At 48.1% G+C, this 70,093-nt stretch overlaps 4 protein-coding genes across 6 annotated transcripts in view; 1 reads left to right on the top strand and 3 right to left on the bottom strand.

Moving 5' to 3' along the window:
* Positions 1-1,525: 1,525 nt before the first annotated feature.
* CRLF1 (cytokine receptor like factor 1) lies at positions 1,526-33,234 on the top strand. 2 transcript variants are annotated; one of them, XM_083720628.1, is made up of 8 exons: positions 1,526-1,982; positions 17,346-17,627; positions 19,711-19,840; positions 21,090-21,259; positions 26,631-26,788; positions 28,303-28,471; positions 30,662-30,837; positions 32,555-33,234. In XM_083720628.1, the coding sequence occupies exons 1-8, from the start codon at positions 1,913-1,915 to the stop codon at positions 32,576-32,578; spliced, it is 1,179 nt and encodes a 392-aa protein (XP_083576754.1). In that variant the 5' UTR covers positions 1,526-1,912; the 3' UTR covers positions 32,579-33,234. The 2 variants fall into 2 exon arrangements, with proteins under 2 accessions (XP_083576754.1, XP_083576753.1); XM_083720627.1 differs by having other exon boundaries at positions 1,557-1,982; positions 30,662-30,841.
* Positions 33,235-35,039: 1,805 nt separating this feature from the next.
* REX1BD (required for excision 1-B domain containing) lies at positions 35,040-41,741 on the bottom strand (the record flags this gene model as incomplete). The annotated part of the gene is made up of 4 exons (XM_083720853.1): positions 35,040-35,469; positions 37,999-38,087; positions 39,141-39,345; positions 41,647-41,741. Coding segments are annotated over 4 exons (462 nt in total), but the record flags the coding sequence as incomplete, so codon positions are not given.
* Positions 41,742-52,534: 10,793 nt separating this feature from the next.
* Positions 52,535-57,670, bottom strand: UBA52 (ubiquitin A-52 residue ribosomal protein fusion product 1). Of its 2 annotated transcripts, none has more exons than XM_083720826.1 (5): positions 57,541-57,670; positions 55,834-55,955; positions 54,670-54,756; positions 53,631-53,733; positions 52,535-52,791 (listed from the first exon to the last, which is right to left on the bottom strand). In XM_083720826.1, the coding sequence occupies exons 2-5, from the start codon at positions 55,934-55,936 to the stop codon at positions 52,698-52,700; spliced, it is 387 nt and encodes a 128-aa protein (XP_083576952.1). In that variant the 5' UTR covers positions 55,937-55,955; positions 57,541-57,670; the 3' UTR covers positions 52,535-52,697. The 2 variants fall into 2 exon arrangements, with proteins under 2 accessions (XP_083576952.1, XP_083576953.1); XM_083720827.1 differs by lacking the exon at positions 57,541-57,670 and adding an exon at positions 57,516-57,532.
* A 3,597-nt stretch (positions 57,671-61,267) lies between these two features.
* The window catches only part of FSTL3 (follistatin like 3), a 16,169-nt gene continuing 7,343 nt past the window's right edge, over positions 61,268-70,093 (bottom strand). The window contains exons 2-5 of the mRNA XM_083720591.1: positions 68,404-68,589; positions 64,734-64,949; positions 63,365-63,592; positions 61,268-61,981 (exon numbers count right to left, since the gene is read on the bottom strand). Coding sequence (XP_083576717.1) covers positions 61,929-61,981; positions 63,365-63,592; positions 64,734-64,949; positions 68,404-68,589 — 683 coding nt within the window. The 3' untranslated portion in view covers positions 61,268-61,928. The remainder of the gene's footprint in view (positions 61,982-63,364; positions 63,593-64,733; positions 64,950-68,403; positions 68,590-70,093) is intronic.

Consider the following 70,093-nt stretch of genomic DNA (forward strand, 5'->3'; position numbering starts at 1 on the left):
GGGGCCAACTAGTTGCCCCAACAGAAAAACAAAAAGCAGGATTTGAGACAAGAGCAACTCTCCCCACCTGCGGTTTCCAGCAACTGAGATATGGAAGCAAAAAAAACAACAACAAAAAAACAAAACCCCACCGTTTGAAAATATATATGGAATTTGCCCTTAGCTCATCAGCGCCATCTAGTGTCACATTTGTATAATACATTTACAACACACATAAAACGTTATATAGGAAATTCCTTGCAGACCAGTTAAGTTCCTTGGCATGAACAGGGTGTACTTCCTAGGCCTCATAGAATTGTAGAGTTGGAAGGGACCCCGTGGGTCATCTATCCCTACCCTGCAGGAATTTCAGGACTTGAACCCAGAACCCTGAGATTAAGTGTCTCGTGCTCTACCGACTCAATGACAGATCTCTCTGTCAACTTTAAAAGCCAACTTTATCTGCATTTTTTTTTTTATGGGACAGGTTTCCTGAGGTTAGCAACTGATATGTGGAGGCAGAAAGGTTTTCAGAGAGGGAGGGAAACCGAAGCAATTTGCAAGCTTTTAACTTACTCAGAACTCTTCGTCCAGCCCTGTGCTACTCAAAAGCTGACAAAGTTGAATCGGCCCCAATTAGAGAGAGAGAGAGAGAGAGAGAGAGAGAGATATGGAGAAGGAGGAGCTCACCCATTCCAGGAACCTCTGGGGTGTGTAGATTTCAAGTTCGACACAGAATTGTCCTGAATACTGAAAAAAAAAAAAACCACCCATTTCACCCTGATATATTTTTTTTCTTGACCTATCAATTTTCGGGGTGCTTGTTGACAAACAGGTCTCTCAGGTTAGTTATATGGAAGCAGAATAAGGGGTTTGGGTGGGGGGTTTGGCGGAAAAGAGAAAGGAAGCCAAACCAATTTGCAAGCTTTTAAAGTCACACAGAACTCTTCGAAAACGCCTGCGGCGGAGCCCTGCGCAACCCGAAAGCCTGCACAGTTGAGTCAGCCCCATGAAAAGAAAAAAAGAAAAGACATACCCCCCAAAAACCCCACGCGCGCACGTTTTCGCCCTGCGCTGGAAAGCTTATTCGAACTGCATTGGCACGCGAATAAACCCAGGCGTCCGGTTCCTCTGTTTTGCTGAGGTCAGAGGGGGTTTCAGGGGTTTGCAAGACTGGACTGCGCCCTCCCCGTCCAGTATTACTCACCTCAGCCATTGCGCGGAGAACACAACGCGGGTGTTTGCGCATGAGAGAGAGAGAGAGAGAGAGACCTTTTCCCCCTTGCGAGATTTCTTCCCCAGCTCCCCAAGAAAGAAATGGTTTTCCTTACAAAAGAAAGCAGTTTTCAATAGATGAGCCAAAAGGATTAGGGCGGGGCGGGGGGGGAGTTGAGTAGGTATTTATTGCCCTGAGTCAGAAATGATCTTTTCAGCTTGCTGATTGAGCAACAGGCGGGATTAAAAAAAAAAAAGTGTTTTTTTGCGGGAGGAGAGAAATGGAAAAGGGGTTTAGGGTGGGGGGAGATTTTGAGACGAGAGGGACGCCCCTCTTGCAAAAGGATGCGACGCGTCTCCAGGAGGGTCTCTCGCCTCGCAGGTTCGTTTCAGAAAAGGACTTGCTAATTTCAACTTCATTGACTCTCACCGCCACCCAAAAAAATAATAAAAAAGGCCAGAGGGGCGGGGATGGGCGGGGTGTAAAAAGCGCATTAAGGAACTTGTCAAGTTGAACTGTTCAGACTTGCTTAGGAAATATCTTGTTTGTCTCTCCATAATTTTCTCCCTTTTTTTGGAGGAAAAAAGCTTTGGGGGCAGAAAAAAAAACCCCTTATCTATTTAGCTGCGCTCTTCTTTTTTAAGAAGCAGGGAAGAATAAGAGAAGGGATTGGTTTTGTTCCTATCCATTTCATTTTATATATATAGGTTTTTTTAAATGTTCTGCATCATGAACAAAGTATTTGTTCTGTGCCTGTGGATTCTCCTCCGAGTGGATTCCCTCATGTGTGAGTACAGCTCTCCGGAATCTCTCCTGCGTAATTTCTAATCTATCTATCTGTTCGTTTATTTTATTCCTGGTGGGCAGATGGGCGCCTGGCGCAGCCGGAATTGCAATAGATGGGGGAATTAAGAAGTTGGACGCCCGGAGGCGACGGTGATGGGCGCGTTTGTTTTTCTTTTCTTTGCGGCACAGGAAACCGTGGCTATTTAAATACTTTTTAAAAAGCAGTCTCTTCCACTTAAGAAACAAATAGATGCCCAAGGGTCTTCTTTGGGAATGTGTGTCCTTATTTTTATTTAAGAGGGACGCTGTGTTGTCAAGCTTGGGAAGGAGAAAAAGGCTAATACTAGCCCTTATGATACCAGTTTTTAACAAGAAAATCGATTATTATTTTTGGTCGTGGGAGGTTGGAGGGATGAATCTAAGCCGTGCCAGGCAAAAAGTCCCATAAATAAGGGATTGGAAGGGAAAGCGCCACCGGGCGTTTCGAAGCGCAGTGATTTTCTCTCTGCGTGAGAGAGAAAGCGCAATTTTTAAAGATCTTCTTCCCCTCTCTCCTTTAAAACGCCCCTAGGGATTAATTCCTTCCCCACCCCGGCTCCGAATCTCCCTCCCTCTCTCCTTCCTCCTCCTCCTCCTCCTCCTCCTTCTTCACTCCCTCTCTCAAAAATTATAAACCACCTTTCAGGGTAACTGCGCGTGGCAAACTTAGGCGTGCGTTTTTGGGGTTGGGTGGGCATTGATTTAGGAAAAAAGGGGGTGTTGCAATGTGGGGAGGGGGGGTCCGCCTAATTCAGGACCACCTTCCCCATCTCTTCCGCAAGCCCCCTCGATGCTTGAATCTGATCTTCACCTCCAAAGACATCACATCTCCGCTGTTCCAACAGAGTTTGCTTTCTGGTTTGGTTTGGTTTATTTTATTATTTACCAGCTCGGAATCCTCTCCCCCCCGCACGCTCCCCTCCCCCCAAAAAATTGCATTAAAAAAATAAATAAACCTAAGCATGCCAGTGGTTGGAAAAACCGGTAGGGAGGGGGGCATATTGAAAGACACCCCCCCTCCTTTGCGTCTTTGTCCTCGTCAAGAAATTTACTTCCTTAATTTAGCTGTGCAGGCTGTGGGTGGCCAAGGCAGGCCAGGGGTTTTGTGTGTTTGTGTTTTGTGTATCTCTGTGTACACACACACACACAAATTGTTTTATTTATTATTTTTAACCCTTGGGAGAGGAAGTGGAGGGAGAAAGGATAGCCCCCCAAAATTGTGTGTGTCTGTGTCAAAGCCAGACAACAAAGGGAGTTGAGTTAAGCCGTCTCTCTTTTTAATTCAGGTGAAGAAAATTGTCTGTTTTTCACACACCGGAAAGTGTCAAGATAGGGACCATCAAACCTGTTGCATGTTCCGAACAAAGACATCAGTCCTCATGTACATGGGGTATTGGAGATTAATTTCTCTCCCTGATTTTTTTTTGGGGGGGGATGGGGGGAAGAGTATCTAAAAAACCCAACCCTGCCTTGTTACAACCCAGAAATATCGAATCTTCTTCTTTTTTCTTAAACCTGCTGTTTTTAAGCAATCGCCTTCCACTTTGCGATTCATTTTCCCTCTCCCCCTTTCCAGCAAGAATAAAACTCCTTCGTGCAACCTTCATATATATAGTTTCTGCCCGTCATAAAACCCCTGCAAAAGGCACGTCCCAAGACCTGTTCTTTATTCCTGTATATGCGTGTTTTAAAAATCCATATAACAGTACCCCCAAAAAACCAATATTTTTTCCAGGGAGGGGGGCAGGATCTTGGAATGGAAGGTGGAAAATTGGCATCCACTTTTGCAGCCGAATCAAAATGGTTAATCAGTCTGGATAATTTTACTGCAGTCCATCAGAAGAGAACAATTCCCTCTCCAAAAACCCAGAACTTCCCAAAACGATAATGACTAATGCACATTAAATCCTGGGCCAATCCTACCCTGCAATTTACCCTGCACCCTCCAGAAGTCTTGGAGCAAAAGAGAAAAAAATTACGCACCCGCCAAAGAATTCAAAACCCCAGGACTGTGATCTCTCTCTTGCTCTGTCTCCCATATAATCCCTCAGACAGATCTCTAGGGGCAGCAAACTGCTGCTTCGCTCTTGATTTATCGTTATTATACCTGAAACACTTTTATTTTCAGCCCTGCGTTCTTATAGAGAGACCTTTCGTCAAACCTCGCAGATCCCTGGGGCCAAACTTTGTAGCAAAAAATGTCCTGTTTAAAAATATAAACTCCGCACCTCATAATAAGAATAATAATAGCAATCCACACATCTCAACTTTCTGTAGGGCCACTGCCCCACAGAGAGGGCAATTCTTTGCTTCCAGAATAATAATATAATTTTCCGGTAATGCTAGAGAATCCGTCTTCTTACTGCATAGCGGAGGATGCGAGATAATCCACTGGATCCCCTAGCTTCAAAGTAGTGGAGAATCTCCCTCTGTTCTTTGCAGTCCATGAAACATATATATATATTTATTTATTTATTGTTTGTTTGTCTGGGGGGGGGTCATTGGCGTACATACACAATGATTTACAGTAGTATATATATCTATTTTTCCTAAGAGAAGGCCAGCATTGATTGGAGTTTATTATCGCGGGAAACAATAGAGGAAAATGGAAGTTTGAGAATGAAAATGAAGGAAATGTGTAAACCTTACAAAGTTGGAAATGGTGAGATATTCCTACACACCAAAAACAAGGGCAAATCTGTTCCGTATCCTCACACACAAAAACCACCCTGCTCCTTTGTCTTAAGAACAATGAGAAATCTTGATCAAAGTAAATTCTCCGCAGCGAATTCTTCTTTTTAATCCCAATAATTAATGTTAGAAAGTCGTGAGGGTGGCCTGCTCTCATCCTCCAACGGTGGCCCGTTGCCAAATCACTCGGGTCTTTGCCAGAAATCTCTCCAAACAGGGGGGAACGTTGCTTTAAAAGCCTTAAAAGCTTTATTTTAATTCTTTCTCCCACTGTTTTTTTTTTTAAAAAAGGCCTAGATGGCCCTATTAAATTTCTTGCAAGGAGGACTTTTCCCGGCCGTCGAAATTTGGCGTTTCGGTCCTCCGAACTTTCTCTAGCTCGCAGAAAAGGAGAAAGTGGATTTTCCACACACACCAGACTCTTGAGGGTTGTAAACACAAAATTTAGCTTTCGTTCTTGGAACGGATCTCGTCCGTCCCACTCCGAAAAGACATGAGGTGATTCTCTTTGGTGGTTCAGGAAAGCACAGAAATGCTCCACTCCTGATACAGGAAGTTTAGATTTCCTCTTCAGGGTGAGAGATTTCTCCAAGGAGGTGGTGGGATTTTACCACACACCCCCAGGAAAAAAAGGGTGCGATGGGCTAGCGCAGGCCAATAAAAACTCCTTGTCTCTGGTGGGACAGTCACAACACAAAAACACACAGCTGAGAAGCTTGTTTGGGGGGAAAAACACAATTTCTGCACACATACAAAGCGGGGATCTGGAATGAAACCGAACACCAAGACAGTGCCGGGACAGAGCTACACCTGTGTCCGTCCGCAGCTGGGCCCTCTCTGGGGGATTTCGGCGAAAAGGCTCCCTTCTTTTCCCCTCTGGGTGGCTCGGGGGGAGAGCACCTGCTTGGCATGTAGAAGGCCTGAGGTTCGATCTCTGGCAACTTCAGGTCGGGCCGGGAAAAGGCCTCTGTTCGAAAGCGTTTATTCCCTTGAGGACTGGAGACTTGGTTCTTTTCAAAGGAAGGGCAAGAGGGAGGACACCTGCTTGGCATGTAGAAGACACCAGGTTTGATCTCTGGCGTCTTGAGGTCGGGCCGGGAAAAGGCCTCCGTTTGAAAGCATTTATTCCCTTGAGGACTGGAGACTTGGTTCCTTTTAGAGGAAGGGCAAGTGGGAGAACACCTGTTTGGCATGCAGAAGGCTCTGGGTTCAGTCTCCTGGTTTTTTTTGCATGATGCTACCAGCCAGTGCAGACAATACTTTTTTGCAATCTCTCTGCCTGCACCCCTGGACAGATGCTACCAGCCAGTGCAGGCAATACTAAGCTGCAGGTCTGTCTTGGTAAAAGCAGTGCCTATGTTCGCAGTAGAGATGTATGGAAGTGAGAGCTGGACCATCAAGAAGGCTGATCGCCGAAGAATGGATGCTTTTGAATTCTGGTGCTGGAGGAGACTCTTGAGAGTCCCATGGACTGCAAGAAGATCCAACCTCTCCATTCGGAAGGAAATCAGCCCCGAGTGCTCACTGGAAGGACAGATCCTGAAGCTGAGGCTCCAAGACTTTGGCCACCTCATGAGAAGAGAAGACTCCCTGGAAAAGACCCTGATGTTGGGCACAAGGAGAAGGGGATGACGGAGGACGAGATGGTGGGACAGTGTTCTCGAAGCTACCATCATGAGTTTGACCAAAGTGCGGGAGGCAGTGGAAGACAGGAGGGCCTGGCGTGCTCTGGTCCAGGGGGTCACGAAGAGGCGGACACGACTAAACGACTAAACAACAGCAACAACAATGTTCCTGTTTATCCAGAACCATGAGGACTAGAATCCTTATTTTTAAGGCCCTGAAGCAGGTGGAGGAAGGCCTCTTTTGCACGCAGAGGACGCCGGTTTCAATCCCCGTCGTCTCCAGATTCTTAGCTGAAAGAGCTGGAAAAGACAGGGCCTTTTCTGTGGTGGCTCCGCATTTGTGGAATCTCTCTCCAGGATGTACTTTGTGGGGGCTTTTATTGTAATTTTAGTTGGTGGGATCTGTGGATGAAGGGCGGTATACAAATAATAATAGTAGTAATAATAACCCCTATGGAAAATTAATAATTTATGGCTTCCAGAAAGCTGAAATAACGACAAAGAAACAGATTAAAACATGCATCAAATTCAATCAATCAATCAATTAATAAATAATAATAATAACCCCTATGGAAAATTTATGTCTTCTGGAAAGTTGAAATAAGAACGGACTAGGAAACAGATTAAAAAGTACATCAAGTTTAATAATAATAATAATAATAATGCCTTTTCTGCAGGCCAGGACAATAAAATTACCACCTTGAAAAAGTAAGAAGGTTGATATAACAAGAGCAAACAATGGAAATGTTTCAAGTGGGGCGTCAAAAACAGCACAGAGATGAAGCCTGTTATCATGAGGCAGGAAGTTCCAGAGGTTAATTTGGGTCTCCGCTCCGAAATTGCAAAATGCAGAACATCTTGTAAGCTGTCTCTCTCTCTCTCTCCGAGGCCATAACCTCGATGTCTTCGGCCGGCCTTCCACCTCCTGACTTCAATTAGCGAGACGTCCAAACGAGCTTCCGTCGGGATTAGGTTTCTGCGACGCTGCCGTTTTGCCAGGGAAATGGAGACGTCGAACGTTGGGGGGGGGAAACCCCAATAGTGACCCCTTGCCCTCTTAAATCCCACATTGTAGGAACTGACCACCGAACACCTGGAAATCCTCCAACTTAATCGAGATCACGAAGGCCGGATTAACTCCGCGGCCAAACCTGTGTCGAGTTGGGTATGGCAGACCTTGTCTGGCTGTCGTGCGATCCCTGGGGTCAGATCCGCGGAACTGCAATTTGGGAACGGACACCTTTCTCGTGTTTCTTGAGAGCCGAGTCTTGGAAGGAGACCTTATTCCACTTTATTTCTTTTCAAAAAAAAATATTAATTTTCCCAAATTTATAACAAACATATCAACAACAACAAAACATTACAATATAAAAAACAAACAAACATTTATCCTAACTATTTAAACCCCAATTTTGTTATCGTTGTTAGATGACTACCTCAAATCCCCCTAGCTAACTAAGCCGCTTCTGGCGAACCAGAGCAGCGCACAGAAACACCCTTTACCTTCCTGCCGGAGTGGTACCTATTTATCTACTTGCACTTTGACGTGCTTTCGAACTGCTAGGTTGGCAGGAGCAGGGACCGAGCAACGGGAGCTCACCCCGTCGTGGGGATTCGAACTGCCGACCTTCTGATCGGCAAGTCCTAGGCTCTGTGGTTTAACCCACAGCAGTTGTTGTTTAGTCGTTTAGTCGTGTCCGCCTCTTCGTGACCCCCTGGACCAGAGCAGGCCAGGCCCTCCTGTCTTCCGCTGCCTCCCGCAGTTTGGTCAAACTCATATTAGCAGCTTCGAAGACACTGTCCCACCATCTCGTCCTCTGTCGTCCCCTTCTCCTTATGCCCTCCATCTTTCCCAACATCAGGGTCTTTTCCAGGGAGTCTTCTCTTCTCCTGAGGTGGCCAAAGTCTTGGAGCCTCAGCTTCAGGATCTGTCCTTCCAGTGAGCACTCAGGGCTGATTTCTTTCCGAATGGAGAGGTTGGATCTTCTTGCAGTCCATGGGACTCTCAAAAGTCTCCTCCAGCACCAGAATTCAAAAGCATCCATTCTTTTGAACCCACAGGGTTAGGGTTAGTCAAATCAGCTGAACTGGGTTCCGCCCAGTCACAAACACAAACGAACCGAAAAAGCCTCCGAAATAAAAACACAAAATGAATAGCAAAACGAAAAGAGCCTAATACCTTGGTGCCTTGGTTCTCGAACTTAATCCGTTCCAGAAGTCCGTTCGACTTCCGAAATGTTCGGAAACCAAGGCGCGGCTTCTTATTGGCGCAGGTGCCCGGAAACAACAGCCGACGGCTGCGTCGGATGTTTGGCTTCCGAAAAACATTAGAAAACCGGAACGCTCACTTCTGGGTTTTCGGCGTTTGGTAACCAAGGCGTTTGAGAACCAAGGTACCACTGTACTTTGCATCTAGGTGATGTGTGCGATTTTAAATCAATAAATGCGTCAGATCAATGCTTGAAAGGCACTCTTAAAAAACGCAAGCAGTCCATTCATTCTCTTGGCTAGCACAATAAAATTACTTGGATTGGACTGGCAAACCGCCTGCGATTTGTCTTCCTTCCACCCACCAAGCTCATAGATAATAAAACAAGAATAAGAATATTTTCCCCAAAACATGTATTTGTTGCTTCAGAATCTGGCTCCCCCCCCCCTTTTAAAGGACTAGTCCGGCGCAATAAAAGCCGAAATAATAAAAGGGATGTCCGTCATGTTTTATAGAACTATAAACGTCCTGGGATTAGCGGACGTTTCCGTTCAAATAAACGCAGGGTTAAATATATGTGGCGAGGAAAGCTTTTGGAACTTGGGATATTTTATAGATGCGTATAGTTTTAAGCCCATCAATGTTTTAAACCACTGGTTTTGGGGGATCTTATTTTTGTCTGTAAGCTGCCTTGAATCCCATCAGGAAAAAAGTGGGGAATAATAATAATAATAATAATAATAATAATAATAATAATAATATTCTCTGCTGTTGCTTCTGGTGCAGCTTCCGATGGATTTTTGTTTGAAAAATGACATTAAACAATCCTCGTTTCCGGTTCTTAATGCTTGCAATTTTTTAATGTTGTGAATTCTCGGCTCCTCAATCCAGCCCAGTTATACTCAGAGTTAGGGTTGCTGTATTTCCAGACACAAAAGTTATTGACCTTTTTTTTTGGCAGGGGGTTGTCAAAGTTCTTGAGCTCCCCCCACAACCCCCCCCCCCCAGTTTTCGAGCAATTTTAAATGGCTGCCGAAGGTTTCGTACGGACGCGACTTTTGGTTGCCGAATCCCGGGAAATTCTGGGCGTACGGTGGCCCTACTCAGAGTAGACCCATTGAAAGGAGCAGGCTTACTGCAAGTTCGTCCTGTCTGCTGATTTTAGGGGGCCTAGCCCAGGAGGAGGGAACTGAGGGCCAACATTCCCTTCTCGGCGGTTTTCGGGGGCCGCGTGTTGTTGGTGGGTGGGGCCAGAGGGGACAGTGGGAGGAGCAATATATGTTAATTTGCTCTCACATCGCTTTCTGTCTGGAAAAGCAATAAGAAAATAAATCTAGAAAGCTTCCATATTATTCAATTTTTATTTAGCAGCTTGACATCACCCCTAAAGGTGTGGTCTACTGACGGATGCCAATATTTTTATTATATTATATCATTACCAGTATTGTTGTTATCATAGAATCATAGAATCCTAGAGTTGTTAGAGACCACAAGGGCCATTGAGTCCAACCCCCTGCCAAGCAGGAAACACCATCAGAGCACTCCTGACATATGGTTGTCAAGCCTCTGCTTAAAGACCTCCAAAGAAGGAAACTCCACCACACTCCTTGGCAGCAAATTCCACTGTCCAACAGCTCTTACTGTCAGGAAGTTCTTCCTAATGTTTAGGTGGAATCTTCTTGCTTGTAGTTTGGATCCATTGCTCCGTGTCCGCTTCTCTGGAGCAGCAGAAAACAACCTTTCTCCCTCCTCTATGGGACATCCTTTTATATATTTGAACATGGCTATCATATCACCCCTTAACCTCCTCTTCTCCAGGCTAAACATGCCCAGCTCCCTTAGCCGTTCCTCATAAGGCATCGTTTCCAGGCCTTTGAGCATTTTGGTTGCCCTCCTCTGGACCCGTTCCAGTTTGTCAGTGTCCTTCTTGAACTGTGGTGCCCAGAACTGGACACAGTACTCCAGGTGAGGTCTGACCAGAGCAGAATACAGTGGCACTCTTACTTCCCTTGATCTAGATGCTATACTCCTATTGATGCAGCCCAGAATTGCATTGGCTTTTTTAGCTGCCGCGTCACACTGTTGGCTCATGTCAAGTTTGTGGTCAACCAAGACTCCTAGATCCTTTTCACATGTACTGCTCTCAAGCCAGGTATCACCCATCTTGTATTTGTGCCTCTCATTTTTATGATTATTAAGGCTGGGCTGGCTCTGTTGGTAGCACATGAAACTTCTCATCTCAGGGTTGTGGGTTCCAGATTCCATGTTGGGCACAAGATTCTTAAATCGCAAGGGGTTGGACTATGTCCCAGCCAACTCTGTGATTCTGCGATTCCAAAACTGCTCTTCTTTTGTCCTCTACTCCCTTCTAAGCAATCTCATGCCAATGCACAACTGAAGACAATTTGAAAACAGCTAAGAACACAAAAGCGGAAATTGCATTTACAGTGGCACCTTGGTTCTCAAATTTAATCCGTTCCAGAAGTCTGTTCCAAAACCAAAGCGTTCCAAAACCACGGCACGCTGCTTTCCAACAGAAAGCAATGCAAAACGGATTAATCCGTTCCAGACTTTTAAAAACAACCCCTGAACATGGATTTTACTAAGGAGACCATCGATCCGTAAAATGAAAGCAATAAACAATGTACTGCAGCCGCACAATCGATCCATCAGTAGCCGGACTGGGTTCCACACAGTCACAAAAACGAAACGAAAAAGCCGCAAAAACAAAAACGCAAAATAAATAGCAAAAAGAGACAGACCTCAGCGATATACTCAAATCGGAAGCGTAACACTCAAAACGGAGCACGTTCGGCTTCCGAAAAAAGTTAGCAAACCGGGTTTTCCGGGTTTGCAGTCTTTGGGTTCCAGGTTGTTTGAGTACCAAGGCGTTTGAGAACCAAGGCACCACTGTAAAAATGGAAGCCCTTGCAAATAGACACTCGTGGTAAAAAGACCCAATTATACGAACTGGGAAATCCCACTGGGACAAAAACGCCTTGAGATTGTGGATTGCATGGGCCAGAACAGGGGCAGCCGCACTAATAATAATAATAATAATAATAATAATAATAATAATAGCCTGCCTTTTGTCCAGGTCAGGGCTCAATCTGCAGCTTGCAGATAAAATACAAAAACACGGATAAAACAGAAAAAGCTGCTGTATCCTTGTTGGGAATGTGGGCAGGGCCTTATTGGTTGTGGCTCCTCTCTGGTTTGGGAAGCTGGACGGGCTCCTTCCTTGCTGTCCTTTTGCCAGCCAATGAAGACTTTCTTCTTCCAACCGACTGCTTTTAAGGAAATAAAAACGCGGCGATGTTTTTACTGCCACCGTTATCTGCATTTTCAACAGGTTTTTTTTTGCGATATTGCTCGGATTCCGCTATCGTTTGATTACTTGCCAACGACGATCTCGCATATGTTTTTAGCTTTTCGTGTTTTATCCGTGCCACATTGCTTTGTGCAAGCGGATTTGGCTCCTCGGTCTGGGGGAAAGGCGGGATAGGAATAATAATAATAATAATAATAATAATAATACAAGGAGGGATAGAGGAGGGAAAGTTTGCAATTTCAATCGTTGCATTCTGGTCTCCTCCAGCTGTTTTGAAAAGTACCAATAATAAAAGAGGGAGAGAGAGAGAGAGAGAGAGAGAGAGAGAGAGAGAGAGAGAGACGTGCTGTAAAAGCCAGCCATTTGAAAAAAGAAACAGCGAATAAATGTCTCTGACACCTTGGAAATCTGGTTTCACTTCCCGGCATAACTTAACACCTGATCAGTAGGAGAAAATAAATAAAAATAGAAGGAGAAAGTGATAAAATCCTTCACAGGTATAGTGGGACTGAAACTCCCCATAATCTCTCCAGCGCAGCTCCAAGATTTTCCTCTCCCAGTGTAAAAATTTCACACCTTTCCGTTTTAAAACACATGTTTTTGGGGGGTTCTTGCATCTGGGGGAAACAAGGAAGGAAGGCTATGGGAGGAAAACAGCAGGCGTCTTCTGGACCACTGGGTTTTTTTTGGTTTTCGCTAGCATTTAGAACAACGGGTGGGAAATTTGGGGTCCCCTGCAGAGGGGCTCTGCATCTCGAAATCCCTCCGGAAAACAGATCCTGGAAAGATTTTGGCTTTCATCGCAGATTTGTGTAGACTCCTCCACTGTTTTCCTGCCCCATCCCTCCCCTTCTTCATCGGGGACGGATGGACCTGACATCCTTTGGTAATTGCTGTCTTTTGGGGACGTCCTGTACTCTGTTGTTGTTTAGTCGCTAAGTCGTGTCCGCCTCTTCGTGACCCCCTGGACCAGAGCACGGCAGGCCCTCCTGTCTTCCACTGCCTCCCGCAGTTTGGTCAGACTCATGCTGGTAGCTTTGAGAACACACTCCCACCATCTCATTCTCTGTCGTCCCCTTCTCCTTGCGCCCTCCATCTTTCCCAGCATCAGGGTCTTTTCCAGGGAGTCTTCTCTTCTCATGAGGTGGCCAAAGTCTTGGAGCCTCAGCTTCAGGATCTGTCCGTCCAGTGAGCGCTCAGGGCTGATTTCCTTCCGAATGGAGAGGTTGGATCTTCTTGCAGTCCATGGGACTCTCCAGAGTCTCCTCCAGCACCAGAATTCAAAAGCATCCATTCTTTGGTGATCAGCCTTCTTGATGGTCCAGCTCTCACTTCCATACATCACTACTGGGAAAACCATGGCTTTAACTATACAGACCTTTGACAGCAAGGATTGTCGTTATACATATACTTTTGTTGTTAAGTCATTTAGTCGTGTCCGACTCTTCGTGACCCCCTGGACCAGAGCACGCCAGGCACTCCTGTCTTCCACTGCCTCCCGCAGTTCGGTCAAACTCATGTTGGCCGCTTTGAGAACACAGTCCAACCATCTCGTCCTCTGTCGTCCCCTTCTCCTTGTGCCCTCCATCTTTCCCAACATCGGGGTCTTTTCCAGGGAGTCTTCTCTTCTCCTGAGGTAGCCAAAGTCTTGGAGCCTCAGCTTCAGGATCTGTCCTTCCAGGGAGCACTCAGGGCTGATTTCCTTCAGAATGGAGAGGTTTGATCTTCTTGCAGTCCAGGGGACTCTCGAGAGTCTCCTCCAGCACCAGAATTCAAAAGCATCCATTCTTCGGCGATCAGCCTTCTTGATGGTCCAGCTCTCACTTCCTGGCTAGGGTTGCCATATTTTGAATAAAAAAGTGGACACAGTGGCCAGGTTTTAACTGTGGATCGCTATGACGACTCTCATTTTACCCATGAAAAAGAGGGTGCATTTGGGAGGGAAACCGGCAACCCCATGAGGACTGGAATCTTGCTTTGTTTTTAAGGGAAGAACCGCCACTCTGTATGGGCAGAGCTTTTGCTCTGTATGCGGAAAGCCCTGGGTTCAAAACCCGCCGTCCCCAGACAGGGTTGGCTAGAGGCTGCTCCCTGCCTGAAACCCTCGCAGGTCTGCTGCCAGCCCGTGTGGACAATACTAAACTGGATGTAACAATCGGAACAACTAAGGAGGAGGCTTTCCCCCTCTGCTGCTACGGACACTGAGCAGAATTCGTCTTGGCTCTCCACAGACAGAACCAATTACCTCAATATTTGGTTGCCCTTTTGCTGAGTGGGTCCAGATGTTGCGGGCCGTATTCCCACCAAAGGATCAATTAGCCTTGCAAAGGATCAGGGCATGGGGAGGTTGGGGGGGGGGAGAGGGGAATCGGCGCTTTCCCTCCAGATGTTGTCGGACTCCAAGCGGCGGTGGAAGCTGGCATCCCAAAATATCGAAAGAAACCTCCGCATGTTTACATCCTGCTGTTTCCTCCAAAGGGGACCAATGTGGGCTGTGCGTTGCTCTCTCCCTCTCCCCCATTTAACCCCCCCAACAATGCTGTGAGGTAGGTTGGGTTGGGAGGCAGTGAACGGCCCCTGATACCACCCACATGATCTGGATTCGAACTGCTGTCTCTCCCAGGTCCTAGTCTGAAACACCAACCCCTTTCGCCCTCCAGATGTTGATGGTTACAACTTGCACCCCACACTTGCGGGGTCATAGCTCAGGAACATCGCGAGGGCCAAAGGTTCCCCGCTGGGGGGGGGCATCTTCAGTTGAAGATGCAGAGGGTTGGACTAGATGACCCTGGGTGTCCCGATCGAATCTACCAGTCTATGATACTATGATCTCATTTTGGAGCCTCCAAGTATTCAGATTGCCAGAAGAAATATCAGCAACCTCAGATCTGCAGATGACACAACTTTGAGGGCAGAAAGCGAGGAGGAATTGAAGAACCTTTTAATGAGGGTGAAAGAGAAGAGCGCAAAATATGGTCCGAAGCTCAACATCAAAAGAAGATCATGGCCACTGGTCCCATCACCTCCTGGCAAATAGAAGGGGAAGAAATGGAGGCAGGGAGAGATTTGACTTTCTTGGGCTCCATGATCACTGCAGATGGTGACAGCAGTCATGAAATTAAAAGATGCCTGCTTCTTGGGAGGAAAGCAATGACAAACCTAGACAGCATCTTAAGAAGCAGAGACATCACCTTGCCAACAAAGGTCCGTATAGTTCAAGCTCTGGTTTTCCCAGTAGTGATGTATGGAAGTGAGAGCTGGACCATCAAGAAGGCTGGTCGCCGAAGAATGGATGCTTTTGAATTCTGGTGCTGGAGGAGAATCTTGAGAGTCCCATGGACTGCAAGAAGATCCAACCTCTCCATTCCGAAGGAAATCAGCCCTGAGTGCTCACTGGAAGGACAGATCCTGAAGCTGAGGCTCCAAGACTTTGGCCACCTCAGGAGAAGAGAAGACTCCCTGGAAAAGACCCTGATGTTGGGAAAGCACGTTTAAAGAAGATTGGGAAACATTGACTGAATATATGGGTGAAAATTGTGTTCATTGAACATTAAGACAAACTCAGCAGCGTAAATAAGTTTTGATGGATGTAACAAGGGATTACTGAATGGTTTGGTTCATGTAAAATATGCAGTGATGGATGATATGCAAATGAAGAAGGGAAGCCATTGATTTAAGGTTGTTTAAATAAATATTTGGAAATGTAAATTATAAAATCATATATATAGAGAGGGGGGGGGGAAACTTACTTTCAAAGTACAGTTTGGAATATTTATTTTATTTGAGTTAATTTTATAATGAAATGATTTTAGAATGTTGTATTATTTTATTGTTAGCCGCCCTGAGCCCGGCTTCGGCTGGGTAGGGCGGGATATAAATTAAATTTATTATTATTATTATTATTACTGCTAATATTTGTTTATTTACTATTATTATTAGTCCAAGCCGTACATTTAAAGCACATTTAAAGTGCATATAATAAGCATAATAAAAGAGGAGTAGTATTAATTCATTTATTCGGTAGAGCACGAGACTCTTCATCTCAGGGGTCGTGGGTTCGAATCCCAAGTTGGGTAAAAGATTCCTGCATTTTTGGGGGGTTGGGCTGGATGACCCTCAGGGTCCCATTTAGCTCCAAAATAACTCACCCTTTGCCAGCAGTCCCAAGGTGGGTTACAACATTTTAAAATTTCAATACCAGCAGTTTTGTGTTTTTTTAATTGTTTACAGCCAATGGCCTTGGCGAGACCATATAAGCACAAATCGCCCAGCTACAGAATGGAAGGCTTTGCATACACCAGACCAAGACAAATCTACAATGTCCAGAATTTCAAAAAACGTCGCTTATGGTCAGCATAATCCTGGGGTTTGGCACTTGTATTCCCCAAAAAGGAATTGCGCCTAGTGCAAATATAACGTTTGTCGACATCTGCCAGAGCGGCAGATGTTAAAAAAACATCTGCTTGACCTTCCGAAATCCAGAATTAAAGAACAAATTGCAGTCGCAGGAATAGGACGTCTCCTGAGCTTTCGGTCAAGAGATCTTGGCTTTGTAAATCGCTCCGAGGTTCTCGTTTCGTTCTGGCAACCCGGCAAGGAACAAATCTCATGAAAGAGATACGTACGGTAGAATAGCAGTGGAAACAATCTGCAAAGCGAGGGATGCCCCGTACATCCGTGAATGTCCTGGGATATGGCTTGGTAGCCGAGCAATAATATTTTATTATTTATACCCTGCCCATCTGGCTGGGTTTCCCCAGCCACTCTGGGCGGCTCCCAGCAGAATTTTAAAAACACGATAAAAGATCAAACGTTAAAAGCTTCCCTAAACAGGGTTGCCTTGAGATGTCTTCTAAAAGTCAGATAGTTGTTTATTTCCTTGACATCTGATGGGAGGGCGTTCCACAGAGCGGGCGCCACCACCGAGAAAGCCCTCTGCCTGGTTCCCTGTAACTTCACTTCTCGCAGGGAGGGAACCGCCAGGAGGCCCTCGGGAGATGGACCCCGGTGTCCGGGATGGACGATGGGGGTGGAGACGCTCCTTCAGGGATACTGGGCCGTTTAGGGCTTTCAAGGTCAGCACCAACACTTTGAATTGTGCTTGGAAACGTCCTGGGAGCCAATGTAGGTTCTTTCAGGACTGGTGTTATGTGGCCTCGGCGGCCGCTCCCAGTCCCCAGTCGCATTCTGGATTAGTTGTAGTTTCCGGGTCACCTTCAAAGGCAGCCCCACGGAGAGCGCATGGCAGTAGTCCAAGCGGGAGATAACCAGAGCATGCACCACTCTGGCCAGACAGTCCGCTGGCAGGGAGGGTCTCATCCTGCGTACCAGATGGAGCTGCCCTGGACACAGAATTGACCTGCGCCTCCATGGACAGCTGTGAGTCCAGAATGACCCCCAGGCTGCACACCTGGTCCTGATCTTCCTTGCCCAATTTTCTTTTTCTCTCTCCGCTGCTTTCCCTTGCAGACCCGGCCGTCATCCTCCCCCAAGACCCGACTCTCCGCATCGGCTCCTCGCTCACAGCCAACTGTTCGGTTGCTGCCGACTCGAGCCTGCGAGCCGAGGACCTTTACTGGACTCTGAACGGCCGGCGGCTCCCGGCACAGACGTACAAGGTCCTCAGCGCCAACACCCTGGGTGTCACGATCTCTAACCTGAACGGATCGCAGCAGCAGTCGGGGGACAACCTGGTCTGCCACAGCAAGGAAGGTGGAGGCATTTTGGCCGGATCCTGTCTCTACGTAGGATGTACGTCTGGAAAAAAAAAAAATCTCCCCTCTCCTGCAACAAAATTTTGCAGTATAGCCAGCTAGCCGGCCTTGCCCATTTCTAGGCAACGCCATTCCATTTCACCGTCCGGTGGGATCTTCAATAGCCGAGTCTGTGACCCTTTGCTTGCAAATGGGTGTGTGTGTGGGGATCTCTAACATTTCCTTGTGTTTCTGCGAAATTTGGGACGCAGGTGGCGCTGTGGGTTAAACCAGAAGGTTGGCGGTTTGAATCCCCGCCATGACGGGGTCAGCTCCTGTTGCTCGGTCCCTGCTCCTGCCCACCTAGTAGTTCGAAAGCACATCAAAGTGCAAGTAGATAAATAGGTATCGCTCCAGCGGGAAGGTAAACGGCATTTCCGTGCGCTGCTCAGCAGGCTTAGTCCTGCTGGCCACATGACCCAGAAGCTGTATGCCAGCTCCCTCGGCCAGTAAAGCGAGATGAGCACCGCAACCCCAGAGTCGGCCACGACTGGACCTGATGGTCAGGGGTCCCTTTACCTTTCCCGTGATCTGGACACTAGACATCTGTGAATGCAGCCTAGAATTCGCCTTTTTTGCTGTTGCATCACATTGTGAGCTCACGTTCCACTTGTGGTCCACTAACACCCCCAAATCCTTTCCCCATGTCCGTCCCCTCCATCTTTAAATTTGTGTACATGGTTCGTACTGCCTAATTGCAGAACCTGACGTCTGCCCCTGTTGAAATTCATTTTGTTCTCCAGTCTCCATGTTGAATCCCAATTCTGCCTCCTGCCTTCTGATCCCACAACCACCTCCAGATTCAACTTCTCCCATTGCTAGACCCATCAGCCCCCTTTTCCCACGCTAACACGCCCCGGCCGTTTCTTCCCAGGCCTTTGGGTAATAAAAACGCTTTGTGGTCTCTGGAGTTTCGTAGCAAGGCCTGACATCGTTAGCCAACAAGGGCTCTTTCCCCGGGAAAAAGCTATTTCGGCGGGGCGCTGCCAAATTGCAGTTGTCCAAATCAATATTCGTAAGATTTTTATCGCAAGCTATTTTGAAGAGCCTCCTCTCTCAAAGTTGGGAACCTCTGGCTGGGAAAAGGGAAAGATTTTGCTCCAACACCCACCCTGCCGCAGCACACACACCCCAGTCCAAATCGTTGCTACCCAGAGGACAAGGTTTAAACATTGAACATTGCACTGGTGCCAAGCAAAGGAAGAGTTTCTGCCCCCCCCCCCAAAACGGGCTGTTCTTTTTCAAGAGCTGAGCATGTTTGTTTCCCTGTTGACATCATATTCTGATGACTTGCATCTCCCAGGTCCTGAATGGGGTGACTGTGCCCCCCGAAGGACCAGGTGCGCAGCCTGGGAGTCATTTTGGACTCACAGCTGTCCATGGAGGCGCAGGTCAGTTCTGTGTCCAGGGCAGTTCCATCAGGTATGCAGGATGAGATCCTCCCTGCCTGCAGACTGTCTGGCCAGAGTGGTGCATGCTCTGGTTATCTCCCGCTTGGACTACTGCAATGCGCTCTCTGTGGGGCTACCTTTGAAGGTGACCCGGAAACTGCAATTAATCCAGAATGCGGCAGCTAGACTGGGGACTGGGAGCGGCCGCCGGGACCATATAACACTGGTCTTGAAAGACCTACATTGGCTCCCAGGACGTTTCTGAGCACAATTCAAAGTGTTGGTGCTGACCTTGAAAGGCCTAAACAGCCCAGTATACCTGAAGGAGCGTCTCCACCCCCATCGTCCAGCCCGGACACCTGGGTCCATCTCCCGAGGGCCTTCTGGCAGTTCTCTCCCTGCGAGAAGCGAAGTTACAGGGAACCTGCACACCAACTTCGCGAGAAGCGAAGTTACAGGCAGAGAGCCTTCTCGGTGATGGAATGCCCTCCCGTCAGATGTCAAAGAAATAAACCACTATCTGACTTTTAGAAGACATCTGAAGGCAGCCCTGTTTAGGGAAGTGTTTGATATTTTATCGTGATTTTAATATTCTATTGGGAGCCGTCCAGATTGGCTGGGGAAACACAGCCAGATGGGTGGGGTATAAATACATCATCATCATTATTATTCTATATTTTCATCCTCTAGTGCCACCAGAGAAACCGACGAACATCTCCTGCTGGTCCAAAAATCTAAAGGACCTCACCTGCAGGTGGACCCCTGGAACAGAGGGAGAGACTTACCTGCACACCAATTACACCCTGAAATACAAATTGAGGTAAGGTCCTGGTACGAGGAGGGGGCTTAGCCTGGCAAAGGATTGAAGGTCTCTTTAAGCCCGACAGAGTGCAAACGTCTCCCAGGTGAAACAAAATCCAGGGATTAGTTAGAGAAATCGAGTCACTCTACCCGTGTCAGTTGGCCAGGATGCTAAATGCAGCCTCTGGCTTCAGAGGCAATCTATCTCTGAAGTGCCTGAGCTTTCTTATTTCCTCTTCCCTCCCAAACCACGTTCCTTTCATGCTGTGTCCATTGCAGGTATTAATATTTTGAAGCGACTGGATGCATCTAAAAATGGACTTGATGCTAAATGCAGCCTCCGGGTTCAGAGGCAGTCTATCTCTGAAGTGCCCGAGCTTATTTCCTCTTTTTAATGTTGTAAAGGTAAAGGGACCCCTGACCATTAGGTCCAGTCGTAACCGACTGGGGTTGCGGCACTCATCTCGCTTTATTGGCTGAGGGAGCCGGCGTACAGCTTCCGGGTCATGTGGCCAGCAGGACTAAGCCGCTTCTGGCTCACCCCGTCATGGGGATTCGAAGCGCCGACCTTCTGATCGGCAAGTCCTAGGCTCTGTGGTTTAACCTACAGCGCCACCTGCGTCCCATGTTGTTGTTTAGTTGTTTAGTCGTGTCCGCCTCTTCGTGACCCCCTGGACCAGAGCACGCCAGGCACTCCTGTCTTCCACTGCCTCCCGCAGTTTGGTCAAACTCATGCTGGTAGCTTCGAGAACACTGTCCCACCATCTCGTCCTCCGTCGTCCCCTTCTCCTTGTGCCCTCCATCTTTCCCAACATCAGGGTCTTTTCCAGGGAGTCTTCTCTTCTCCTGAGGTAGCCAAAGTATCAGAGCCTCAGCTTCAGGATCTGTCCTTCCAGTGAGCACTCAGAGCTGATTTCCTTCCGAATGGAGAGGTTTGATCTTCTTGCAGTCCATGGGGCTCTCAAGAGTCTCCTCCAGCACCAGAATTCAAAAGCATCCATTCTTCTGCGATCAGCCTTCTTGATGGTCCAGCTCTCACTTTCACACATCACTTCTGGGAAAACCAGAGCTGGAACTATACGGACCTTTGTTGGCAAAGTGATGTCTCTGCTTTTTAAGATGCTGTCTAGGTTTCTCATTGCTTTTCTCCCAAGAAGCAGGCGTCTTTTAATTTCGTGGCTGCTGTCACCATCTGCTTTAATGTTGTACTTGGCTGCTATTGCCGTATCACATCCCATGACAATGGTATCCTGGCGCTTCCCTCCTAGGTGGTACGGGCGAGACAACGTCTGCCGGGAATATCACACAGCCGGGCCCTACACCTGCCACATCCCAAAGGACCTGGCGCTCTTCACGCCCTACGAGATTTGGGTTGTAGCCACCAACCGGCTGGGGGAATCCACGTCCGACGTGGTCATGCTGGACATCGTGGACGTAGGTAAGGAAGTCCCGCGAGCTCTTTCTTCCAGAGACGGTGCTTCTGTTGCGGGTTATCGGCCGTTCGTTCCCAGAAGACTGTCTTAGTGAGTTTCTCCACGTAAAAAATGTGTGTTTTCCCTCTATCAGGAACAGGCAGAGAGAGAGAGAGAGAGAGAGAGAATTTTCTTTTAAAGGAGGACTATTTTCTCCCCCAGACAGTGGCTTGTTTTTGCCACTTATATTTTTATAGAAGATAGATAGATAGATAGATAGATAGATAGATAGATAGATGATAGATAGATAGATGATAGATAGATAGATAGATAGATAGATAGATAGATAGATAGATAGATAGATAGATGATAGATAGATAGATATAGATGATAGATAGATAGATAGATAGATAGATAGATAGACAGACAGATAGATGATAGATAAAGAGAGTGAGAGAGAGATAGAGAGATAGAGAGTGAGAGTGAGAGAGAGAGAGAGAGAGAGAGATGATAGATGATAGATAGATAGATAGATAGATAGATAGATAGATAGATAGATAGAGATAGATGATAGATAGATAGATAGATAGATAGATAGATAGATAGATATAGATATAGATGATAGATAGATAGATAGATAGATACATAGATACATAGATAGATAATAGATATAGATAGATGATAGATAGAGATAGAGATAGAGATAGATGATATAGAGAGAGATAGATAGATAGATAGATAGATAGATAGATAGATAGATGATAGATAGATAGATAGATGATAGATAGATAGATGATAGATATAGATAGATGATAGATAGATAGACAGATAGATAGACAGATAGATGATAGATAAAGAGAGTGAGAGAGAGAGATAGAGAGTGAGAGAGAGAGAGAGAGAGAGAGATGATAGATGATAGATGATGATAGATAGATGATAGATAGATAGATAGATGATAGATAGATGATAGATAGATAGATAGATAGATAGATAGATAGATAGATAGATATAGATAGATAATAGATAGAGATAGAGATAGATGATATAGAGATAGATGATAGATAGATAGATGATAGATAGATAGATAGATAGATAGATAGATAGATAGATAGAGATAGATAGATATAGATATAGATGATAGATGATGGATAGATGATAGATGATAGATAGATGATAGATGATAGATGATAGATGATCGAGAGAGATAGAGAGATAGAGAGATGATAGATGATGATAGATAGATAGATGATAGATAGATAGATGATAGATAGATAGATAGAGAGAGAGAGAGAGAGAGAGAGAGACAGTTAGATATAGATAGATATAGTGGAGGAGAATCAGAGCAGATCTTTTCTTTCTTTTTAAAAGCTTTTTTAAAAAAGGAAACATAAAACATTTTTGCAGACGTTCTGTTGTTGGCGCAGGGCTGCGATCAGAAATCACTTACAAATCCTCCGCTGTTTCAAATGTCATAACCGCAATATCAGGTTATGGGGGGGTGGAGATCAGAAGGGGGTCGAAGGGGACCCCTGGAGGAAATCTAGTCCAAGCCTCTGCAATGCTGGGATTACAGCTGGAGAGCCCCTGAACTGTCTGCCCGAAAATCTCCAAGGAAGGAAAGTTCCACCACTTTCTACAATCGTCAAACAAGCTCTTAAGGTCAGAAATTTCTTCCTAAAATTCAGGGCAAATCTCCTTTCTTGAGATTTAAACCGCTCAATTCTGGTCCTACATCTGAAGAAATATCAGGAAGTTTTTTCCCCATGTTTCCCATTTTATTTTATTTTTTAATATTTTTGCTGAAAGCCACTCAGAGCCAATGGGGAAACCCAGCCAGATGGAGGCTGGGTATAAATAATTAAAAATAATTAGAATAATTAGAACAACAACAACCATCTGGAACGGCTGGAGACAAGATTTCAGATATCTGAAGATGACTCCCATATCATGTCTCAGCCTCTGTCTTCTCCATGTGGAAATCGCACACCGATAACCCCAGCTAAATGCCGCCGGAGGCAAAATGCTATTTCAACGCCTGGCTTTCCCATCGATTCCTGAGCCCGTAATGCTGGAGAGTGTGCACCTTCACAGGCACATACCTCCACATGTGGTGGGAGTGTCCCAAAATCCAACTATTCTGGACAACAGCCAAACGAGAAATATGTAGAATAACTAAGCAAGTATTAGACATCAGCCCAGAATTGGCCCTACTAAACATCTTCTGAAGTGAAGGCCCAAGACAGGTGTTGATCATTATATGAGCTGCGCACAGGTGGTCTGAAGCGAGCGAGTTACCACCATTCCTGTGGAGCCTCTTTTATTGAGACAAACATGCAAGCTAGGCAAATACATTCCGTCCCGAAATCGTGGGGTGGTACAAAGTTATTTTGGCACCTGTTCCACAGCGTCATTTCCCCCTTGCTCAATGTATGATGTAGGAGACAAAATCCTCATGGAAAAACTTACAGACAGGACACCGCAAACTGCTGAGATCGCGAAAGGTCAGGCAGAGGTGGAACGATGTACAGACAGCTGTGGCTTGTCTGGGGGGTTTGCCCCTGCACCCCAAAGTCACGCGTGCAGGCAGATTGTGACTGCCTGCTGGTGGGGAAGTGTGCTCCCTCCGGACCCCACTCCCCACTCCGCGATATCCCTACAATCTTCCAAGACAACAATGCCCATTTACACCACAAAGAACTCATAACCCACCTACTTTCAGCACCCAGAAACACCATAACCAGACACTGGAGAGACCGGTCAGGAGTAAGCATGGACCAATGGTATCAAATAGTATGGGAAACAGCCGGACTAGAAAAATTAACCAATAAACTGAAACTGACACGGGGACAAACAGAAGAATCATAGAATCATAGAGTTGGAAGAGACCCCAAGGGCCATCGAGTGCAACCCCCTGCCAAGCAGGAAACACCATCAGAGCACTCCTGACATATGGTTGTCAAGCCTCTGTTTAAAGACCCCCAAAGAAGGAGACTCCACCACACTCCTTGGCAGCAAATTCCACTGTCAAACAGCTCTTACTGTCAGGAAGTTCTTCCTAATGTTTAGGTGGAATCTTCTTTCTTGTAGTTTGGATCCATTGCTCCGTGTCCGCTTCTCTGGAGCAGCAGAAAACAACCTTTCTCCCTCCTCTATGTGACATCCTTTTATATATTTGAACATGGCTATCATATCACCCCTTAACCTCCTCTTCTCCAGGCTAAACATGCCCAGCTCCCTTAGCCGTTCCTCATAAGGCATCGTTTCCAGGCCTTTGACCATTTTGGTTGCCCTCCTCTGGACCCGTTCCAGTTTGTCAGTGTCCTTCTTGAACTGTGGTGCCCAGAACTGGACACAGTACTCCAGGTGAGGTCTGACCAGAGCAGAATACAGTGGCACTATTACTTCCCTTGATCTAGATGCTATACTCCTCTTGATGCAGCCCAGAATTGCATTGGCTTTTTTAGCTGCCGCGTCACACTGTTGGCTCATGTCAGGTTTGTGGTCAACCAAGACTCCTAGATCCTTTTCACATGTACTGCTCTCAAGCCAGGTGTCACCCATCTTGTATTTGTGGTATCAAATAGTATGGGAAACAGCCGTACTAGAAAAATTAAGAAGATGCCTTTACCCCTGTATGGCTCCCCTTTATCACATACACAGCCCAACAAGACAATGACAATAACCCACCAACAGCATACAAATCAATATGGCTAACCTGATCCAAAACACCCACCCACCCCACTCACACACGAAAACAAAGACCACCACAGCCAGCCACAGACAAACAACCACACCCATGGCCAACCCCAACCTCTCTCACCACCAAAGGAACACAAGTGAACAGCACAAGCAACGCTCACACCAAACCCAACATACATTCAGCATAATAGAAACATCGCCGCCCGGCCCCCCATCTCCCCCCCTCCACCCCCAAAGTCTCAACAAATGAAACTGATTTGTAAAAACATTACATAATAATAATAATAATAATAATAATAATAATAATAATAATAATAATTATTTATTATTTATACCCCGCCCATCTGGCTGAGTTTTCCCCAGCCACTCTGGGCGGCTCCCAATCAGTGTTAAAAACCGTACAGCATTACATATTAAAAACTTCCCTGAACAGGGCTGCCTTAAGATGTCTTCTGAACGTCAGGTAATTCTTTATCTCTTTGACATCTGATGGGAGGGCGTTCCACAGGGCGGGCGCCAACACCGAGAAGGCCCTCTGTCTGGTTCCCTGTAGCCTCACTTCTCGCAATGAGGGAACCGCCAGAAGGCCCTCGGCGCTGGATCTCAGAGGCTGAGGCTGAACGGAAAAAATACGAGAAAAATACATGGAAAAAATACGAGAAACATTACACTCACTTCTGTAAAACGAGAAAATCTTTAATAAAAACAAAAAAGCAAAAACGAGAAGAAAATAAACCCACTTTCGCCGTCTTCCGCAGCGCAGTGATGTCACCGCCGGGCACCTGTGACATCACGCGGAGGCGAGGCGATGACCTCATTAGCAGAGCCAGGAAATGCGAAGGGGGGAGAAACAGGGGATTGTCTGGGGCGTCCCGCAGAGGAGAAGCAGGAAATATATTGTATGTGAGCGGAATTGGTCTCTTAATTTAATTAGGAGCTCTCTCTCCTGGATCGCACTCTCCCTTTCTGGCTCCTTCCAGACATCTGCTTCTCCTTAACCCTTTCCCTTTGTGCCTGGACCCCCGCCGAGGTCAGATCCTGCACGTGCGATCGCCGGGAGTTGCCTGCGGGCTGCGATGTGTAACGGCTGCCCCATAGACGGGGGAGATATGTAGGTCCCAAGTTTGCGAGAAGCAAGGTTAACTCCCTTAAAAGGAAAAAAGCCCGTTCTGGAGATATCTTGCTTTCATTTGCAACAATTACACGGTACGGTATCTTTATTGTCATTGTCCCGTACAGAACAACGAAATTGAAAAGAACAACGAAATTGAACTATTAATTTTTTTGGGGGGGGGGAGAATTTGCATTTATTAGAAAAGAAAGAAAATATTTACACGGTGGAACGGAACCATCTGAGCACTTTTTGCGCAATGGAAACTTAACGGTAACTCAGCGAGACGAACTGTTCGGCCCACGTATTTTACAAGAATACAGTGGTCCCTCGGTTCTCAAACTTAATCCATTCCAAAGCGTTCCAAAACCAAGACCCATAGAAAGGAATGCAGAACGAATTAATCCGTTCCAGACTTTTAAAAACAGCCCCTAAAACAGCAAATTAACATGATTTTTTTGAAATGTACATTCAGGGTTTTTTTTTCCTTTAAATTTTTCTGGGGCCCCCAAGAGAGTGGGGCCCTAATCTATATCTTGTTTAGCTTATACGTAAATCTGGCACTGCCTGTTGCGTTCCTCCGACAGTCACGACCGACCCGCCCTCGGACGTCCACGTCAACCGTGTCGGTGACCTCGAGGACCAGCTAAGTGTCCGCTGGAGTGCCCCTCCGGCCCTGAAGGACTTCCTCTTCCAAGCCAAGTACCAGATTCAGTACCGCGTAGAGGACAGCACCGAGTGGAAGGTGAGGGTCCCACCCGCCGGTGGGGGCCTGGCGCCCACGGGAACCCCATGGGGGTGGGTGGGAGGGGCATCCGAATGGGGGCGGAGCCGGAGGCAGTGATGTGCGGAGAGAAGAGCCAATGGCAGGCAGTGCCAGCTAAAACCAAAATGTTTGGGGGCAAAAGCACACCCTCCAACTGTCCCGAATTTCCAGGGACGTCCCTGATTTAGAGAAGCTGCCCTGGGGTTCTGATTTTATCCCGGAACGTCCCGCTTTTCATGGGAGAAATGTTGGAGGGGATGGAATAGGACGTCCCTATTTTTAGGGGAGAAACGTTGGAGGGGATGGAATAGGACGTCCCTCTTTTCACTGGATAAACATTGGAGGGGATGGTATAGGACGGGACGCGGGTGGCGCTGTGGGTAAAATCTCAGTGCCTAGGACTTGCTGATCGTATGGTCGGTGGTTTGAATCCCCGCGACGGAGTGAGCTCCCGTTGCTCGGTCCCAGCTCCTGCCCACCTAGCAGTTCGAAAGCACGTCAAAGTGCAATTAGATAAATAGGGACCGCTTCATAGCGGGAAGGTAAACGGCGTTTCCGTGTGTTGTGCTGGTGCTGGCTTGCCAGCCGCAGCTTTGTCACGCTGGCCACGTGACCCGGAAGTGTCTTCGGACGGCGCCGGCTCACGGTCTCTAGAGCGAGATGAGCACGCAACCCTAGAGTTGGACATGACTGGCCCGTACGGGCAGGGGTACCTTTACCTATTTTCAGGGGAGAAACGTTGGAGGGGATGGAACAGGACGTCCCTATTTTCAGGGGAGAAACGTTGGAGGGGATGGAATAGGACGCCCCTATTTTCACAGGAGAAACGTTAGAGGGGATGGAATAGGACGTCCCTATTTTCACGGGAGAAACGTTGGAGGGGATGGTATAGGACGTCCCTATTTTCAGGGGAGAAACGTTGGAGGGGATGGTATAGGACGTCCCTATTTTCACAGGAGAAACGTTGGAGGGGATGGAATAGGACGTCCCTATTTTCATGGGAGAAATGTTGGAGGGGATGGTATAGGACGTCCCTATTTTCACGGGAGAAACGTTGGAGGGGACGGAATAGGACGTCCCTATTTTCACGGGAGAAACGTTGGAGGGGATGGAATAGGACGTCCCTATTTTCACGGGAGAAACGTTGGAGGGGATGGTATAGGACGTCCCTATTTTCACAGGAGAAACGTTGGAGGGGATGGAATAGGACGTCCCTATTTTCATGGGAGAAATGTTGGAGGGGATGGTATAGGACGTCCCTATTTTCACGGGAGAAACGTTGGAGGGGACGGAATAGGACGTCCCTATTTTCACGGGAGAAACGTTGGAGGGGATGGAATAGGACGTCCCTATTTTCACGGGAGAAACGTTGGAGGGGATGGGCATGCCTGCTTCACCTAGACCTCAACCCCGACATTTCCAGGTAAATCTGGCCATGTCTCCGTCTTGGTAAAAAGGCCCCCTTTCCGACGCCTCTTTCTCCCTCGCCGCAGGTGGTCGACAACGTGGGCAACCAAACCTCGTGCCGGCTAGCGGGGCTGAGGCCTGGCACGGTCTACTTCGTCCAGGTGCGCTGCAACCCCTTCGGCATCTATGGGTCCAAGAAGGCCGGCATCTGGAGCGAATGGAGCAACCCCACGGCCGCCTCGACACCCCGGAACGGTGCGTGGCCCCTGTCCCTCGCGCTGGCCCTGGAGATTTGGGGCTCGCAGCTGCATCCGTGATCCCCTTGCTCGGGGGTCCCTCCCTGGCCGCGGCCGCCTCTTCCCCCCTCCCCAGAAACCCGAGCAGGCGTCCGGAGAACCGGACCCGTGCCAAACTCAGGCTTTGGGGACGGGGAGATATTGTCTCCGGAGAAATCCCAGCCTCCTCGTATGCCCAGCACCTGGATATTTTGTCCTGGGGCCAGGCTTGAGGTCTTGTTATTATTTCCCAGCTCGGAAGTCGTCCCCAAAAGCTCACACCCTTCGCAGGCCAGACTTTCGCAAATGATGTCATTCTCCTTTTCCTGGTTACTGGAGGGGACACCTGATTTTCGCTTCACGGCGGGGAAACCAAAAGGTCCAGGAAAGGGCAGTCAAAATCATCAAGGGGGAAGGAGCAGTTTTCCCTACAAGGAAGAGTGTCTGGCTCTTTCTGGTTCAGAGTAGCCGTTCCCAGACTTTTTAGGGCCTCATCAAACCAAAATCCGGCCCCGGACGTGGTTCTCGAACCCAGAACCCTGACATTCAGGAGTCTTGTGTTCTCCCGACTTGAGCTACGCCAGCGAGTTTCTTCCTGCCTTCCTCACAACTCTCCCCTCCCTCTCCTTTCTAAAATACATTTTTTATTGGTTTTTTTAACATATCATTTCCAACAATAACTTCTTAGCTTATACAACATTTTAGACTTCCATCAACACATCTGATGATTTTTCGTTCTTCATCACTTATTCTGCATTTCTTAATTTTTCTGTTACTCTTAATTATCGTTAACTAACAATTCTTCTCAGAGTCTTTCTTGCAATATTTCAAATAGCCCTCCTTACAAAACTTTTAGCGCGATCTGTTAGTTACCATCACTTTTCAAATAGTTCATATATTTACTCCAGTCTTCTAAGAATCTCAGGTCCCGCAGGTTTCGAATCCTTCCTGTTAATTTATCAATCAATCAATCAATCAATCAATCAATCAATCAATCTGTTTTACAGTCCAGAGACCCAACAAATCGTTACCAAGCAATACACAATTCAGACAGCCTACCTCCAGGTTAAACAAGCATTTTGTTCAGAATATAGGGATCATTGGTTCTTGCAACCACCGATAAAAACTTGGCCACTGCTAATGTTCTAGCGTTTGTCCGGTCTTCCAATAGGAACCTGACATAGCGAGCCTCTGATTTTCCCAGGAAAGGTACCAGCAAGGGTAATATCAGTTCAGCCCTGGCTTGCTCGTATTTTCCACAGTGCAACAAAATATGTTTTATGGAATCGATGTCTTGAGCCCACGAGCAAAGTCTGTCCTGGTAGGGAACTCCTCTCAACACTGCAGAAGGAAAGATGTTTAGTTTGGCTTTGGTGAAAAGCCTTCGATAGTTTGGTACTGTCAGGTTTTTAATGTAAGGTGTTAACTTAAAGACAGGCCCATATTGTACTCCTACTGCCAGCAGACTACAGACTGCGGGTGATCGAGATCGCAAGAGATTTGCTTTAACATCTTTAGGGTGACAATCTTTATAGAATTCCTTTGACTACATTATTACATGAGCACTGTTCCACAGCATTCAATATTTTCATTTACATAGGTAAAGGGACCCCTGACCATTAGGTCCAGTCATGGCCGACTCTGGGGTTGCGGCGCTCATCTCGCTTTATTGGCCGAGGGAGCCGGTGTACAGCTTCCGGGTCATGTGGCCAGCAGGACTAAGCCGCTTCTGGCGAACCAGAGCAGCGCATGGAAACGCTGTTTACCTTCCCGCCAGAGCGGTACCTATTTATCTACTTGCACTTTGACATGCTTTCGAATTGCTAGGTTGGCAGGAGCAGGGACCGAGCAACGGGAGCTCACCCCGTCATTGCGGGGATTCGAACTGCAGACCTTCCGATCGGCAAGTCCTAGGCTCTGTGGTTTAAACCACAGCGCCACCCAAATCCCAATAATTTGGTACTGTCAGGTTTTTAATGTAAGGTGTTAACTTAAAGACATGCCCATATTGTACTCCTACTGCCAGCAGACTGCAGACTGCGTGTGATCGAGATCGCAAATCACTGTGTACATTATCCAATAAACTTTGCTTTAATGTCTTTAGGGCGCCTTCATAACCCAGGTAATAAAGTTAATTTATCTAATTCTCTCCCTTTCCCACCCTTCTCAGGACGGGCGCCGGGGGTCTGCGAGCCCAAAAGTGGGGAGCACAACAACACGTTGCGCCGGGAGCTGAAGCAGTTTTTCGGCTGGATGCGCAAACACGGAAGCTGCGCTAGCCTGAGCATCAAAATGTACGATCAGTGGCGGGTCTCGCTCCAGAAGTCGCACAAAACACGGAACCAGGTAGGTAAGGAAAACAACCCCCTGTCCGTCCATGCCCCCCTGAGTTGTCCTGGCAGCAAGGAGAGAGGATCCGTGCGGCGAATTTGGCGCTGTTAAAAAGAATTAAAAGCAGCCGTTCGCCTATGGCGAGTCTGCTCGTGCTGATGGCGAACAAGCGAGGAGGAAGAAAAAGCTCCTCTATGAGCGGTGTTCCAGTGAAAACCGTTGAGGACCAGTAACTTCTGCCGCAGAGCTTGCTTCCAACAGATGGTTAGATCGTAGAGTTGCAAGAGACCCCAGCGGTCATCTAGTCCAATCCGCTGCAAGGCAAGAATCTCGGCCGAAGCATCCCAGACTGATGGCCATCCAAGCTCTGCCTAAAAACCTCCAAGGAAGGAGCGTTCACCATCTCCCAAGGGAGACCGTTTTAATTGCTGGCCCTAAATGCTTCAGTGCATTTTAATTATTGTTTTCAATGAGCTGGTTTTTATTACTAAACGGCCTCGGCACAGTAGACCCAAAGAAGCGTCTCCACCCTCATTGTCCAGCCTGGACACTGAGGTCCAGCTCCGAGGGCCTTCTGGCGGTTCCCTCCCTGCGAGAAGCGACGTTACATGGAACCAGGCGGAGGGCCTTCTCGGTGGTGGCGCCCTCCCTGTGGAACGCCCTCCCATCAGATGTCAAGGAAATAAACAACTATCTGACTTTTAGAAGACATCTGACGGGAACTTTTTAATGCTGGATGTTTTATCATGCTTTTAATATTCTGTTGGAACCCAGCCAGATGGGCGGAGTATAAATAATAAATTATTATTTGTAAGGACAAAAAGAAACAGTATGGGCAGAATAAATAAACAGAAATAGAAAACAGCAACAACAACAACAACAACAATAATAATAATAATAATTTATTATTTGTACCCCGCCCATCTGGCTGGGTTTCCCCAGCCACTCTGGGCGGCTTCCAACAGAGATGAAAAATACACTAAAATGTCACATAAAGGATATAGAACTTCACTTGCAGGAATACAAATTATTAAACGCGTTAATACGAATGGAAGTCAAAAACATTCTAGCTGTTGTATAAGGGATCATGACGAAGGTTGAAATGTAATTGCATTTCAATAAGACTCTGGAAGCAGAATTAAATGAAATTATCTTCCCTTGAAATCTGGCACGCCATCTAAAACGTGTAATTGGCTTTCAGCTGATTGAGAACTTGAATTGGAATGGCAATTTGGTATTGATACACAATGTGGCATATATTGGATTTTTTTGCAACTGAAAATTAATAAAAAATCATTTTCAAAATTAATACTAATAATACTAATGTTATTATTATTATTAAGTTGCTCCATCCACTCTGGGCAGCTTCCAGCAAATTACAAGACCACAGTAAGACATCAAACATGAAAATCTGCCTTCAGATTCCTTCTAAAAGTCAGATAGTTGTTTCTCTCCTTGATCATGTTTTTAAATGTTGGAATCCTCCCATTTTAAGACATAATAACGACAATGGTCACACCCCTGGGATGGCTCCGTCGATAGAGCACGAGACAATTAACCCATGGGTCACGGGTTCGAGTTCCGCTGCAGGGGGTTGGACTAGATGACCCTCGCCTCCCAAGGCTGAAATTCTACGGTGCCGCGATTTTGATGCAGACCACCGACGAGCCAGGCGGCGGAGGCGAACCTCGCAGCAACCAGACATTTCACGTTCTCTCTCTTTCCTTCCCAGGTCCTCTCCGGCGATAAGTCCTAGCGGCGTCCGAAAAGGACCCAAGAGGAATAAAGGCAGCGGGGTGGCCGGTTTTCCCGGGTGGCAAGCCGAGGAATCAGGCAGCGTCACCGGAAGAGGGGGTGGAAGAACCACGTGGAGCCGCGCCGGCACCCGAAACCGCCACCAACCGGCAAACCACCCCCAGGCTCTCCTTTCGATATCCGGAAAAAGGGAGAGTCGCAAATGTCCCTGGCTTTCCCCCTCTATATATACCGTATTTTTTGCTCTGTAAGACTCACTTTTCCCCTCCTAAAAAGTAAGGGGAAATGTGTGTGCGTCTTACGGAGCGAATGCAGGCTGCGCAGCTATCCCAGAAGCCAGAACAGCAAGAGGGATTGCTGCTTTCACTGCGCAGCGATCCCTCTTGCTGTTCTGGCTTCTGAGATTCAGAATATTTTTTTCCTTGTTTTCCTCCTCCAAAAACTAGGTGTGTCTTGTGGTCTGGTGCGTCTTATAGAGCGAAAAATACGGTATATGCTGCAGGGAGGTTTTAGGTACCACTGAAATTTGGGGGCTGGTATGGCAAAGAAGCCCTTTCTCCCGAGTAGGGAGACGGGGATAAAAGCCAACCCAGAAAAAGGGGCCCTGTGGATTTCGTTTTATTCTGCAAACTTCTCCAAATAAATGTTACGACGTGTGTGTTGTGTGTTTGTCTCACAGCCGAGTTTCCAAGTTGTTTCTGTGCGTCTTCTGGTCTTCTTTTCCCAAACCCCATAATCTACGCAGGCTCCGTTGGAGCTCAAAGCGCCCCTTCCTTGCTGAGAGGGTCTTACCAAGACCACAGGAATCTGGGCGTAGGAAATCGTCTAGCTAGTGAGACCAGGAATGTCTCTAAACCAAAGAGCCCAGGCTCCGGATGAGGCCAAAGCACAGGTCCAGACAGTAAAAAGGTAAAGGGACCCCTGACCGTTAGGTCCAGTCGTGGCCAACTCTGGGGTTGCGGCGCTCATCTCGCTTTACTGGCTGAGGGAGCCGGCGTCCAGCTTCCGGGTCATGTGGCCAGCAGGACTAAGCCGCTTCTGGCGAACCAGAGCAGCGCACGGAAACGCCATTTACCTTCCCACCGGAGCGGTATCTATTTATCTACTTGCACTTTGACGTGCTTTCGAACTGCTAGGTTGGCAGGAGCAGGGACCGAGCAACGGGAGCTCACCCCGTCATCGCGGGGATTCGAACCGCCGACCTTCTGATTAGCAAGTCCTAGGCTCTGTGGTTTAATCCACAGAACCACCCGCGTAGGTCCAGACAGAGGGGGTGCCATGTGGGTCACGTGGCCCGGGCCTCCGATTCCAAAGGGGGCCTTGGTCAGCATATTCACAATCACAGGGGGTGCACTGGGGCGAACGAGGAGGCGCAAAGGTGGCAGTGGGCGGATTCCCCATTATTTGTCAGCATAACTTTTGTGAAAATTATTTATATACAGTACTTACTTATTTGGGACGTGGGTGGAGTTGTGGGTTAAACCACAGAGCCTAGGACTTGCTGATCAGAAGGTCGGCGGTTCGAATCCCCACAACGATGGGGTGAGCTCCCGTTGCTCGGTCCCTGCTCCTGCCCACCTAGCAGTTCGAAAGCATGTCAAAGTGCAAGTAGATAAATAGGTACCGCTCCGACGGGAAGGTAAACGGCGTTTCTTTGCTTCTTGATTCTCGGACCCCGGACTTCGTGACTCCTTGATCCTCGGACACCTGAGTTCGTGACTCCATGCTTCCTAATCTTCGGACCCCTGACTTCTTGCTTCCTGACCCTTGGACCCCTGATTTTGTGACTCCCTGATCCTTGATCCTTGGACCCCTGACTTCGTGACTCCTTGCTCCTTGGACCCCTGACTTTGTGACTCCCTACTTCCTAATCCTCGGACCCCTGACTTCTTGACTCCTTGCTTCCTGACCCTTGGACCCCTGATTTCGTGACTCCTTGATCCTCCAACCCCTGACTTCGTGACTCCTTGCTCCTTGGACCCCTGACTTTGTGACTCATTGCTTCCTGACCCTCGGACCCTTGGCTTCCTGACTCCCGGCTCTCTGACCCCCGGACTCTTGGCTTCCAGACTCCTGGCTTCTGGACCCCTGTTCCTGCTCCCACCTCGCCATCTTGCCCCTGGTCCTGACGTCCCCCGCCGGGACTTCGATAGCCCGCGAACCAGACTGTGGCAGTACCCTCTCCGTGAGGCTGAGTAGCCCAGGACCTCCCAGACCTTGCTTGCACCCCGGAGACGTCACTTCCCTGCCACTAACACAGCCGTTTTGGCTTCACCTCCAGAAGCGCACTCCATTGCCTCTTGAGATGCCCGGCTGCCAATAAACCTCTAACAACAGGGGCAAGCAAATGGCCGGCAAAATTCGCCTTCCCACCTTGTCCGCCCGCCCACATCCTGCCCAACCATTGCACGTCCCGGCGAAACGGATTTGGGTTTGGACAAAGAGTCCCGCAGATACTCAAGTAAACAAGAAGCTTTTATTGACTCCAAACGAACGAGGAGAACGTTCTCACCCCCTTGCCCCACATCTCCCGCTCCAGCCAAGCCCCCCAGTCTAGGGAGAGGTCTTTATTGGGCTCGTTCGGCGTGGGTCTGGAGCCTTTCGTGCTGGGCGGAGGGCCAAAGCACGTCCAGCCGAGCCCCTCGCGTCGGGGCCTGCGTGCGAGGCAGGTCAGAACCCAGACCGGGTAAAGAAGCGGGCAGTGGGGCGGGGGGCTGGGGGGGGAGAGAGCGATCCAAACGTTGCTGGCTTGCAGGGGGGTTTCCTCTCCCCCCCTCCGCCGAAAAATCTCCTTCCTCCTCCTCCTGTGGGACGTCCCGTCAAGAGCTTTCTTCAGAATCGTACTTGAAATCTTGGAGAATTTCGCTGATTGCCTCGATGGTTTGAATTAGCCTGTTTGGGACGGATGGAAACGATAAATAAAGGAGCATATGGAGGCGATTAGGCACGCTCTTGGCTCGGGCCGCCCGGCCCTGCCCGCCTCCCTCCCCGGCCCTCGCCGCTTGTTTATGAAATGCAGCGATCCAATTGCCCGTGGGAAGCCAAAAACCCCCAGAGCGGAAGCAGAGCAATCGGGGGGTGGGACCTCTCCAAAGACCCCTCTTCTGCAAAAATGAAAAGGCTTTTTTTCCGTGTGCTGAATCTGAACCCCAACCCGCACCCCGCAAAATCTATCCTGTAAAGGGATCTGGGTCTTGAAACAGAGCGGTTCTGCCCCTCCACGCAAGGCATTATGGGAGATTGCGACCAGGGGGGATTGTGGGAGGTCGCAAACAAAAGGGATTGTGGGAGATTGCGACCAAGGGGGGATTGCGGGAGATTGCGACCAAGGAGGATTGTGGGAGATTGCAACCGAGAGGGATTGTGGGAGATTGCAATCAAGGGGGGATTGTGGGAGATTGCGACCAAGGGGGGATTGCGGGAGATTGCGACCAAGGAGGATTGTGGGAGATTGCAGCCAAGAAGGATTGTGGGAGATTGCGACCAAGGGGGGATTGTGGGAGATTGCGACCAAGGGGGGATTGCAGGAGATTGCGACCAAGGAGGATTGTGGGAGATTGCAACCGAGAGGGATTGTGGGAGATTGCAATCAAGGGGGGATTGTGGGAGATTGCGACCAAGGGGGATTGTGGGAGATTGCAATCAAGGGGGATTGTGGGAGATTGCAAGCAAGGGGGATTGTGGGAGATTGCGACCAAGGGGGATTGTGGGAGATTGCAATCAAGGGGGTATTGTGGGAGATTGCAAGCAAGGGGGATTGTGGGAGATTGAGACCAAGGGGGATTGTGGGAGATTGCAATCGAGGGGGGATTGTGGGAGATTGCAAGCAAGAGGGATTGTGGGAGATTGCAATCAAGGGGGGATTGTGGGAGATTGCGACCAAGGGGGATTGTGGGAGATTGCGACCAAGGGGGATTGTGGGAGATTGCGACCAAGGGGGATTGTGGGAGTTCAGGCCCTGTCGGTCCAAAAAGAGCACCCCAAGATGTGGAAATATTCCCCTTTTCTCAGAGAGTTTTGTCGTGGCGTGAGTTTATCGGGTAGGTCCTATTTTGCAGCGAATTGTAGGGACCCTGAGGGTCATCCAGCCCACCCCCTGCAATACGGGAACCTTTCGCCCAGCGTGGGACTTGAACCCGCGACCTTTGAGATTAAATAGTCTTACGCTCTACCGCCTGAGCTGTCCGCATAAACAGATTTAAGATTGCTTTTTCTCAAGGTTGCGTTTTTGTGAGAAATGAACTGGGATTGCCAACGGATTGAAGGGGGCGTGAATAGGAGTTGGGCGCGTGGAAATTAAATCTAATCGTTTCCCCGGGGTGACTTGGGCAAGAAAGGGAGCCAGTTTGTCTTCTGAGCCATTTTTTAAAAAATCGGGGCGATTTTAGGTGAGTTTCATGCAGGTTAGGGTCAAATCTGGAACTAGCAAGAAGCACCCCACCCATCTTCCGACAAATCAACAGATTCCTGAACTTCCGCCGGAGATCTATTTAACAAAATATACAGGATCTGGGGGGGGAAAAACCCCAACCCGCTCTTCCCTCCACAGATATGGCAGGGGGTCCATGGGGGGGAGTTTAAACCCCCCCCAGACAATGACTCTCTCCCAAGTGCGTGCCCCTTTTCCTTTCTCCCGAAATTGTTAATTTCTACTTTTGTAGCAAGAAATTAAAAGCCGCCTGCTTCTTGGGAGAAAAGCAATGACAAAAGCAATGACAGCATCTTAAAAAGCAGAGACATCAAAGGTCCGTATAGTTCAAGCTCTGGTTTTCCCAGTAGTGATGTATGGAAGTGAGAGCTGGACCATAAAGAAGGCTGATGGCCGAAGGATGGATGCTTTTGAATTCTGGTGCTGGAGGAGACTCTGGAGAGTCCCATGGACTGCAAGAAGATCAAACCTCTCCATTCGGAAGGAAATCAGCCCTGAGTGCTCACTGGAAGGACAGATCCTGAAGCTGAGGCTCCAAGACTTTGGCCACCTCATGAGAAGAGAAGACTCCCTGGAAAAGACCCTGATGTTGAGAAAGATTGAGGACACAAGGAGAAGGGGACGACGGAGGACGAGATGGTGGGACAGTGTTCTCGAAGCTACCAGCATGAGTTTGACTAGACTGTGGGAGGCAGTGGAAGACAGGAGGGCCTGGTGTGCTCTGGTCCAGGGGGTCACAAAGAGGCGGACACGACTAAACAACAACAACAAGCCTCAAACTAACAGGACTCCCCTCTTAAAACAAGGATGGAGAGGCGTCTCTGCATGCAGACACTTTGTGAGAGTTACGGCCGAGTTTTCAGAAATAAAAATAAATGCATTTTTTTTCTCCCGGTTGAAGAGCCTTGATGCGATTGGGGGGGGCGTTTGAAAGCAAAAGCATTGCACCCCTCTTTCCAATTTGCAACCACGGGGGTCTCCCCCACACTTACCTCTGCTTGAGCTCCCGAACCTCTTGAGGGTGGGCTTCCTCGCCCGGGTGGTCCTGAGCGTTCTGTTTGGCAAGCTGTAGCTGAGCCGTCTGGGAAGGGGGGAGAAACGAGGAGGTGAGACCCTCTTGGAGGAGACGAAAGGGGGCGCAGAAATCACCAGCCCCCCCTCTCCCCAGTTTGCTGGGACAGCAGTTTGCAAGAGGGGCAGTGCCGTGCAGTGGTTAGAGACCCGGACCCGAAAGGCAGGAGGAGACCTGGGTTTGAATCCAACCTCCGGCTGGTCGCTAGCCAACCTTGCAGGTCTGTTGTGAGTATGAAATTGCGAGGGAGAGAGGGAAGTAGCCCCCGACGCAGGCTATAAATGCAATAATATTCATTTATAAATAATATTTATTTTTTTTAAAAAAGAAATGTTTTGTTATAGAACGAAATAAGCCAGAATTTCAGGATTTACCTAACAAAATAATGTTTTTGCTATAGTTTTCTTCCCCCCCTTTTATATTTGTATTAACATATCATTTCCAACAACCGCATATGTAACTTACACGTTATTTTAGACTTCCGTCAACACCTCTGATGATTTTCCGTCTTTTATCGCTTTCTTCCCCCCCCCGCCCCCCTGTTTTCGCTATAAATAATATTTGTTCGTTCGTTCGAAGAGAGATCAGGCCGGTTCGCAAGGCGAAAACGACGGCAAGCGGTTGAAATGAAAATGATGAACAAGGCGTTTATTGCGCAAGGGGCGTTTTGACTTTTTGCGAGCTGGGTAGCTCAGCCCGTTAGAGCGTGGTAAGAATTAAAGACTTGTCGAGCTGGAAAGGGACCTCCAGAGTCATCTAGACAAACGCTCCTGCAGTGAAGGAAACTTTAAGCCAAAGCATCCGTTGCAGAGGGGAGACAAGGCCAGGGTGGCGGGTTCAAATCCTGTACGGGACGGCATGATTCTATGAATACATACAAGCCCCTCCAAAAAACCCAAAGCTCTCAAGGGACGTCCGCACCTGAAATTCCGGACACTACCGATCCCGATTACAAGATCAAAACACTCTTCCGGCACGAAACCAGAAGGGGATCAGTTTTGCACCTGTAAAATGGGCGCAAAGTAGAGACTGGCCACCGCACGGCCCTTCTCTCTCTCTCACCAGCTCGAGTTTCTCCTTCTCCTTCTCCTGGAGGCGCCCCAAGTGCTGGGCGAGGTCGGGCCGCCCGCGGGGTCCCTCCAGCTGCTCCTTGATCTGCAGGATCTCCCGCGAGATGCCGCTGAAGGCCTGGGTGATCTCATGCACCAGGTGGCGGTAGCGGGCGAAGTCGTAGTCGGGGCCGCTTCGGAGATACGCCCGGTGGCCCCTGGCAGGAAAGAGCGGGGGGAAAACAGTCGAGAGATGCAGCAGTGTACCCATTGCCTGGACTTGAAGACCGAGGTCTGGGCCGAATGCAGAACATCCCGGCTTCATGTCTCCTGGCACAGAATCTCAAAGTTGGAAAAGACCTCAATGGCCTCTTTTAAATCAGGCGGTGAAGGTTCTGTGTGAGTGTCTGGAGGTGGCTGGAGGATGGATAACAGATCGAGGTTGAATCCTGACAAGACAGAAGGACTGTTTTTGGGGGACAGGAGGTGGGCAGGTGTGGAGGACTCCCTTGTCCTGAATGGGGTAACTGTGTCGCTGAAGGACCAGGTGCGCAGCCTGGGAGTCATTTTGGACTCACAGCTGTCCATGGAGGCGCAGGTCAATTCTGCGTCCAGGGCAGCTCCATCTGGTACACAGGATGAGACCCTCCCTGCCCGCAGACGGTCTCTCCAGAGTGGTGCATGCTCTGGTTACCTCCCGCTTGGACTACTGCCATGCGCTCTATGTGGGGTTACCTTTGAAGGTGACCCGGAAACTACAACTAATCCAGAATGCGGCAGCCAGACTGGTGACTGGGAGTGGCCGCCGAGACCATATAACACCGGTCCTGAAAGACCTACATTGGCTCCCAGGACGTTTCCAAGCACAATTCAAAGTGCTGGTGTTGACCTTGAAAGCCCTAAATGGCACAGTAGACCTGAAGGAGAGTCTCCACCCCCATCGTTCAGCCCGGACACTGAGGTCCAGCGCCGAGGGCCTTCTGGCGGTTCCCTCCTTGTGAGAAGTGAGGTTACAGGGAACCAGGCAGAGGGCCTTCTCAGTGGTGGCGCCCGCCCTGTGGAACGCTGACTTTTAGAAGACATCTGAAGGCAGCCCTGTACAGGAATTTAAACAAAAAAACAAAAGAAACCTGAATTTGGAAAGGGGTTGGCCTAGATGCCCTTTGGGGGTATCTCCCAAATCTTAAAGGTAAAGGTAAGGTAAAGGGACCCCTGACCATTAGGTCCAGTCGTGGCCGACTCTGGGGTTGCGGCGCTCATCTCGCTTTACTGGCCGAGGGAGCCGGCGTACAGCTTCTGGGTCTTGTGGCCAGCAGGACTAAGCCGCTTCTGGCGAACCAGAGCAGCACACGGAAGCACCGTTTACCTTCCCGCTGGAGCGGTACCTATTTATCTACTTGCACTTTGACGTGCTTTCGAACTGCTAGGTGGGCAGGAGCAGGGACCGAGCAACGGTAGCTCACCCGTCATTGCAGGGATTCGAACCGCCGACCTTCTGATCGGCAAGTCCTAGGCTCTGTGGTTTAACCCACATCCATCTCCCAAATCTTACAATTCTACAAAATGCCTCCACCCCTTTGGCGTGACCTCGCTGGGCTGGGTTTGCAAGAGGCATGGGTGAATTAGGAACCGTCACGCACACACCAGCCTGCCTGGCAAGGGGGGGCGTCACCCCTGCCAAGTGGGTTGGCGGGAGGGAGGTGGTTGAGAAGCCAGGCCTGCTCGGTCGGAGTCGTGGGGGGTTGCCGGAGGGTCTCGGTTCTCGATTCCCCAGAAGTCAATTACCGCCCCCCTGCCCAGAGACCCCGCTCCGGAGCGCCTTCTCTCTGCAAATCGAAGACAGGTGTTTAGGGATGGAGGTTTTCCACCCCCCGTTCAGCTCATCTGGAGTTAATCAGGGGCACCCGAGCCAAAAAAAAGCCCTGGGTGCGACAGGAAAAGCAGGGAGGGAACCCCCCCACCCCTTCTGGGCCTCCTTCCCCCGTTGGACGGAGAGGCATGGAAATTGAGGGCAGTACTGAAAAGATAGGGATGGGGTCCTGGGGGGGTGTCTCAAAACCACCTTTCTGGGGTCCTGAAAACCGGCCGAGGGTGAACGTGGGTTGCCGGGATCCTGGCGTTTTCAAGTCTATTTGTTGTTGTCGTTTATTTGAAAACGAACCATCCAAACAAAACGAAGCAATAACAATAAACAGCCGTTGAGAGCAGGAAGAATAAGATCGCGGGATTAGTATATTAGGAAACGGCGCAGAACGCACCGCATAGTGGAACACGCATATATGTACCCAGTGCATCGCTGTGAGCGCTGCACAAGGAGATCGTATGTAGAAGTTGGACTACAACTCCCATCGTCCACTGCGACTGGCCGAGCTGGCAGTGGACGATGGGCTTTGTAGTCCCATAGCATCGGTTCCAGGCCAGGAATCCTCAATCGGGCACGAAAGCCACTCTTCCTCTGGAAACCTGGCTACATCCCCCACCCCAAATAAATAAAACCCCAACCGGTCAGCGATACTCACTCTTCGAAGAGGTGGTAGGCTTCGACCCGTTCGCTCTGAAGGGCATAGAAGCGGTGGACGAGGGTCTGGACGTCCGCTTCCAACTGCAAATGGGGGGAAAAAAGGAATTAAGCTTGGGAGATGCGTTTCGATGGAGCGAGGGCCGATGCTCTTGGTACCATGGCAGGATTTGAACACAAGAGCGGCTCCCCTCTCCTGCGATTCCCAGCCACCAGGAATTCAGAAACACTGCTGCCTTTCTACACGGTCGCCGACCGACTTTTCTTCCTCCAGGTCTAAAGGTAAAGGGACCCCTGACCGTTAAGACCAGTCGTGGACGACTCTGAGGTTGCGGCGCTCATCTCGCTTTATTGGCCGAGGGAGCCGGCGTACAGCCTCCGGGTCATGTGGCCAGCAGAACTAAGCCGCTTCTGGCGAACCAGAGCAGCGTACGGAAACGCTGTTTACCTTCCCGCTGGAGCGGTACCTATTTATCTACTTGCACTTTGAGGTGCTTTCGAACTGCTAGGTGGGCAGGAGCAGGGACCGAGCAACGGGAGCTCACCCCGTCGCGGGGATTCGAACCGCCGACCTTCTGATCGGCAAGCCCTAGGCTCTGTGGTTTAACTCACAGCGCCTCCCACATCCCTTTCCTCCAGGTCTAAAGGTAAAGGGACCCCTGACCAGTAGGTCCAGTCGTGCACGACTCTGGGGTTGTGGCACTCATCTTGCTTTATTGGCCGGAGGGAGCCGGCGTACAGCCTCCGGGTCATGTGGCCAGCAGAACTAAGCCGCTTCTGGCGAACCAGAGCAGCGTACGGAAACGCTGTTTACCTTCCCGCTGGAGTGGTACCTATTTATCTACTTGCACTTCCTCCAGGTCTACTCAGCGTTAAAAAACTCAGATAATATCCACGAATCGCCAAACGGAACCTTGAACCTGGGTTGTGGCCGCTCCCGGACGGAATGTCAAGGCACCGCGGTGACATTCGCCAATATTATCATTTCCATTTCATTTCTTTATCGCGTTCAATTTCAAAGGCAAAATACAGTGGTACCTCGGGTTACATACGCTTCAGGTTACAGACTCCGCTAACCCCGAAATAGTACCTCGGGTTAAGAACTTTGCTTCAGGATGAGAACAGAAATTGTGCGGCGGCAGCAGGAGGCTAAAGTGGTAGCTCAGGTTAAGAACAGTTTCAGGTTAAGAATGGACCTCCGGAACGAATTAAGTTCTTAGGTACCTCTTTATCGAAGCATCAAATAAAACAAGCTTCAATTAGAATATTTTTATGTACCGGGTTCCGTTTGCGGGTCTTTAGACTGCGATAAAGAACTGATTGATTGATTGATTGATTGATTGATTGATTGATTGATAATATTTCAGATCCTTCTCTAAGGGACGTTTTGATCCCCCCCCCACTTAATTTATAGAGTTGCCCCATAGCAGAAGAAGTCTAGGAAGGCGGGGGGGGGGTAGTGGTTAGAGAGTGTTGAACCAGGACATTGGAGATCAGGGTTCGAATCCTGACTATGTCATGAAGCTCTCTAGGCAAAGGATTCCCACATCGCCGGGGTTGGTTTGGATGACCGCCGGGGTCCCTTCTGATTCTACAATTCTCTGATAATGTGGTCACGGGCGACCCAGAAAGTATAAAACCACGCAGCCCCATGAGAACACGAGTGATTCCCAAAATACCATTATAAATTAGCCTCTTGCCTCTGTATCTTAAATACGTACAGAAACTCACAGAGAGAGGCGTCAGGACTGATTTATATCAGGTCTAATTTGAGACGAACAAACCGAACAAAGAGCCTTTCACTTTTCTGAGCTTTCGTATTCGCACAACTGTTCTGTAGCAGAACAGCCAGCAGCTCTCGAATATCTACCCATATTCTGCAAACAAAACAACAACAAAAATTTCTACAATGAAATGCTTGAATGTTATTCTTTTATTGTCTTTAAATCTTCCTGCCACGTTTTGGCCATGCTCTCCTTGCCAAAATCGGCTCTTGCCAGACCTTGGCTCTGTATATTTTTCGGCACATTAAAAGTCTCTCTCTCTCTATTTTATTAAAAGACTCTCCGTCGCAGAAAACAAAGCGATGGAAGGAAATAAGTAGAGAAGAAATAATCATTTTTTAAAGTTTCTCTTTTTTTGCGTGTGCGCAAAACAGGGAACCCTTGGGCTTCAAGAAATATAAATATATATTACGTGCAAATCGTGGGCTGGAAGGGGTTGGGGATATGGGTTATGGGGATATGAGCTGGCAAGTCCACAAACCTAAAAATCCTGCCCCCATTCCCCAAACCTGAGCTTTGGAACGGACGGTGTCCGGTTTGGCTGCCATGCCAAATCCGGCTTTCGATCGCACTCCATAAGGAAGTTTCCGCTGGGCTGTTTTGAAGCCTGGCTTGGACCAAAGGAGCAGGCCGGCGGCACAGAATTGGGGGGCTGGAATGGGACACCCAAGGGTCATCCAAACCAACCCCCTTGCGATGGGGGCAGGAATCGCAGGCGAAAACCGCAGCTGTGTTTCTCCTTCTCCCACTACGGCGAGGAGGAAGCTCTTCAATGGTGGTCTTAATCAGGGGACAGCAAACTTTTTCAGCAGGGGGCCGGTCCAATGTCCCTCAGACCTTGTGGGGGGCCGGACTATATTTTGGAAAAAATAATTCCTGTGAGAACCAAGGTCCCACTGTATTTCGCTTTCCAGACTATATTTTGGGAAGCAAGAAAATGAACGAATTCTTATGTCCCACAAAGAACCCAGAGATGCATTTTAAAGAAAAGGACACAGTCTTCTCATGTAAAAAGACGCTGGTTCCCGGACCATCCGCGGATCGGTTTGAGAACGTGATTGGGCCAGATCCGGCCCCTGGGCCTTCGTTTGCCTACCCATGGTCTTAATGGTGGTTTCCAGGTGGAACTCGATCCTGGAGAGGATCTGTAAAGCGTGCCTTCCTCTCGGATCGTTCCCCCCTTTCGTCTTGAGTTTGGGCGCCTCCAAAATCCACGACGTCTTTGGGTAGAGGCTAATCTCCCATTGTACAGTGGTCCCTTGGTTCTCAAACTTAATCTGTTCCGGAAGTCTGTTCCAAAACCAAAGCGTTCCAAAACCAAGGCGCACTGCTTTCCCCACAGAAAGCAACACAAGGCGGATTAATCCATTCCAGACTTCTAAAAACAACCCCTAAAATGGCAATTTAACACAAATTTTACTCTCTAACGAGACCGTTAGTCCATAAAATGAAAGCAATAAACATTATACGGTTGTTAATTTTTGTAAAATCTAATGAAATATGATTAAAACAAAACAAAACTGCAGTCGCAGAATCAATCTGGACTGGGTTCCGCACAGTCACAAAAACGAGAGAAAGAGAGCTGCAAAAACGAAAAATAAATAGCAAAAACAGACAGACCTCAGCGTAACGCTCAAAACCAAAGTGTGGCACTCAAAACGGAGCGCGTTCGGCTTCCGAAAAATGTTCACAAACCAGAACACTTATTTTGAGGCTTGCGGTGTTTAGGTTCCAAGTTGTTTGAGTACCAAAGCGTTTGAGATGGGATGGAAAGGTGGACGACTCTCCCTCGGAGGTTTTGAAGCAGAGGTTGGGTGGTCCTCTGTTTAGCCGAGATTCTTGCCTTGAAAGTGGGTTGGGATGGATGAGCTTGGGGACCCCTTTCCAACTTTCCTTTCCTTTTAAAATTTTCATTAGAAATTTCAACACAATAATTTTAACAATAATACACAACTTTACAATCCTTAGAAGAACAACCCCTTCGCGTCGTACCCGGCTGCTGCCTCGCCGGATCGTGGAGCTGGACAGCACCATGAGGTTCGTCTCGTTGAATATTAATTAAAAAATACAAATAAATAAGAGATATGCCCCATATACACAGACCCGCCGGCTTCCTGGTCTCTCCAGCAAACTGCCGGCCTCGCGGCAGACGGCATCAATTCAGAGACACCTCCAGGACGCGGTTTTGGCATGCACAGAAAAAATTTCCCCCCCATCTCCTGTTGCAAACAAAGTTGTGGCTGGGTTGCAGGAGGAATTGACAGCCTACGCCGAACCCCCAGGCCCAACAACGGCAGCTGGGGGGGGGTGTTTCCGTTCCCCCACCCAATTAAAACCGAGAGTTTCCATGAGCTTTCCAGGCCACGGGGCTCCAAAAGGCCTTTGTGGCAAGCCGCCCAAACCGTCCGGCTTTGGCGGAAATATCTATCCCACCAAAAAACATCCAGCCTGGGGCGGCAGTTGGGGTCTGTGTGTGTCCCATCTCAGACAAGCTAATGTTTCCCCCCTTCCCTGCCCCGCTGGCTGATTGGTGCTGGCGGGTGCCGGGTTCCAGTTTCGCCTCCCAACACCGAGCCTTTAGTGCGGGTGAGAAGGAACAGCCAGCCAGGCTGTGTTTGCCCTCAGTCTGGAATATGGGTTTAAAGGACGCCAGCCGCCCTTAAGCCGAGGTAGACTGCACCTTCACTGCAGATGGTGACAGCAGCCACGAAATTAAAAGACTTCTTGGGAGGAAAGCAATGACAAACCTAGACAGCATCTTAAAAAGCAGAGACATCACCTTGCCAACAAAGCTCCGTATAGTTAAAGCCATGGTTTTCCCAGTAGTGATGTATGGAAGTGAGAGCTGGACCATCAAGAAGGCTGATCGTCGAAGAATGGATGCTTTTGAATTCTGGTGCTGGAGGAGACTCTTGAGAGTCCCATGGACTGCAAGAAGATCCAACCTCTCGATTCTGAAGGAAATCAGCCCTGAGTGCTCACTGGAAGGACAGATCCTGAAGCTGAGGCTCCAAGACTTTGGCCACCTCAGGAGAAGAGAAGACTCCCTGGAAAAGACCCTGATGTTGGGAAAGATGGAGGGCAGAAGGAGAAGGGGACGACGGAGGATGAGATGGTGGGACAGTGTTCTCAAAGCGACCAGCATGAGTTGGACCAAACTGTGGGAGGCAGTGGAAGACAGGAGGGCCTGGCGTGCTCTGGTCCAGGGGGTCATGAAGAGACGGACATGACTAAACAACAACAAGAATAGACTGTGCCTGTGCAAGGAGGTTCCATTCTAGCTACAACTCCTGGACAGCTATGGACCGCACTGGCAGGGGTTTCATGTGTTGGGAGACATAGATATCGCCCCCCACTCCAGAGTCCACCATCAGCTGGAAGGCTCATTTTTCCTCCGATCAATTAGCCTAACCCGAGAACATCGGAACTGCTCCCAGAAGAAAGCCCAGAAGTCAAGTTTCCAGTCCTCATTGTTCCAAATTAAAAGACTCGGTTTTCAATAGGAAGAAACAGCTTTGGACAGAGTCAGAGGTGCACTGGAGGTTGACTCTGGAAGCTGGAATAGACTTATAGCATTTTGGAATCATACGGTTGGAAGGGACCCGGCGGTCATCTAGTCACAGGTCTTGCTAGTCAGGGATGATGGGAGTTGTAGTTCAAAAACAGCTGGAGGCACAAGGTTGGGAAACACTGATCTAGTCCACCCCCGACAATCGTCAGCTTCAAATAAAAATGAACCGAGGTCCCGGTCCTCATGGATTCAAGCTCTACCACCCCAGTTGGCTCAAGCAAGGGATCTGGCCCACATGTCAGTACAGCATTCGAATCTTAGATCTCAAGGTCCCAGGTTTGAGTCCCACTGATGGTTACCTTTCCAATTCTTTTTGACACCCCACCAGATGTCAAAGAGAAAAAGAACTACCAAACTTTTAGAAGACATCTGAAGGCAGCCCTGTTTAGGGAAGCTTTTAATGTTTAATAGGTTCTTGTATTTTAGTGTTTTGTTGGAAGCCGCCCAGAGTGGTTGGGGAAACCCAGCCAGATGGGCGGGGTATAAATAATAAATTATTATTATTATTATTATTATTAGTGCATTAATGGTTCCCTATGTCCCTTCCCTGGTCCCCTTCCTGGCTCTCCACCTCCTATTCCCGCAGAAAAGCTGGCAAAAAAAAAAAAAGCTTGTCTGAAAGCTCAGCTGCCAGTCAGTGCTGGCACTAATAGCTTAGATGGGAAAGGAACGAACAGAACGAGGAAGTTTATAAAGTGCGCGCGCGCGCCCTCCGGTGGCCGCTGCTGGTATCGCCACTTTTAATTCCAAATTTCCTTTTGCTGTATTTGGTTGGGGTTTTATTTGCAGGGTTTGCAGCAAAAGCCTCTTAAATTTTGGACTCTGCTCTCCCCCCCCCCCAATTACTCCCCATTGCAATTTTGCAGCGCCCTTGGCCCTTCCATGCAAATGCAGAGGGAAGCCCCCAGCCTCATTTAAAGGGGATCCTTGGCTCTCACCATTGCAGAAATTCAGGTTCTTCCCAGCCTGTCCTCCACCGGCACCGAAGAGGCACGAAAATTATAGAGATGACCCTTCCCTCCACCTAGGCATGGCATTTCCTGGATCACTATAAGAAGCCTCCCCCCCCCCAAAAAAAAAAAAAAAATAATCGTGCCCCTCCCCCACTCAGAGACTAATGCATTCATTCATTCCTCTCCTTGATTTTGATCTGATCCCAATTCATCTTTACTTCTCCAACCAAGTGCTCTTGAAAGTGATGGTTGGGGAAAATGCAGGCTCCTCTGCAATTTATTAGATCTAAGTTCAATACCTCTATGGTCAACCCGGCACTTCCGGCTGCAGCCACGTGGTTATGGCACATGGTCGTCTGCTGCCCTCTGCAGGTCTGGCAGTGTCACTGCAACCCAAGGTTTACCCCATTTAAGAAGGGTGATTTTGGTCGCACAGTGGTACCTTGATTTGCTTCATTGACAATGCAAAAGCTTTTGACTGTGTGGACCACAGCTAACTATGGCAAGTTCTTAAAGAAATGGGAGTGCCTGGTCACCTCATCTGTCTCCTGAGAAACCTCTATGTGGGACAAGAAGCTACAGTTAGAACTAGATATGGAACAACTGATGGGTTCAGAATTGGGAAAGGAGTACAACAAGGCTGTATTTTGTCTCCCTGCTTATTTAACTTCTATGCAGAATTCATCATCCGAAAGGCTGGGCTGGATGAATCCCAAGCCGGAATTAAGATCGCCGGAAGAAATATCAACAACCTCAGATCTGCAGATGACACAACTTTGGGGGCAGAAAGCAAGGAGGAATTGAAGAACCTCTTAATGAGGGTGAAAGAGGAGAGCGCAAAATATGGTCTGAAGCTCAACATCAAAAAAACGAAGATCATGGCCTCTGGTCCCATCACCTCCTGGCAAATAGAAGGGGAAGAAATGGAGGCTGTGAGAGATTTTACTTTCTTGGGCTCCATGATCACTGCAGATGGTGACAGCTGTCACGAAATTAAAAGACGCTTGCTCCTTGGGTGAAAGGCGATGGCAAACCTAGACAGCATCTTAAAAAGCAGAGACATCACCTTGCCGACAAAGGTCCATATAGTTAAAGGTATGGTTTTCCCAGTAGTGATGTATGGAAGTGAGAGCTGGACCATCAAGAAGGCTGATCGCCGGAGAATGGATGCTTTTGAATTCTGGTGCTGGAGGAGACTCTGGAGAGTCCCATGGACTGCAAGAAGATCCAACCTCTCCATTCTGAAGGAAATCAGCCCTGAGTGCTCACTGGAAGGACAGATCCTGAAGCTGAGGCTCCAAGACTTTGGCCACCTCATGAGAAGACTCCCTGGAAAAGACCCTGATGTTGGGAAAGATGGAGGGCACAAGGAGAAGGGGACAACGGAGGACGAGATGGTGGGACAGTGTTCTCGAAGAGACCAGCATGAGTTTGACCAAACTGCGGGAAGACAGGAGTGCCTGGCGTGCTCTGGTCCAGGGGGTCACGAAGAGGCGGACACGACTAAATGACTAAACAACAACAACAAGCACCCCAGTGGCAATTCAGAACACAGGCAATCTCAAGTCTGGACTACGGCGATTCGCTCAGGTTGGGGCTGCCCTTGAGCCCAGTTCCAGAAAACTCTTGCTGGTTGCAAAATACGGAGGCAGATTTCTGTGGTTTTGTATCTTGATTTTATTCTGTGAACTGCCCTGAGACCCCTGGGTATATGTAAAGGTAAAGGGGCCCCTGACCGTTAGGTCCAGACTCTGTGGTTGCGGCGCTCATCTCGCTTTACTGGCCGAGGGAGCCGGCACACAGGTTCCAGGTCATGTGGCCAGCAGGACTAAGCCGCTTCTGGCGAACCAGAGCAGCGCACGGAAACGCCGTTTACCTTCCCGCCAGAGTGGTACATATTTATCTACTTGCGCTTTGACGTGCTTTCGAACTGCTAGGTTGGCAGGAGCAGGGACAGAGCAACGGGAGCTCACCCGGTCGTTGCGGGGATTCGAACCGCCGACCTTCTAATCGGCTCCCCCCTGGGTATAGGGAGGTGTATAAATTTAATAAATTATAATATTCGCCAATACATCAGTGCTGAAAAGCTTGTGTTCGCTTCCTGTACATGCCCAGGTCAAGTTCAAGGTTTCTGTATTCATGCTCAGAGTCTTTTAACAGCTCGGGTCTGGCATGCCTTAAGCACCATCTGACCCCATATAATATTCCTGCCCAATCGCCAAGATCACCAGGAGACCCACCGTTTGTCTGCGCTCAGTTTTATGGGGCAGTTTACCCAGAGAGACCCTGAGGGTCATCGAAACCAACCCCTTGCAACGCAGGATATTGTTTGCCGAAACGTGGGACCCGCAGATTAATAATAGTTTCATGCTCTTCCCGACTGAGCTGGTAAGAGATCAGAGATGCTCCTTTGCTGGGGAATTCCTGCTGTCCGAAAAAAGCCCTTGGAATTTTACTGATTTATCACATTTACAATTTACCTCCCCTCTGCCCCAAAGGGGCCGATGTCACAGACAACCCTGTGAGGTAGGACCATCCCAAGGCTGCCTGCCTTCAAATCCTTTCTCGCAATCTGCCTCCCCTTCCCAAATATGGCTTAACCCCCCCCCCCCCAAATAAACTAAATTTCTTCCTGCAAGCAAGACTGGAACCCACCTAAACGCAAACTCCCATGAATATTTCCCCCTTATTCTCCCTGCGAAGCTTGAGGGCACAAGATTATAAAGACATCACAAGGTACATTTAGGATTCTGAAAGCCCTCCAAGTTGCAGATTCGATTGATTTGATGTTTGATTTCCCTAGTGGTAAATCGGTTTCACAGAACTGGCATTTGTGTGTACTGCTAATCTGGATCTTTTGCCTTCATGTCATGGTGAAATCTGCAAGAAAGTGTATTTTCTTTCTCTTTTTAAAACTAGCTGAGTTTGCTAAGTGAGTATCCCAAATACCAAGGCTGTGCCCACACAGAAAGTCCCTTCCATTTCCACAGCCAACGCAGAATATAACTTTGCCCTCAAATCAGCGAGTGGCTGAATTTGGGGGGGTGAAACATCCCCCAAATTGGTCCATTTTGGTGGGCCACAGGTTCCCCTATCCGTGGTTCAGACGATTAAAAAACAGTGTTCACACATGCCTGAAACTCTCAGGAATAAACACCAGTGTTTTGATTTCTGGGAATGGAGTTGAGAGATGACCTAACCTGGGGAGAAAACAGTAAAGACCCGATGAAGAGAGCACAGCAGAGGTTATATTTTCTGAGAATCCTCCGGAAAAACAATCTCAAAGGACCAGTTGATGGCATTTTACCATTGCACTGTGCAGAGTGTATTAACGTATGGTCTGTGTGTGTGGTTTGGGAGCTGCACGGTCAGGGAAAAAACAATGCTATCCAAGATTGTAAAGACTGCGGAGAGAATAATTGGGCGCACTCTTCCCACCTTGGATCAAATCTACGCTTCCAGGTGCCATAAGAAAGCGGCAGAGATAGCGCAGGATAGTGCGCACCCCGGAAATGATCTCTTTCAGCTTCTGCCTTCTGGAAGAAGGTCCAGGGTTATAAAGACTAGGACTAGCTGCCTGAAAAACAGTTTCTATCCAAATGCGATTTTGGTTTTAAACGCAGTGTAAGGAGTCTGGGACGCGGGTGGCGCTGTGGGTTAAACCAGAGAGCCTAGGGCTTGCTGATCAGAAGGTCGGCGGTTCGAATCCCCGTGACGGGGTGAGCTCCCGTTGCTCGGTGCCTGCTCCTGCCAACCTAGCAGTTTGAAAGCACGTCAAAGTGCAAGTAGACAAATAGGTACCACTCCGGCGGGAAGGTAAACGGTGTTTCCGTGCGCTGCTCTGGTTCGCCAGAAGCGGCTTAGTCCTGCTGGCCACAAGACCCGGAAGCTGCACGCCGGCTCCCTCAGCCAGTAAAGCGAGATGAGCGCCACAACCCCAGAGTCGGCCACGACTGGTCAGGGGTCCCTTTACCTTTACTTAAGGAGTCTATATGGGAGTAACCCGCGCCCTCTGTGGGACGCGGGTGGCGCTGCGAGTAAAACCTCAGTGCCTAGGACTTGCCAATCGTATGGTCGGCGGTTCGAATCCCCGCGTCGGGGTGAGCTCCCTCCCAGCTCCTACCTACCTAGCAGTTCGAAAGCACCCCTAAGTGCAAGTAGATAAATAGGTACCGCTTTCTAGCGGGAAGGTAAACGGCGTTTCCGTGTGCTGCGCTGGTGCTGGCTCGCCAGAGCAGCTTCGTCACGCTGGCCACGTGACCCGGAGGTGTCTCCGGACAGCGCTGGCTCCCGGCCTCTTAAGTGAGATGAGCGCACAACCCTAGAGTAGGACACGACTGGCCCGTACGGTCAGGGGTACCTTTACCTTTATGGGAGTATATTGCATTTAAAAAATGGTATCAGAGTTTTCAGGGGGCTAACCAGGCTGGGATAGCAGGCTTATTGGTTTCTGAATGCCTGATGTAGATTTTTCAACTTCATTGTTCTGTATGGGACAATGACAACAAAGACTATCATATCGGCAGAGGATCTGGGCTCAGCAACTGGTCCACGCAAACCATTTAAGAGACAGACACACTCTTTGCTTGGTGCAATGGAAGTTTTATTCTGACAGGCAAGAACCAAATGCCCAGAATGAACAGGTGTTAGCACATTTCGGCAAAGTAGCACGATACCCAGATTTTGGGAGGGATGCTGGGGGAGAAGAGACGCCCCGCCGCGTGCTCTGTCTCTCTCATTCTGTTTATTTGACCTTCTTCTTGGGGCGCAGGTTGTTGGTGTGGCCGCACTTTTTCTTGCGGCAGTTGACGGCACGGGGGTGCAGGCGGGCGTAACACCTGGAAGGGGAACAGCGCAGAAACAGTGAGGCTCCGGATAATAATAATATATTATTTATACCCCGCCCATCTGGCTGGGCTTCCCCAGCCACTCTGGACGGCTTCCAAAAAATATTAAAATACTATAATACATCAAACATTAAAAGCTTCCCTGAACAGGGCTGCCTTCAGATGTCTTCTGAAAGTCTGGTAGTTGTTGTCTCTTGGTGGGAGGGCGTCACCACTGAGAAGGCCCTCGGCACTGGACCTAAGTGTCCAGGCAGAACGATGGGGGTGGAGACGCTCCTTCAGATATACTGGACCAAGGCCGTTTAGGGCTTTAAAGGGCAGCACCAACCCTTTGAATTGTGCTCGGAAACGTACTGGGAGCCAATGTAGGTCTTTCAAGACTGGTGTTATATGGTCTCAGTGGCTGCTCCCAGTCCCCAGTCTGGCTGCCGCGTTCCGGATTAGTTGTAGTTTCCAGGTCACCTTCAAAGGCAGCCCCACGTAGAGCGCATGGCAGGAGTCCAAGCGGGAGATAACCAGAACATGCACCACTCTGGCCAGACAGTCTGCAGGCAGGGAGGGTCTCATCCTGCGTACCAGATGGAGCTGCCCTGGACACAGAACTGACCTGTGCCTCCACGGACAGCTGTGAGTCCAAAATGACTCCCAGGCTGCGCACCTGGTCCTTCAGGGGCGCAGTTACCCCATTCAGGACCAGGGAATCCTCCACACCTGTCCGCCTCCTGTCCCCCAAAAACAGCCCTTCTGTCTTGTCAGGATTCAACCTCAATCTGTTGATTAGAGGATAAGGATCCGTCCCGGCAAGCAAGCCACCCACCCAGACAACTTACTTGCGGCAAATCATCTTGTCGCAGTTGTATTTCTGGGCCAGCTGGCGAAGAGAGGGCTCGATGATCCCACCGCGGAGACGAAGAACCAGGTGGAGAGTGGACTCTGAGCAGGGGAAGGGGGGAAAAGCAAGATTAGCAGGTCCTATACTGGTGTTTCGGGGTGTGTTTTTTTTGGGGGGACTGGGAGTAGCCAGCCTGGAAACCCAGCTTCACGGGGCCTCCAGGAATTCTAAATCAGAGTCGCCAGTTATGGGGGACATCAGGAATTAGGCAGAAAGGAGCAGAATGAGACACAAAAAGATGGAAGTAAAAAAGAAAATGAGATCACACATGGGTGAAGGGGAAGGGGGGGCATTTGAATTTGAAGTATTATTTATAATCTAAAAGCTTCAATATAAAATTTCTAACTGTCTTGTATTTGTATACAGAAAAGAGAAGTTTAGAGTAATTAGGTATATTTTAATTGCGTTAATTGGGACGCAGGTGGCGCTGTGGGTTAAACCACAGAGCCTAGGACTTGCCGATCAGAAGGTCGGCGGTTCGAATCCCCGCGATGACGGGGTGAGCTCCCGTTGCTCGGTCCCTGCTCCTGCCAACCTAGCAGTTCGAAAGCACGTCAAAGTGCAAGTAGATAAACAGGTACCACTCCGGCGGGAAGGTAAACGGCGTTTCCGTGCGCTGCTCTGGTTCACCAGAAGCGGCTTAGTCCTGCTGGCCACATGACCCGGAAGCTGTACGCCGGCTCCCTCGGCCAGTAAAGCGAGATGAGCGCCGCAACCCCAGATTCGGCCACGACTGGACCTAATGGTCAGGGGTCCCTTTACCTTTAATTTAGTTAATTATGTAATAGGTTTATGTTAGAAAATGAATATGGATGTTGAATTTGATGTTTGTAGTTTTTCATTTTTGGAAATAAAAGAAGAAGAAGAAGAAGAAGAAGAAGAAGAAGAAGAAGAAGAAGAAGAAGAAGAAGAGGAGACTGCTGTCTTGTGTGGCAGAAGGGGGCCAGGGTGGGGTGTTCTCCGCCCCAGAAGCGTACCTTTCTGGATATTGTAGTCGGAGAGCGTCCGGCCATCTTCCAGCTGCTTCCCCGCGAAGATCAAACGCTGCTGATCGGGAGGGATACCTGCAAAAGGAGATGTTATGAAAATCCTGCCCGCGGGAACGTAGGAGAGCCCTGTGCAGTCAGACCTAGCAGCCCAGGATTGGCTACACTGGCTAGCAGAGGCTCTCTGAGGTTTCAGGCTCTTCCTCTATATCAACAAAGCGAGATTGTAGTCCTCATGGTTATGAAGAAGCAATACAGTACAGTGGTACCTCTGGTTAAGTACTTAATTAAAGCAAAGATTATGGTATAATGCACACAGTGACTTGCGATCTCGATCACACGCAGTCTGCAGTCCGCTGGCAGTAGGAGTACAATTTAAGTTAACACCTTACATTAAAACCTGACAGTACCAATCTATCGAAGGCTTTTCACCAAAGCCAGACTAAACGTCTTTCCTTCTGCAGTGTTGAGAGGAGTTCCCTACCAGGACAGACTTTGCTCATGTGCTCAAGACATGGATTCCATAAAACATATTTTGTTGCACTGTGCAAAATACGAGCAAGCCAGGGCTGAACTGATATTCCCCTTGCTGGTACCTTTCCCGGGAAAATCAGAGGCTCACTATGTCAGGTTCCTATTGGAAGACCGGACAAACGCTAGAACATTAGCAGTGGCGAAGTTTTTATCGGTGGTTGCAAGAACCAATGATCCCTATATTCTGAACAAAATGCTTGTTCAACCTGGAGGTAGGCTATATGAATTGTGTATTGCTTTGTAACAATTTGTTGGGTCTCTGGACCGTAATAAAGATTGATTGATTGATAATTCGTTCTGGAGGCCCATTCTTAACCTGAAACTGTTCTTAACCTGAAGCACCACTTTAGCTAATAGGGCCTCCCGCTCCTGCACGATTTCTGTTCTCGTCCTGAAGCAAAGTTCTCAACCCGAGGTACTATTTCTGGGTTAGCGGAGTTTGTAACCTGAAGCGTCTGTAACTCAAGGTACAGGAATCTGCCTTGTTCTAAGCTAGGACGTCGGGCCTTGACTGGCAGAAGCTCTCAAGGATTTCAGAAGCCGTTGGGGAGGTTGAAACGGGGACATTCTGTATGCAGAGCAGCTGTCCTGCTACCCCCCAACAGAATCAACCATTCTCACCTTCCTTATCCTGGATTTTCGCCTTGACGTTCTCGATGGTGTCGCTGGGCTCCACCTCAAGGGTGATGGTCTTGCCCGTCAGGGTCTTCACAAAAATCTGCATCCTGGCAGTTGAGCGTCACCTGAAGGGGGGGGGGGAGAGAGATGAAGCGGTTAAACCAAATCAATATCAGGATCGCCACTTCACAGGTGTGGAGAAGTGAAGCAGAGAGGTACGTCCTTAAACCCTCCTGGTAAATTCAGAGGCACACGAATCTCACCGCTTAAGCAAATATGTGTCTTCAGGCAGAGATGAGCCTATATATTACAATCCTGCATTGAATATTATCATGCTATGCCTCCTGCCCAATAATGACACAATAATGGTTGTGAGCAATATTGGGGGAGGGCGTAAACAAAATCATACTGCTTTAAAGGCTGAGATCCCCTGCTTGCTTACCTGGGAGTAAGCTCCCACTGAACAAACCAAATCCATTACCCTTAACTGCCAGCCCATCAAACCATTTGAGTCCCAGGGAGGCGGTTCAGATGGCAATGTATAAAAAGCACAGCGCAAACACATTAGGTTATATCTGTGTCCCCCCAAAATTGGGTGGTTTTGTGTGTGTGTGTATAGACACACGGGTGGGTGGATATAAAACAAATATAGGACATGACGTAATTTACAGACATGAATGAAATGAAACAGAATGCAGAAAAGCAGCTGTATCAAGTCTTTCTCGATACTGCGTGTGTATCGTGTGAAGAGGCGAAACGTAAGGTGTGTATATGTAAACAAACAACAAACATACATATACATACCTTTTCCGTTTTGGGGTTTTATGTCATATTCATTACACACACACACACACACACACACACACCCAGAGACCAACAAGGTTATAGATAGATGATAGATAATAAAACGCAGAATTAGAAATGTAACATAAGTTATGACTATAACATAAAACCCAGAAACTGAAAAGGTTATATATGTAGATATATATATATATACACAGAATTACAAATATAACGTAAAACCCAGAAATGTATATATACACACACACACACACACAAAAAAAAAAAAAAATATACATATATAGTATATCCTTGTCTGTTTCTGGGTTTTATGCCCTATTCATAATTTATGTTATATTTTCTCTTTCTCTCTTCCTTTCTCTATAGAATAAAACTCATAAGAATAATAAATTTATATTTATACCCCGCCTTCCCCAGCCAAGACCGGGCTCAGCGCGGCTAGACCTTATAAATGTAGCGTAAATTGTGAATATGACATAAAACCCAGAAAGGGTTACAGATACAAAGCCCTCTAAGCGGGGGAGAGAAATGAGATTATCCACAAAGGCGCAGGCCGTTTAAAGAGGCCGCCCGACTCGCGAGGAGACAAGAATTCAAAAGTAAATGAGATATATATATATATTGATATATATATTGATATATATATATATATATCATTTACTTTTGAATTCTTGTCTCCTCGCGAGTATATACACATATTAAAAGTAAATGATAAGAAAAAGTAAATGATATATATATATATTTTTAAATGATATTTTTTTTAGAAAAAAAGTAATATTTTTTTTTAAAGTAAATTACAATTAAATACACAAAAGGTCCAAAACGTCTCCCTCCTCCCCCTCCCGAAATGAAAGGGACCCAGGCGTCCGAGGCGAGGCCCCCCACCTCCACGCGGCCCTCCTGCTTCGCCTCCTGCCTCGCCGAACGGAAAGAGAGAGAGGAAGAGCCCAGGCCGGAAGCGGAAGCCGAGCTCCCACGGGCCACTTCCGGCGCCGCCGCCTCTTCCTCCTCCTTCTGCGCCTCCTCCCTCTCTCTCGCTAAGCCACGCCCACCTCCGGCCTGGCGTCACAGACGTCGCCCCGCCCACGGATCCAAGCGACGCCGCGCGCAGCACGCACGCATGTACGCATGCGCGCCCCCTCTCTCCTGGGACCGCAGAGCTATGAAAGGTAAGAGTGGAGGTATGGTGGGAAGTTTCCGGGTTCAGCTTGCATCTTTATATATATATATATTTTTCTTGAAACGCCCCTGCCCCAAAGCAGCACGCATTTAATTGCTATTTTTAATTTAATTTTTATTAATTGCATTTGGATACCGCCCTATATCCGCGATTCCTCCTCTTCTTCTTCCTTTTATTATTATTATTATTAGCTGTTATATACCCGCAGTTCACGTTATTATTATTATTTGTATTTACATACCACCCTATATATTTTTAATCTAATTTAATTTTTATTAATTGCATTTAGATACCACCCTATATCTGCGATTCCTCTTCTTCTTCTTCCAATTATTATTATTATTATTATTATTATTAGCTGTTATATACTGCCCTATACCCGCAGTTCACATTAATTGTTATTATTATTATTATTATTATTATTATTACTGTTATTATTGTTATTAATTGCATTTATATACCTCCCTATACCTGCAGTTCACGTTGTTATTATTATTATTATTATTATTATTTGCATTTATATACTCCCCTATACTGCAATTCTTCTTCTTCTTCTTAGCATTTATATACTGCCCCATACCCGCAGCATATTGACACAAAAAACAGTGACAATTTGTTGTGGACAAAGGACAGCTGGACATATAAAGGGCCCCATTCTCTTCAGTAGCTGAGGACCTCATTAAACCTAAACCCGGTGCCGTCATCACCCATCTCCTCGAATCATAGAGGTGTAGAGGATGAGACCCCCAAGGGTCATCCATCCTGACCCCCTGCAATGCAGGTTTTTTCCCCCACGCCATGTGGGACTCAAACCCAAAACCCTGAGATTCAGAGTCCCAGGCTCTGCCGACTGAGCTACCCATGCTGGAGGAAGGCAGGAGTTGGGGTTTCAGTGCGCAGGGAGGCGATTACGTTTATGCTGTTGTTGTTCAGTCGTTTAGTTGTGTCCGGCTCTTCGTGACCCCCTGGACCAGAGCACGCCAGGCCCTCCTGTCTTCCACTGCCTGCCGCGGTTTGGTCAGACTCATGTTTGTAGCTTTGAGAACACTGTCCCACCATCTCGTCCTCTGTCGTCCCCTTCTCCTTGTGCCTTCCATCTTTCCCAACATCAGGGTCTTCTCCAGGGAGTCTTCTCTACTCATGAGGTGGCCAAAGTCTTGGAGCCTCAGCTTCGGGATCTGTCCTTCCAGTGATTTCCTTCAGAATGGAGAGGTTTGATCTTCTTGCAATCCATGGGACTCTCAAGAGTCTCCTCCAGCACCATAATTCAAATGCATCCATTCTTCAGCGATCAGCCTTCTTTATGGTCCAGCTCTCACTTCCATACATCACTACTGGGGAAACCATAGCTTGAACTATACGGACCTTTATTGGCAAGGTGATGTCTCTGCTATTTAAGATGCTGCCTAGGTTTGTCATTTCTTTTCTCCCAAGAAGCAGGCGTCTTTTAATTCCGTGACTGCTGTCACCATCTGCAGTGATCATGGAGCCCAAGAAAGTAAAATCTCTCACTGCCTCCATTTCTTCCCCTTCTATTTGCCAGGAGGTGATGGGACCAGTGGCCACGATCTTTGTTTTTTTGATGTTGAGCTTCAGACCATATTTTGCGCTCTCCTCTTTCACCCTCATTAAGAGGTTCTTTAATTCCTCCTCACTTTCTCCCATCAAGGTTGTGTCATCTGCATATCTGAGATTACATTTATACAGCCGCCCAAATACCGGGTGCTCTGCAAAGCCACCGGCAATCTTAACATGCCCAGTGGCCCACTTGTCATCCCGTGCCCTTAAACTCCTAAGAAACCCTCTCACGGAAAAACTTTGAAACGTTGTCTCTCGAGACAGACGGATGCCAAGAACAAAATAGCTGCATTTCTATAAACAGTCAGTGCCTTCTCATTTAAAAAAAACACCTTTGGAACTCCCTACCTATTGATGTCAGCCTTTGCAGTGTTCTTTTTGGCAACCGTTAACATTTTTTTTTGGAGAAGTCTGCCCGCATGTTTACAAAGCTGCTGAGAGTTTCTGTTTTTAGTCTCTTATTGCAACTTTTTTTTGAAAGTCTTTGATTGTTGCTGCTGATGTTTCAAATTGATGGTTTTATTGTTTCCTTGAGGTTTTCCTTGTTTGCAATCAAGCGGTGTATAAGTTTTATGATACAAATAAACGGGCCCAAAACTGGAAATCACAGTCGTATCGTTTCCAGCAAACGGATTAGACCAGGGGTCAGCAAACTTTTTCAGCAGGAGGCCGGTCAACTGTCCCTCAGACCTTGTGGGGAGCCAGACTTTATTGGGGGGGGGGGGATGAACGAATAGCTATGCCCCAGAGATGCATTTTAAATAAAAGCACACATTCTACTCATATAAAAACACGCTGATTACCGGATCTATCTATCTATCTATCTATCTATCTATCTATCTATCTATCTATCTATCTATCTATCATCTTCTTCTTCCTTCCTTCCTTCCTTCCTTCCTTCCTTCCTTCCTTCCTTCCTTCCTTTTCTTTCTCTCCTTCATTCTTTCCTTTTTGTACCTTCCTCCCTTCCCTTCCCTTCCTTCCTTCCTCCCCCTTTCTTTCTTTCTTTCTTTCTTTCTTTCTTTCTTTCTTTCTTTCTTTCTTTTTCTTTCTTTTCTTTCCTTCCTTCCCTCCCTCCTTTCCTTCTTTTCTTTTCTTACTTTCCTTTCTTTCTTTCTTTCTTTCTTTCCTTCCTTCCTTCCTTCCTTCTTACTTAACCTTCCTACTTTCCTTCCTTTCTTCCTTCTTTTTCTTTTCCTTCCTTCCTTCCTTTTCTTTCTCTCCTTCCTTCCTTCCTCTCTTCTTCCTTCCTTCCTTCCTTCCTTCTTCACCCACACCCCAAATTACAGGTGAGTGACTCAGATGGGGCCTAAGGGCTCTAGTCAACGCTAGCTTCTCCTCAGAGTAATCCTACTGAAACTAATGGCTAGGACTCACTCAGCTCCATCCATATCAATGTCTCCGGAGCTGAATTTAGCTGGATACATTCCTAAAACAGTGAGCCTGCCTGTTTTCCTGCCAGCCTAAACTTTGGAACTTCCTGCCACTGGATATCAGGCAGGCGTCCTCAGAGTCCTCTTTTCGGCACCTGTCAAAAAAACGCACGTTTTTGTTTAGACATGCTTGCCCATCTTATAAATACGTTTAGAAAGTTGCTATGGGTTTTAATCTGTCGTTCGCCTTCTGCTATTTTAACTTAGAGGAAAGGCTGGTTATAAATGAGATTGTCTTGCAAACCACCCGGTGATCTTCGGAGGAAGGACCGTGGATAAATTTAATTTCAACCCATCATTAATAAACATCATCATCATAATCCGACAGGTAAAAGAAGCATGTAAAAAGATCGGGACACAAAGGTATTTTTTGTTCTTGTTTTTATAGAAAATAGGCATTTTTAAAAAATGTAGAAATAGAACAAGAAACGACATATTTTTAAAAAACAACAACAACAACACCCAGCTTATGAGGCACTCGGTGTGACCATAGTGGTGAATTTAAATTAGAGAGAGAGATATAGGTATATATATTTTTAAAGTTTAAAAACTGGTAATTTGTCTGGGCGAGTTCCCGCCCCAAAGTGTGCCTATTGGCTTGATCGCTGTGATGTCACAGAATGTTTGTGGGAAGAGTCAGCAACGGGATGTTAACAAACGGCGCAGCTTCGGGAGTTGGGGCAGGGCCTGAATTTTCAGCACAGAGAAAAACCTCCCGCGGGATTTTAGGGCAGGGATAGGGTGTCGCCGAGAGGCAAGTAGAGAGCAGAGAACCCCATACTGATCTGAGCTAAGCTGCTAGACCTCAAGAACTGCAGTCCCGGCTTCCCCCTCGCTCTCACAATGTGGAGTAGATCTCCCTCCGCACTATTGGAGGAGAATTCTGCAGAGTCGGGGGTGCCCAAAAGGAGGAGGAGGAGGAAAAACTGGGGCAGATATGCTTAGGTTACATCAGCCAAGATATCTATCTATCTGTCTATATATATATATAAATAAGGCCGTCGTCGTCTTTTGGTCTTAATAAATATCAGATATATACGGTCTGTACATCGTTAACAGATAATGCCCCAGGCGTGTTGGGAGTCGGATAGATCACAAAGGCAGATTCAGATGTAGTTTTCCTCGGCTTCATCTGTGTCCAGCGGGTATCGGTTCGGGGCTAAGGGAGAAATCAAAAGAGGAGAGGGCGAGATTCAGAATTTGCACAGAACGGCACCGTCAACGTGGGCGGCGGATGCAGAAGTCAGGCCTCTCTGCCCGCAAAGAATCTGGAGGCATATTTCCTTCAACACCCAACAGAATTATGGGATCTGTAGTTTGCCCCTCCCACAGCTACAATTCCCGGATGGGGGAATTGCCTCTGGGGGGCCAAAGGATAACAGAGCAAGACAGAAAGAGGCGGATAAGGTGCCATCCAACCGCCTTAGGGACTCCGGATCTGTGTAGGTTTACTCCCGAGTTTTTTTTCCCCCCAAAGATATCCCACAAACAGGACTGGATTTAGGTCTGATGAGGCCCTCAGCCAGGTATAAGCAAACTCCGGCCCTCCAGATGTTTGGGACTACAGTTCCCATCATCCCTGACGACCGGTCCTGTTACCTTTGAAGGTGACCCGGAAACTACAACTAATCCAAAATGCGGCAGCTAGACTGGTGACTGGGAGCGGCCGCCGAGACCATATAACTGGCTCCCAGTACGTTTCCGAGCACAATTAAAAGTGTTGGGGCTGACCTTTAAAGCCTTAAACAGCCTCGGTCCTGTATCCCTGAAGGAGTGTCTCCACCTCCATCGTTCTGCCCGGACACTGAGGTCCAGCTCTGAGGGCCTTCTGGCGGTTCCCTCGCAGCGAAAAGCCAAGTTACAGGGAACCAGGGAGAGGGCCTTCTTGGTAGTGGCGCCCGCCCTGTGGAATGCCCTCCCACCAGATGTCAAAGAGAAAAATAACTACCCAACTTTTAGAAGACATATGAAGGCAGCCCTGTTTAGGGAAGTTTGTAATGTTTAATAGGTTATTGTATTTTAGTGTTTTGTGGGAAGCCGCCCAGAGTGGCTGGGGAAACCCAGCCAGATGGGCGAGGTATAAATAAGAAATTATTATTATTATTATTATTATTATTATTATTATTATTATTATTATTATTATTATTATTATTATCCTGCAGGGGAAACCCCTAACTCGCCGAGGTGTGAGACCCGGAGCGGACACGTGTCCGAAGCGGACACGGAGCAATGGCTCCAAACTACAAGAAAGAAGATTCCACCTCAACATTAGGAAGAACTTCCTGACAGTAAGAGCTGTTCGACAGTGGAATTTGCTGCCAAGGAGTGTAGTGGAGTCTCCTTCTTTGGAGGTCTTTAAGCAGAGGCTTGACAACCATATGTCAGGAGTGCTCTGATGGTGTTTCCTGCTTGGCAGGGGGTTGGACTCGATGGCCCTTGGAGTCTCTTCCAACTCGATGATTCTATGATTCTACCCTAGGCACACTGGGGCTGGAGCCCTGCCAAACAGAGTCTCAGGTCCTGACCCCAGGGGAAAACCCACCTGCGCAGCTTCCATAATGTCGGACGCCAATCGATCTCCCCAGGAAGCAAGTGGCTCTTCGGAGGTGGCAAGTGGAGGGGTACGTGACGTTGTTGTTCCCGCAGATCGCGTGGTCAATGTCGGTGGGGTCCGGGCAAGGGGCAGCCCGGCACATGACACAGTGGGCGCTGGCGGTCTGGTCCACGACACACGTGTGGGTCCCGGGACACACGACAGTGGAGCACGATTCTGCATAAGGGGACACACACACACATATCAGAGAAATAATAATAATAATGATTTATTATTTATACACTGCCCATCTGGCTGGGCTTCCCCAGCCACTCCGGGCGGCTTCCAACAAAATATTAAAATACAATAACGCATCAAATGTTAAAAGCTTCCCTAAACAGGGCTGCCTTCAGATGTCTTCTAAAAGTCTGGTAGTTGTTGTTCTCTTTGACATCTGGTGGGAGGGCGTTCCACAGGGCGGGCGCCACCACCGAGAAGGCCCTCTGCCTGGTTCCCTGTAATTTGGCTACTCGCAGTGAGGGAACCGCCAGAAGGCCCTCGGGAGATGGACCCAGGTGTCCGGGCTGGACGATGGGGGTGGAGACGCTCCTTCAGGTATACTGGGCCGAGGCCATTTGGGGCTTTCAAGGTCAACACCAACACTTTGAATTGTGCTCGGAAACGTCCTGGGAGCCAATGTAGGTCTTTCAGGACTGGTGTTATGTGGTCTCGGCGGCCGCTCCCAGTCCCCAGTCTGGTTGCCGCATTCTGGATTATTTGTAGTTTCCGTTCACCTTCAAAGGTAGCCCCGCGTAGAGTGCATTGCAGTAGTCCAAGTATCAAGATCAGCTGGAACTTTGGGCGAGCTGTCGCCGCTTTCTGTCATGAAATTCTACTCAATACAGCAGTACCTTGGTTCTCAAACTTAATTCGTTCCGGAAGTCTGTTCCGAAACCAAAGCGTTCCAAAACCAAGGTGCGTTGCTTTCCCATAGAAAGGAATGCAGAATGGATTAATCCATCCCAGGCTTTTAAACAAACGCCGCAAACCCGGAAGTGAGTGTTTCGGTTTGAGGACGTTTTTCGGAAGCCGAACATCCGACTTGCCTTCTGATTGAACGCTGGAATCTCCCGCAGCCGACCGTAAGCCGTGCCTCAGTTTTCGAACATTTTCAGACGTCGAACGGACTCCCAGAACGGATTACATTTGAGAACCAAGGTACGACTGTGTTGGCGCAAGCCACGGTTTGTCCGATAACCTGCCGGACCATTTGCGGTTGGGTTTAACAAACCATAGTTTCTAGAGCGCTTGTGTTTTATGTTAGTCAAACTTTGGAAGATGCCTGTGGTGGGAGTTTGGAGCGGGGAGACCAGCTTACTTTTGCACCGTCCTTGATACATGACTTCCAGGTCGGGTTGTCCTCTGCATTTTGCCGTCAGAAGCTCGCATTCGTCTCGGTAGGTGAAGCCATCGGATCCGCAAACCTGAAGTTTCCGGGAGAGGTTGGTGCAATCTGGGGCGCAGCTACAGTGTGGGCGTCCATATTTCATTTTGCAGACTTTTCCCGGACCGCAGTCCACCCCTTCGCAGCTCTCTGAGGAAGGAGGAATTGAGAGGTGGTTATTATTATTATTATTATTCATCCGAAGCACGGCAGAGCAGTTAAATTAAAATCTGCAGAAAGCAGAAGGAAACGGAGAGAAGCAAAATCGTACCCTCCAACATTTCTCCAATGACAATAGGGGCGTCCTGTTCCATCATGATAATTTTATTATTTATACCCCACACAACTTACTGGGTTGCCCCAGCCACTCTGGGTAGCTTCCAACATATATAAAAAATGTAACAAAACATTAAACATTTTTAAAAATACCTTCCCTATACAGGATTGCCTTCAGGCGGCTCGGGGGTCGGATAACTCCATCCCCTCCAACGTTCCTCCCCTGAAAATAGGGACATTCTATTCCATCCCCTCCAATGTTTCTCCTGTGAAAATAGGGACATTCTATTCCATCCCCTCCAATGTTTCTTTGATGAAAATAGGGACATTCTATTCCATCCCCTCCAACGTTTCTCCCCTGAAAATAGGGACGTCCTATTCCATCCCCTCCAACGTTTCTCCTGTGAAAATAGGGACGTCCTATTCCATCCCCTCCAACGTTTCTCCTGTGAAAATAGGGACGTCCTATTCCATCCCCTCCAACATTTCTCCCATGAAAATAGGGACGTCCTATTCCATCCCCTCCAACGTTTCTCCCCTGAAAATAGGGACGTCCTATTCCATCCCCTCCAACGTTTCTCCCCTGAAAATAGGGACGTCCTAAGGAAAAGCAGGATGTTCCGGGGTCAGATCAGAAACCGGGACAGCTTTTCTGAATCAGGGACTGTCCGTGGAAAATAGGGACCCTTAGAGGGTCTGGTATTTAAGCAGAGGTCAGATGTCCATGAGCCTGGGATTTTCCCGTTGTGATTCCTGCATTGCATTAGTTTGATGACCCAAGGATTCCCTAAAATTCCACGCTTCTCTTAAAAACGACGCAAGATTGCAGTCCTCATGACAGCCCTGGGACAAGTTGGAGGGTCTGCAAAACTGGGGTTTGCAACGATGTGCCCGAAAACTTGGGTTTTGCAGGAGAGGGGTGTTTTTCCCCCGAGACTTTCCACGGAGAGCTTTTTCTCGCACAATAGACGCCCCTGTTCCTTCGCCGGCTTCCGTGACATGAAAACAACAAGTCAGAGAGAGGGAAGGATCTGTCTGGGGGAGGCAGCCGGGATGGGGGGGGGTCCCTTGTGTCTGTGGGGAAGGAGGGAGAGTCTCAGGAGACAGACGGGTCTGGCGGAGATGGGAGAGGGGTGAGACGCACAGTCCCCCCCCCTTTGAGACGTGGGTGGGCTCTCTCTGGCTGTCTGGGAAAATGTCACACACACCCCCAAGGCAAGTCTGGGGGTGGGAAAAAGCAGCGCCCGTTTTCCCGGCAGCGTCCTGCCCCACAAGGAGGGCGCAAAGAACCAAATCTAGGGTTGCCGTATTTCAAACAGTGGAAATCCGGACACAAAAGTTATTGAGATTGGTTTGTTTTTTTTCAGGGTGGGGGTTTCCCCCCTCCTGACAGCTCAGAGCAGGAGCTTCTTAATCTAAGGTTCACGGGTTGGCAGGCTAAAGATTCCTGCATATTTCAAACAGGGAAAATCTGCTGAGCTTTTTGGGGCCAATTCCAGGGGGCAGGGAATAGTTTTTGAACTATTGTTAAGCAACACCTGAGATTCTTAAAGCCTAAATCTAAAGTTGCCTGATTTATTTCATGGTGGTTATCCCGTCTTTTACTTTAATTTAGTCTTTTATATACTGTATGTTCGTTTGGATTATCAACATATTTTGTACCATTTCGTAATTTTTCCTGTTTTAATTTATGCCAGTGAAGGCTAGTTACGAAGTACGATTTAAGGAAGATCACCAAAAGCGACACTGGGTTGACACGGCTTCCGATATTCCGGATATATGTCCAGGAAATTCCAGACGTCGCCCTCCCCAAATCTGCCCCAACCTTTTGTTTGTAGCTCTGGGGGGTTAGAGTAGATGATCCCTAGGGAACCCGTCTACAAAAAGCAGTTTAAGGAAAGTACCGTATTTTTGGCTCTATAAGACTCACTTTCCCCCTCCTAAAAAGTAAGGGGAAATGTGTGTGCGTCTTATGGAGCGAATGCAGGCTGAGCAGCTATCCCAGAAGCCAGAACAGCAAGAGAGATCGCTGCTTTCACTGCGCAGCGATCCCTCTTGCTGTTCTGGCTTCTGAGAATCAGAATATTTTTTTCCTTGTTTTCCTCCTCCAAAAACTAGGTGCGTCTTGTGGTCTGGTGCGTCTTATAGAGCGAAAAATACGGTATTCTCCACCTGCAGCTCCTGGGGAGCCTGTTTCAGAACGAGGGGCACGTTCTCTTCTTTTGGGGGGGCCACATACATAACTCTTCCTAAAATACAACAGCTTGAATGGGTCTCTGAGCTAGGGAACTGATGGAGAACGTTGCTGTCCCGATATGTCTCCTTGCATTCGTGGTGGCTGCAATCGAGGCTGATAAATTGGGGCGAACGCAGTACTGCTCAAACGGACTTAGGTGGAAACTACACATATATAGAGAGAGACATGAGTGGCGCTGTGGGTTAAACCACAGAGCGTAGGACTTGCCGATTAGAAGGTTGGCGGTTCAAATCCCCGCAATGACGGGGTGAGCTCCCGTTGCTCCGTCCCTGCTCCTGCTAACCCAGCAGTTTGAAAGCACCTCAAAGTGCAAGTAGATAAATAGGTACCGCTCCGGCGGGAAGGTAAACAGCGTTTCCGTGCGCTGCTCTGGTTCACCAGAAGCGGCTTAGTCCTGCTGGCCACGTGACCCGGAAGCTGTACGCCGGCTCCCTCGGCCAGTAAAGCTAGATGAGACCGCAACCCCAGAGTCGGCCACGACTGGACCTAACGGTCAGGGGTCCCTTTACCTTTACCTTATGCATACACACACACACACACACACACACACACACACACACCGTGAAGATGCTTTTTTAAAAAACAACACCACACATTTCAAAATATATAAATTGAATTGCCATTAGCTCGCCACCGCCACCTAGTGTCAGATTAGTACAATGCGCTTAAAACACACTTAAAAACGACCGCTGCAAAACAGATAAAAAGATTGGCAGGATTTTAAGAGCAAATGGATAATACGGAGAGTTATAATATGTGGATTATGAAATAATATGCAGTCGAAGATGGGAAGCCGGGAGATTTAGAAAAAATCTCAATAGACGGTTATGCAGCTGGCCTTGTCGTAATTTTTCTGTTTCGTAAAACCAAATGAAAATGATTCTAAAAATGAAAATAAAAGACAGTTGAAACGTTTTATTTGCGGCTGTAGTCTGCCCTCGGCCAAAGAGGGCCACCTGCCTGTCTTTTTCTCCTTTGCTCTGGCGCCACCTACTGCTGGCTCCCAGCTTCCACGGTGCCTTCATAGTGGTGGCCCCTTGCAATTTTTTTTTAATAAAAAAGGCCCTCTACCTTTGCAAGGGTGACAGGTCACGAGCCCCAGGATCCGGAGGAGGCTGATCTTGTTATCCGGGTGCGAGGCGTTTGACCAGGCCATGTCTGTGCTCCCGTTGGCGCAACACTCCTCCCAGCTCACGCCGGTCCGGACGATCATGGTGCATTTTGCTTCGCGCCCTTGCTGCAGCCAGCAGATACCGCCTGTTTGGGGAAAAGGGGCCGTTAGAACGGAATATCGGCTCTTAAGAGATCAGTTAGCTCGCGGAACTCACCGCCACATGACTGGCCAGCTTACGTGGCTTAGATCAGCACCCTGTCCTCACAGCGGCCGAATGCCCATAAAACAACCTAGGAGTCCAGATAGACTGTTCCTGGACCTGGAGGTTTCATAAGAACATCGGAAGAGGCTGCTGTTACAGGCCCATCTCTTGGTTTTTTTTGGGGGGGACGCAGGGGTACGCGTGCCCCCTAAACATTTTGTGAATCTTTGTACTTTGGTCCATTTATTGTATTTGTTTCCCCCCGATTCGAACTATAAAATGGTGGTTTTCTTGAATCAAAATGAGAGTACCTCTAAACATTTTTTAAGAAAAAAAGCACTGACTATTATTATTATTAGAATTTATATACCACCCTATACCCAAGGGTCTCAGGGCGGTTCACAGAATAAAATCAAGATATAAAACCACAAAGTACCCAATACACAAAGTACTCTTTCTTTTTTCCTTTCTCCTGCGATGAGGCTGCATTTTAATGTTTTCATGTTGTATTTAACCTTGTTTTTTAAGTTGCAATTCAATCAACTTGTTTTTATTATTGGTTGTTAGCTGCCCTGAGCCCGGCCTTGGCTGGGGAGGGCGGGGTATAAATAAAATTTCTTTTTCTTTTTCTTTTTATTAAAATAAAAACCACAACTCAATAGCCTACCCCCCCCCACCCAGAAAAAAACCACATTTTTAAAGGGCATAGGAGATCTAGAGCAGAGATAGACTGTGCTAGGCTACAGAAGTTCTACTTTTTGTGGTTTTCCAGCAATTGGCAGAATTCGCCCCTCCGTGCCTGTTATTCCCAGTGGCTAGTTTTCCGTGGAGCTTCCATTCTCAGGAGCACTCTCTCACCAAATACCCTAAGTGCTTAGGGTTCCTGTTTTGCATGCAGAACATCTCCAATACCTCCAGGCAGGGAATACCCCCCCCCGCCTGAAAACCTGGAGAAGACAATACAAGACCTAGGCGGATCGGTGCCGCTTCCCGCGGTCCTTTTAAAAACCAGTCATTTATTTCACGGCAATGAGGACCGGAAACTTGGTTAGGCGTTTTGGGTTGGAAGAGTTAACCGGGAAGCGAAATCTAAGCGTATTTCTGCACAGAACAAATAAGAAGAAGAAGAAGAAGAAGAATTACTGGGTATTTGTAGATATACTTCGACGCTAGCAAAAAAATATATATAAACTGATATGATATAAAACATGGGTAGGCAAACTTAACGCCCGGGGGCCGGATCCGGCCCAATCGCCTTCTCAATCCGGCCCGCGGATGGTCCGGGAATCAGCGTGTTTTTACATGAGTGCCCCTTTATTTAAAATGCATCTCTGGGTTATTTGTGGGGCCTGCCTGGCTTTTTTACATGAGTAGAATGTGTGCTTTTATTTAAAATGGGTTATTTGCGGGGCATAGGAATTCGTTCATTTTTTCCCCAAAATATA

The sequence above is a fragment of the Podarcis gaigeae genome, assembly GCF_964106915.1.
Source record: "Podarcis gaigeae genome assembly, chromosome: 18".
In the NCBI taxonomy this organism is placed as follows: domain Eukaryota; kingdom Metazoa; phylum Chordata; class Lepidosauria; order Squamata; family Lacertidae; genus Podarcis; species Podarcis gaigeae.

Excerpts from the sequence above, each read along its gene's own strand:
- UBA52 (XM_083720826.1), bottom strand. The coding sequence starts at position 55,936 with ATGCAGATTTTTGTGAAGACCCTGACGGGCAAGACCATCACCCTTGAG. Across the intron at positions 53,734-54,669 it reads CGACTACAATATCCAGAAAG|AGTCCACTCTCCACCTGGTT; the intron begins GTACGCTTCTGG and ends TCCCCTGCTCAG. Across the intron at positions 52,792-53,630 it reads GACAAGATGATTTGCCGCAA|GTGTTACGCCCGCCTGCACC; the intron begins GTAAGTTGTCTG and ends TTCCCCTTCCAG.
- CRLF1 (XM_083720628.1), top strand. The coding sequence starts at position 1,913 with ATGTTCTGCATCATGAACAAAGTATTTGTTCTGTGCCTGTGGATTCTC. Across the intron at positions 17,628-19,710 it reads ATCCTGTCTCTACGTAGGAT|TGCCACCAGAGAAACCGACG; the intron begins GTACGTCTGGAA and ends TTCATCCTCTAG. Across the intron at positions 28,472-30,661 it reads CGCCTCGACACCCCGGAACG|GACGGGCGCCGGGGGTCTGC; the intron begins GTGCGTGGCCCC and ends CACCCTTCTCAG.